The sequence below is a fragment of the Rhipicephalus microplus genome, unplaced genomic scaffold (genome assembly GCF_043290135.1).
Source record: "Rhipicephalus microplus isolate Deutch F79 unplaced genomic scaffold, USDA_Rmic scaffold_12, whole genome shotgun sequence".
Lineage (NCBI taxonomy): Eukaryota > Metazoa > Arthropoda > Arachnida > Ixodida > Ixodidae > Rhipicephalus > Rhipicephalus microplus.
The window spans coordinates 52,682,311-52,754,399 of NW_027464585.1; the positions used below are offsets into that span (position 1 = coordinate 52,682,311).

Consider the following 72,089-nt stretch of genomic DNA (forward strand, 5'->3'; position numbering starts at 1 on the left):
ACCTCCAACCTATCGGTTACAGCCGATTGCGCTAGCCAATTGCGCCACGGAGACAGTCGTGCTCCACTCTCCCCACCATCAGAACATATCTTAAAGCTATCAGCGCAAAAAGAAAAACAACACACCACTCCCGGGAGGGCTCGAACCTCCAACTTTTCGGCAAACAGCCGATCACGCTAGCCAATTGCGCCACGGAGACAGTCCTGCTCCACTCTCACCACCGTCAGAACATAACTTCAAAGCTATCAGCGCAAAGAAAAATGCAACACACCCCACCCGGGAGGAATCGAAGCTCCAACCTTTCAGTTAACAGCCGATCGCGCTAGCCAATGGCGCCACGGAGACAGTCGTGCTCCACTCTCACCACCGTCAGAACATTTCTTCAGACTATCAGCCCAAAGAAAAACAGCACCGCACCACCACCGGGTTGGCTCGAACCTCCAACCATTCGGTTAACAGCCGATCACGCTAGCCAATGGCGCCACGGTGACAGTCGTGCTCCAATCTCATCACCATCAGAACATTTCTCCAAAGCTATCAGCGCAAAGAAAAAAGAGCGCTGCACCACAACCGGGTGTGCTCGAACCTCCAACCAATCGGATAACAGCCGATCCCGCTAGCCAATTGCGCAACGGAGATAGTCCTGCTCCACTCTCACCACCATCAGAACATATCTTCAAAGCTATCAGCCCCAAAAAAGCCGCCGCAGCACCACCGGGTGGGCTCGAACCTTCAACCTTTCGGTTAACAGCCGATCGCGCTAGCCAATTGCGCCACGGAGACAGTCCTGCTCTACTCTCACCACCATGAGAACATATCTTCAAAGCTATCAGCCCAAAGAAAAAAAAGCAACACACCACTCTCGGGACGGCTCGAACCTCCAACCTTTCAGTTAACAGCCGATCGCGCAAGCCAATTGCGCCACGGAGACAGTCGCGCTACACTCTCACCACCGTCAGAACATTTCCTCAGAGCTATCAGCCCAAAGAAAAAAAAGCGCCGCACCACCACCGGGTGGGCTTGAACCTCCAACCTTTTGGTTAACAGCCCATCGCACTAGCCAATTGCGCCATGGAGACAGTCGTGCTACACTCTCGCCACCATCAGAACATATCTTCAAAGCTATCAGCCCAAAGAAATAAAGCAACACACCACTCTCGGGAGGGCTGGAACCTCCAACCTTTCGGTCAACAGCCGATCGCGCTAGCCAATTGCGCCACGGAGACAGTCGTGCTTCACTCTCACCACCGTTAGAACATTTCTTCAGATTATCAGCGCAAAGAAAAAAAAGCGCCGCACCACCACCGGATGGGCTCGAACCTCCAACCTTTCGGTTAACAGCCGATCGCGCTAGCCAATTGCGCCACGGAGACAGCCGTGAACCACTCTCACCACCGTCAGAACATTTCTTCAGATTATCAGCCCAAAGAAAAAAAAGCGCCGCACCACCACCGGGTGGGCTCGAACCTCCAACCTTTCGGTCAACAGCCGATCGCGCTAGCCAATTGCGTCACGTAGACAGTCGCGCAACACTCTCACCACCGTCAGAAGATTTCCTCAGAGCTATCAGCCCAAAGGAAAAAAAGCGCCGCGCCACCACCGGGTGGGCTCGAACCTCCAACCATTCGGTTAACAGCCCATCGCGCTAGCCAATTGCCCCACGGAGACAGTCGTGCTCCACTCTCACCACCATCAGAACAAATCTTCAAAGCTATCAGCGCAGAAAAAAGCAACACACCACTCCCGGGAGGGCTCGAAATTCCAACCTTTCTGTTAACAGCCGATCGCGCTAGCCAATTGCGCCACGGAGACAGTAGTGCAGCACTCCCACCTCCGTCAGAACATTTCTTAAGAGCTATCAGCCCAAAGAAAAAAAAGCGCCGCACCACCACCGGGTGGGCTCGAACCTCCAGCCTTTCGGTTAACAGGCGATCGTGCTAGCCAACTGCGCCACGGAGACAGTCGTGCTCCACTCTAACCATCATCAGAACATATCTCCAAAGCTATCAGCGCAAAGAAAAGAGCAACACACCACTCCCGGGAAGGCTCAAAACTACAACCTTTCGGTTAACAGCCGATTGCGCTAGCCAATTACGCCACGGAGACAGTCCTCCTCCACTCTCACCACCGTCAGAACATATCTTCAAAGCTATCGGCGCAAAGAAAAAAGCAACACGCCGCTTTCGGGAGGGGTCGAACCTTCAACCTTTCAGTTAACAGCTGATCGCGCTAGCCAATTGCGCCATGGAGACAGTCGTGCTCCACTCTCACCACCGTCAGAACTTTTCCTCAGAGCTATCAGCCCAAAGGAAAAAAAGCGCCGCACCACCACCGGCTGGGCTCGAACCTCCAAACTTTCGGTCAACAGCCCAACGCGCTAGCTGATTGCGCCACGAAAACAGTCGTGCTCCACTCTCACCACCATCAGAACATATCTTCAAAGCTATCAGCGCAAAGAAAAAAGCAACACACCACTCCCGGGAGGGCTCGAACCTCCAACCTTTTGGTTAACAGCCGAAGCGCTAGCCAATTGCGCCACGGAGACAGTCCTGCTCCACTCTCACCACCATCAGAACATATCTTCAAAGCTATCAGCCCAAAGAAAAAAAACCACAGCAGCACCACCGGGTGGGCTCGAACCTCCAACCTTTCGGTTAACAGCCGATCGCGCTAGCCAATTGCGCCAGCCCCGGAGGCAGCCGTGCTTCACTCTTACCACCATCAGAACATATCTTCAAAGCTATCAGCCCAAAGAAAAAAAACCGCCGCAGCACCACCGGGTGGGCTCGAACCTCCAAACTTTCGGTTAACAGCTGATCGCGCTAGCCAAATTGCGCCACGGAGACAGTCGTGCTCCACACTCACGACCGTCAGAACATTTCCTCAGAGCTATCAGCCCAAAGGAAAAAAAGCGCCGCACGACCACCGGGTGGGCTCGAACCTCCAAACTTTCGGTTAACAGCCAATCGCGCTAGCCACTTACTCCACGGAGACAGTCCTGCTATACTCTCACCACCAGCATTACGTATCTTTAAAGCAATCGGCCCAAAGAAAAAAAAGCGCCGCACGACCACCGGGTGGGCTCGAACCTCCAAACTTTCGGTTAACAGCCAATCGCGCTAGCCAATTACGCCACGGAGACAGTCCTGCTATACTCTCACCACCAGCATAACATATCTTTAAAGCTATCGGCCCAAAGAAAAAAAAAGCGCCGCACCACCCCTGGTGGGCTCGAACCTCCAACCTTTCGGTTAACAGCTGATCGCGCTAGCCAATTGCGCCACGGAGACAGTCGTGCTCCACTCTCACCACCGTCAGAACATTTCTTCAGATTATCAGCCCAAAGAAAAATAGCGCCGCACCACCACCGGGTGGGCTCGAACCTCCAACCATTCGGTTAACAGCCGATCGCACTAGCCAATTGCGCCACGGAGACAGTCGTGCTCCATTCTCACCACCGTCAGAACATTTCTCCAAATCTATCAACGCAAAGGAAAAAGAGCGCCACACCACCACTGGGTGGGGTCGAACCTCCAACCTTTCGCTTAACAGCAGATCCCGCTAGCCAATTGCGCCACGGAGACAGTCGTGCTCCACTCTCACCACCATCAGAACATATCTTCAAAGCTATCAGCGCAAAGAAAAAAGCACCACACCACTCCCGGGAGAGCTCGAACCTCCAACCTTTCGGTTAACAGCCGATCGCGCTAGCCAATTGCGCCACGGAGACATTCCTGCTCCACTCTCACCACCATCAGAACATATCTTCAAAGCTATCAGCCCAAGGAAAAAAAAGCAACACACCACTTTCGGGAGGGCTCGAACCTCCAACCTTTCTGTTTACAGCCGATCGCGCTAGCCAATTGTTCCACGGAGACAGTCGCGCTACACTGTAAGCAAAAACTATCCGAGTTTGGGGTTTTTCCGGCTCATGACCTCTGAAAACTCTCTGGGAATTGAAATTACTACCTCGCGTAGGAGCAAAAGATGGTACATGACATAGTTTTACCACCACCTCTCAGGCAAGTAGTAAAAAGATGTCAAAATCCAGTTTTACCACTTAGGGAGTTTTCTATCACGTGATTTTGAACCTGCGTTTCAGAGTTTATTACCTCGTGACTGCAAGGTGCAGCTGCTTCAGCGGCTTTTGCCCCATACTCCCCTTGTGACGCTCTCAGTGAATACTGAAGGTACGCGAAGCCCACAGATGTTTTTTTTTTTTGCATCGCCGTGCCTCTGGACTGACCTCGAGTCAGCGCACTTTTACTGGAACTGGGGGCAGCATAAGCACAACAAGCGAGAACAGCATTCTTTGAACGAAAAAAAAGACGGGGGGGGGGGGCTCTCAAAAGAGAAAAAAAAGAGAAAGAAAACCTGCTGTGGAAAGCTGTCCTGCATATTTTCGCAAAATGTTCCTTTTGCTCGGCGGTGGCCTTGGAGACAGACAGTGCAAGAAGCTCGGTATCTGTGTGTCTGGTCGGGCTGATGGATCTCCCGTGTTTTCCACATCACCGAGCGACCGTGCTCTTCCGAGCGCCTCCGAACCTTCACGTCGCAGATATCTCACTTCCGAGCCGAATCGTGAAGATCTGCCAGTGATAACAAAATCAATCTGGTGTCATCGTCCGTGCTTGCCTGCTGGAGAAGCAATAAGCAAAATGCTTCACTCTGTCGTCGTCACCGAGCCGTGGCCACCAGTGTCCAGTGGGAGTGTGTCGCCGGGGCAGGTGAAAGAAGCATCGCATATATTTTGTTCCACAGTAGGCGATGTCTGCATGAGTTAAGTGCTGCCGGAATTGCCCACCTCATGCACCAACTGTTCTCAAACATGTAGCGCGAAGCCGATACGAGGCAGACGGAAACAACAAGAGGCTGCCCGTGAGCGCGAAGAAAACCCGGATGGTGGTCTTTCGTTGGAAGTGTGCATACACCGTTCGTCCCCGTAAGATAGCGGTGACATGTTCATTTGTGTCTGAAATGACGACGAAATTCGCACAGGATATGTGTTCTGTGATCGCCAGCTGTGTTTTATCGGATAGCCGTGCTCCTCAAAAAGGCCTAGAACGCCGTCGGTAAGCAGCTTGTATGCAGGCGTGGACCGCTATTCTACGCCCGTTGTGATGAATACGTGCTGCTACTGTGTTTGTGCACCGTCGCTGATTGAAAATTATTGAGCTACCATGCTTTGTGCGTACTTAGGTATATTTTGTGGACTTATGCATCAGCAGTGCTAATACGCGTGGGGCAAAGAGCCCGGTGTGCCAAGCAATTATTGGATAATCAAAAAGGTGAGATCGCGTAGATTTATAATAAAAGTTTGGTGTGACATTTAGTGCCCTGCAGCCCACCTGAAGCTTACGCTTGCACCTTCAAGCGTTGTTGTTAATCGATGCAAAAAAGAGCTCTCCTACCGGTACTACATTGCCGGTCAAAAAGTCGTGCCTATATATATACCGGATTGTCGAAGTGTAGTCGAGCAACGCGTGCAGTCTGTGCTAGTGGTGTATTATTCTGCATTTGTTGTGTGTGCGTGTTTGTCTGTATGTGAATGTATGTGTCACCAATTCTGCCGTTCAATAAATTCAATCAATTCTGCTATTCAATAAATTTGTCGACTCTGGGCGAACGCACCCGTCATTTTTATTTTTTACCACCAGAAATAACTCCCAATAATCACCTCAAAAACCTTGTGAAGGTAGTAAAACTTTACTCTCTCTATACTCGCTGAAAACCTCACTGGGGTAAATAATTACCACTCTCGCTACGTTCAAAAACTCAGTTAGCACGAGAGTAAATTTTTACCTCGGTAGCAGGTGGTAAAAAACCCAGGAAAGGTAGTGCGCTAGAGGACAAAGGGTTTAACCAGTTTTTGAGGTTATTTCAGGTCATTTTTGTTTAGTGTGAACACTCTCACCTCCGTCAGAACATTTCTTCAGAGCTATCAGCCCAAAGAAAAAAAAGCGCCGCACAACCACCGGGTGGGCTCGAACCTCCAAACTTTCGGTTAACAGCCGGATGCGCTAACCAATTGCGCCACGGAGACAGTCGTGCTCCACCCTCACCATCATCAGAACATATCTCCAAAGCTATCAGCGCGAAGAAAAGAGCAACACACCACTCCCGAGAAGGCTCGAAACTACAACCTTTCGGTTAACAGCCGATCGCGCTAGCCAATTGCGCCACGGAGAAAGTAGTGCAGCCTTCCCACTTCCGTCAGGACATTTCTTTAGAGCTATCAGCCCAAAGAAAAAAAAGCGCCGCACCACCACCGGGTGGGCTCCAACCTCCAAACTTTCAATTAACAGCCGGATGCGCTAACCAATTGCGCCACGGAGACAGTCGTGCTCCACTCTCACCACCGTCAGAACATTTCTTCGGAGCTGTCAGCCCAAAGGAAAAAGCGCCGCACCACCACCAGACGAGCTCGAACCTTCATTCTATCGGTTAACAGCCGATCGCGCTAGCCAATTGCGCCACGGAGACAGTCCTGCTCCACTCTCACCACCGTCAGAACATATCTTCAAAGCTATCAGCGCACAGAAAAAAGCAACACACCACTCCCGGGAGGGATCGAACCTCCAACCTTTCAGTTAACAGCCGATCGCGCTAGCCAAATGCGCCACGGAGACAGTCGTGCTCCACTCTCACCACCGTCAGAACATTTCTTCAGACTATCAGCCCCAAAAAAAAGCGCCGCACCACCACCGGGTGGGCTCGAACCTCCAACCATTCGGTTAACAGCCGCTCGCGCTAGACAATTGTGCCACGGAGACAGTCGTGCTCCATTCGCACCACCGTCGGAACATTTCTCCAAAGCTTTCAGCGCAAAGAAAAAAAAGCGCCGCACCACCACCCTGTGGGGTCGAACCTCCAACCTTTCGGTTAACAGCCGATCCCGCTAGCCAATTGCGCCACGGAGACAGTCGTGCTCCACTCTCACCACCATCAGAACATATCTTCAAAGCTATCAGCGCAAAGAGAAAAAGCAACACACCACTCTCGGGAGGGTTCGAACCTCCAACTTTTCGGTTAACAGTCGATCGCGCTAGCCAATTGCGCCACGGAGACAGTCCTGTTATACTCTCACCACCAGCATAACATATCTTCAAAGCTATCGGCCCAAAGAAACAAAGCGCCGCACCAGTCCGGGTGGGCTCGAACCTCCAACCTTTCGGTTAACAGCCGATCGCTCTAGCCAATTGCGCCACGGAGACAGTCGCGCTCCACTCTCACCACCGTCAAAACATATCTTAAAAGCTATCAGCGCAAAGGAAAAAGCAACACACCACTCCCAGGAGGGCTCGAACCTCCAACCTTTCGGTTAACAGCCGATCGCGCTAGCCAATTACGTCACGCAGACAGTCCTGCTATACTCTCACCACCAGCATAACATATCTTCAAACTATCGGCCCAAAGAAAAAAAAGCGCCACACAACCCCAGGTGGGCTCGAACCTCCAACCTTTCGGTTAACAGCTGATCGCCCGAGCCAGTTGCGCCACGGAGACAGTCGCGCTACACTTTCACCACCGTCAGAACATTTCCTCAGAGCTATCAGCCCAAAAGAAAAAAAGCGCCGCACCACCACCGGGTGGGCTCGAACCTCCAACTATTTGGTTAACAGCCCATCGCGCTAGCAAATTGCGCCACGGAGACAGTCGTGCTCAGCTCTCACCACCATCAGAACATATCTTCAAAGCTATCAGCCAAAAGAAAAAAAGCAACACACCACTTTCGGGAGGGCTCGAACCTCCAACCTTTCGGTTAACAGCCGATCGCGCTAGCCAATTGCGCCACGGAGACAGTCGTGCTTCACTCTCACCACCGTCAGAACATTTCTTCAGATTATCAGCCGAAAGAAAAAAAAGCGCCGCACCACCACCGGGTGGGTTCGAACCTCCAACCTTTCGGTCTAGAGCCGATCGCGCTAGCCAATTGCGCCAGCCACGGAGACAGTCCTGCTCCACTCTCACCATCATCAGAACATATCTTCAAAGCTATCAGCCCAAAGAAAAAAGCGCCGCAGCACCACTGGGTGGGCTCGAACCTCCAACCTTTCGGTTAACAGCCGATCGCGCTAGCCGATTGCGCCACGGAGACAGTCATGCTCCATTCGCACCACCGTCAGAACATTTCTGCAAAGCTATCAGCGCAAAGAAAAAAGCAACACACCACTCTCGGGAGAGCTCGAACCTCCAACCTTTCGGTTAACAGCCGATCGAGCTAGCCAATTGCGCCACGGAGACAGTCGTGCTCCACTCTCCCCACCGTCAGAACATTTCCTCAGAGCTATCAGCCCAAAGGGAAAAAAGCGCCGCACCACCACCGGGTGGGCTCGAACCTCGAAACTTTTGGTTAACAGCCCATCGAGCTAGCCAATTGCGCCATGGAGAAGGTCGTGCTCCACTCTCACCACCATCAGAACATATATTCAAAGCTATCAGCGCAAAGAAAAAAGCAAAACAGCACTCCCGGGAGGGCTCCAACCTCCAACCTTTCGGTTAACACCCGATCGCGCTAGCCAATTACGCCACGGAGACAGTCCTGTTATACTCTCACCACCAGCATAACATATCTTCAAAGCTATCGGCCCAAACAAAAAAAGCGCCGCACCAGTCCGGATGGGCTCGAACCTCCAACCTTTCGGTTAACAGCCGATCGCTCTAGCCAATTGCGCCACGGAGACAGTCGCGCTCCACTCTCACCACCGTCAAAACATATCTTAAAAGCTATCAGCGCAAAGGAAAAAGCAACACACCACTCCCAGGAGGGCTCGAACCTCCAACCTTTCGGTTAACAGCCGATCGCGCTAGCCATATACGTCACGAACAGTCCTGCTATACTCTCACCACCAGCATAACATATCTTCAAACTATCGGCCCAAAGAAAAAAAAGCGCCACACCACCCCAGGTGGCCTCGAACCTCCAACCTTTCGGTTAACAGATGATCGCCCGAGCCAGTTGTGCCACGGAGACAGTCGCGCTACACTTTCACCACCGTCAGAACATTTCCTGAGAGCTATCAGCCCAAAAGAAAAAAAGCGCCGCACCACCACCGGGTGGGCTCGAACCTCCAACTTTTTGGTTAACAGCCCATCGCGCTAGCCAATTGCGCCACGGAGACAGCCGTGCTCCACTCTCACCACCATCAGAACATATCTTCAAAGCTATCAGCCAAAAGAAAAAAAACAACACACCACTTTCGGGAGGGCTCGAACCTCCAACCTTTCGGTTAACAGCCGATCGCGCTAGCCAATTGCGCCACGGAGACAGTCGTGCTTCACTCTCACCACCGTCAGAACATTTCTTCAAAGCTATCAGCCCAAAGAAAAATGCGCCGCAGCACCACTGGGTGGGCTCGAACCTCCAACCTTTCGGTTAACAGCCGATCGCGCTGGCCAATTGCGCCACGGAGACAGTCATGCTCCATTCGCACCACCGTCAGAACATTTCTCCAAAGCTATCAGCGCAAAGAAAAAAGCAACACACCACTCTCGGGAGAGCTCGAACCTCCAACCTTTCGGTTAACAGCCGATCGCGCTAGCCAATTGCGCCACGAAGACAGTCCTGCTCCACTCTCACCACCATCAGAACATATCTTCAAAGCTATCAGCCCAAAGAAAAAAAACCGCCGCAGCACCACCGGGTGAGCTCGAACCTCAACCTTTCGGTTAACAGCCGATCGCGCTAGCCAATTGCGCCACGGAGACAATCCTGCTCCACTCTCACCACCATCAGAACATATCTTCAATGCTATCAGCCCAAAGAAAAAAAGCAACACACCACTCTCGGGAGGTGTCGAACCTCCAACTTTTCAGTTAACAGCCGATCGCGCGAGCCAATTGCGCCACGGAGACAGTCGCGCTAGACTTTCGCCACCGTCAGAACATTTCCTCAGAGCTATCAGCCCAAAGAAAAAAAAACGCCGCACCACCACCGGGTGGGCTCTAACCTCCAACCTTTTGGTCTACAGCCGATCGCGCTAGCCAATTGTGCCACGGAGACAGTCGTGCTCCATTCGCACCACCGTCGGAACATTTCTCCAAAGCTTTCAGCGCAAAGAAAAAAAAGCGCCGCACCACCACCCTGTGGGGTCGAACCTCCAACCTTTCGGTTAACAGCCGATCCCGCTAGCCAATTGCGCCACGGAGACAGTCGTGCTCCACTCTCACCACCATCAGAACATATCTTCAAAGCTATCAGCGCAAAGAGAAAAAGCAACACACCACTCTCGGGAGGGTTCGAACCTCCAACTTTTCGGTTAACAGTCGATCGCGCTAGCCAATTGCGCCACGGAGACAGTCCTGTTATACTCTCACCACCAGCATAACATATCTTCAAAGCTATCGGCCCAAAGAAACAAAGCGCCGCACCAGTCCGGGTGGGCTCGAACCTCCAACCTTTCGGTTAACAGCCGATCGCTCTAGCCAATTGCGCCACGGAGACAGTCGCGCTCCACTCTCACCACCGTCAAAACATATCTTAAAAGCTATCAGCGCAAAGGAAAAAGCAACACACCACTCCCAGGAGGGCTCGAACCTCCAACCTTTCGGTTAACAGCCGATCGCGCTAGCCAATTACGTCACGCAGACAGTCCTGCTATACTCTCACCACCAGCATAACATATCTTCAAACTATCGGCCCAAAGAAAAAAAAGCGCCACACAACCCCAGGTGGGCTCGAACCTCCAACCTTTCGGTTAACAGCTGATCGCCCGAGCCAGTTGCGCCACGGAGACAGTCGCGCTACACTTTCACCACCGTCAGAACATTTCCTCAGAGCTATCAGCCCAAAAGAAAAAAAGCGCCGCACCACCACCGGGTGGGCTCGAACCTCCAACTATTTGGTTAACAGCCCATCGCGCTAGCAAATTGCGCCACGGAGACAGTCGTGCTCAGCTCTCACCACCATCAGAACATATCTTCAAAGCTATCAGCCAAAAGAAAAAAAGCAACACACCACTTTCGGGAGGGCTCGAACCTCCAACCTTTCGGTTAACAGCCGATCGCGCTAGCCAATTGCGCCACGGAGACAGTCGTGCTTCACTCTCACCACCGTCAGAACATTTCTTCAGATTATCAGCCGAAAGAAAAAAAAAGCGCCGCACCACCACCGGGTGGGTTCGAACCTCCAACCTTTCGGTCTAGAGCCGATCGCGCTAGCCAATTGCGCCAGCCACGGAGACAGTCCTGCTCCACTCTCACCATCATCAGAACATATCTTCAAAGCTATCAGCCCAAAGAAAAAAGCGCCGCAGCACCACTGGGTGGGCTCGAACCTCCAACCTTTCGGTTAACAGCCGATCGCGCTAGCCGATTGCGCCACGGAGACAGTCATGCTCCATTCGCACCACCGTCAGAACATTTCTGCAAAGCTATCAGCGCAAAGAAAAAAGCAACACACCACTCTCGGGAGAGCTCGAACCTCCAACCTTTCGGTTAACAGCCGATCGAGCTAGCCAATTGCGCCACGGAGACAGTCGTGCTCCACTCTCCCCACCGTCAGAACATTTCCTCAGAGCTATCAGCCCAAAGGGAAAAAAGCGCCGCACCACCACCGGGTGGGCTCGAACCTCGAAACTTTTGGTTAACAGCCCATCGAGCTAGCCAATTGCGCCATGGAGAAGGTCGTGCTCCACTCTCACCACCATCAGAACATATATTCAAAGCTATCAGCGCAAAGAAAAAAGCAAAACAGCACTCCCGGGAGGGCTCCAACCTCCAACCTTTCGGTTAACACCCGATCGCGCTAGCCAATTACGCCACGGAGACAGTCCTGTTATACTCTCACCACCAGCATAACATATCTTCAAAGCTATCGGCCCAAACAAAAAAAGCGCCGCACCAGTCCGGATGGGCTCGAACCTCCAACCTTTCGGTTAACAGCCGATCGCTCTAGCCAATTGCGCCACGGAGACAGTCGCGCTCCACTCTCACCACCGTCAAAACATATCTTAAAAGCTATCAGCGCAAAGGAAAAAGCAACACACCACTCCCAGGAGGGCTCGAACCTCCAACCTTTCGGTTAACAGCCGATCGCGCTAGCCATATACGTCACGAACAGTCCTGCTATACTCTCACCACCAGCATAACATATCTTCAAACTATCGGCCCAAAGAAAAAAAAGCGCCACACCACCCCAGGTGGCCTCGAACCTCCAACCTTTCGGTTAACAGATGATCGCCCGAGCCAGTTGTGCCACGGAGACAGTCGCGCTACACTTTCACCACCGTCAGAACATTTCCTGAGAGCTATCAGCCCAAAAGAAAAAAAGCGCCGCACCACCACCGGGTGGGCTCGAACCTCCAACTTTTTGGTTAACAGCCCATCGCGCTAGCCAATTGCGCCACGGAGACAGTCGTGCTCCACTCTCACCACCATCAGAACATATCTTCAAAGCTATCAGCCAAAAGAAAAAAAACAACACACCACTTTCGGGAGGGCTCGAACCTCCAACCTTTCGGTTAACAGCCGATCGCGCTAGCCAATTGCGCCACGGAGACAGTCGTGCTTCACTCTCACCACCGTCAGAACATTTCTTCAAAGCTATCAGCCCAAAGAAAAATGCGCCGCAGCACCACTGGGTGGGCTCGAACCTCCAACCTTTCGGTTAACAGCCGATCGCGCTAGCCAATTGCGCCACGGAGACAGTCATGCTCCATTCGCACCACCGTCAGAACATTTCTCCAAAGCTATCAGCGCAAAGAAAAAAGCAACACACCACTCTCGGGAGAGCTCGAACCTCCAACCTTTCGGTTAACAGCCGATCGCGCTAGCCAATTGCGCCACGAAGACAGTCCTGCTCCACTCTCACCACCATCAGAACATATCTTCAAAGCTATCAGCCCAAAGAAAAAAAACCGCCGCAGCACCACCGGGTGAGCTCGAACCTCAACCTTTCGGTTAACAGCCGATCGCGCTAGCCAATTGCGCCACGGAGACAATCCTGCTCCACTCTCACCACCATCAGAACATATCTTCAATGCTATCAGCCCAAAGAAAAAAAGCAACACACCACTCTCGGGAGGTGTCGAACCTCCAACTTTTCAGTTAACAGCCGATCGCGCGAGCCAATTGCGCCACGGAGACAGTAGCGCTAGACTTTCGCCACCGTCAGAACATTTCCTCAGAGCTATCAGCCCAAAGAAAAAAAAACGCCGCACCACCACCGGGTGGGCTCTAACCTCCAACCTTTTGGTCTACAGCCGATCGCGCTAGCCAATTGCGCCAGCCACGGAGACAGTCCTGCTCCACTCTCACCACCATCAGAACATATCTTCAAAGCTATCAGCGCACAGAAAAAAGCAACACACCACTCCCGGGAGGGATCGAACCTCCAACCTTTCAGTTAACAGCCGATGGCGCTAGCCAAATGCGCCACGGAGACAGTCGTGCTCCACTCTCACCACCGTCAGAACATTTCTTCAGACTATCAGCCCAAAGAAAAAAAGCAACACACCACTCTCGGGAGGGCTCGAACCTCCAACCTTTCGGTTAACAGCCGATTGCCCTAGCCGATTGCGCCACGGAGACAGTCGTGCTTCACTCTCACCACCGTCAGAACATTTCTTCAGATTATCAGCCCAAAAAAAAAGCGCCGCACCACCACCGGGTGGGCTCTAACCTCCAACCTTTTGGTCTACAGCCGATCGCGCTAGCCAAATGCGCCAGCAACGGAGACAGTCCTGCTCCACTCTTACCACCGTCAGAACATATCTTCAAAGCTATCAGCGCACAGAAAAAAGCAACACACCACTCCAGGGAGGGATCGAACCTCCAACCTTTCAGTTAACAGCCGATCGCGCTAGCCAAATGCGCCACGGAGACAGTCGTGCTCCACTCTCACCACCGTCAGAACATTTCTTCAGACTATCAGCCCCCAAAAAAAGCGCCGCACCACCACCGAGTGGGCTCGAACCTCCAACCATTCGGTTAACAGCCGCTCGCGCTAGCCAATTGTGCCACGGAGACAGTCGTGCTCCATTCGCACCACCGTCGGAACATTTCTCCAAAGCTTTCAGCGCAAAGAAAAAAAAGCGCCGAACCACCACCCGGTGGGGTCGAACCTCCAACCTTTCGGTTAACAGCCGATCCCGCTAGCCAATTGCGCCACGGAGACAGTCGTGCTCCACTCTCACCACCATCAGAACAAATCTTCAAAGCTATCAGCGCAAAGAAAAAAGCAACACACCACTCTCGGGAAGGCTCGAACCTCCAACCTATCAGTTAACAGCCGATCGCGCTAGCCAATTGCGCTACGGAGACAGTCGTGCTTCACTCTCACCACCGTCAGAACATTTCTTCAGATTATCAGCCCAAAGAAAAAAAAGCGCCGCACCACCACCGGGTGGGCTCGAACCTCCAACCTTTCGGTCTACAGCCGATCGCGCTAGCCAATTGCGCCAGCCACGGAGACAGTCCTGCTCCACTCTCACCATCATCAGAACATATCTTCAAAGCTATCAGCCCAAAGAAAAATGCGCCGCAGCACCACTGGGTGGGCTCGAACCTCCAACCTTTCGGTTAACAGCCGATCGCGCTAGCCAATGGCGCCACGGAGACAGTCCTGCTCCACTCTCACCACCGTCAGAACATATCTTCAAAGCTATCAGCGCACAGAAAAAAGCAACACACCACTCCCGGGAGGGATCGAACTTCCAACCTTTCAGTTAACAGCCGATGGCGCTAGCCAAATGCGCCACGGAGACAGTCGTGCTCCACTCTCACCACCGTCAGAACATTTCTTCAGACTATCAGCCCAAAGAAAAAAAGCAACACACCACTCTCGGGAGGGCTCGAACCTCCAACCTTTCGGTTAACAGCCGATCGCGCTAGCCGATTGCGCCACGGAGACAGTCGTGCTTCACTCTCACCACCGTCAGAACATTTCTTCAGATTATCAGCCCAAAGAAAAAAAGCGCCGCACCACCACCGGGTGGGCTCTAACCTCCAACCTTTTGGTCTAGAGCCGATCGCGCTAGCCAATTGCGCCACGGAGACAGTTGTGCTCCACTCTCACCACCATCAGAACAAATCTTCAAAGCTATCAGCGCAAAGAAAAAAGCAACACACCACTCTCGGGAGGGCTCGAACCTCCAACCTATCAGTTAACAGCCGATCGCGCGAGCCAATTGCGCCACGGAGACAGTCGCGCCAGACTTTCACCACCGTCAGAACATGTCCTAAGAGCTATCAGCCCAAAAGAAAAAAAGCGCCGCACCACCACCGGTTGGGCTCGAACCTCCAACCTTTTGGTTACCAGCCCCTCGCGCTAGCCAATTGCGCCACGGAGACAGTCGCGCTCCACTCTCACCACCATCAGAACATATCTTCAAAGCTATCAGCCCAAAGAGAAAAAGCAACAAACCACTCTCGGGAGGGCTCGAACCTCCAACCTTTCGGTTAACAGCCGATCGCGCTAGCCGATTGCGCCACGGAGACAGTCGTGCTTCACTCTCACCACCGTCAGAACATTTCTTCAGATTATCAGCCCAAAGAAAAAAAAGCGCCGCACCACCACCGGGTGGGCTCGAACCTCCAACCTTTCGGTCTACAGCCGATCGCGCTAGCGAATTGCGCCAGCCACGGAGACAGTCCTGCTCCACTCTCACCACCATCAGAACATATCTTCAAAGCTATCAGCCAAAGAAAAAAACCGCCGCAGTACCACCGGGTGGGCTCGAACCTCCAACCTTTCGGTTAACAGCCGATTGCGCTAGCCAATTGCGCGGAGACAGTCCTGCTCCACTCTCACCACCATCAGAACATATCTTCAAAGCTATCAGCTCAAAGAAAAAATCAACACACCAATCCTGGGAGGGCTCGAACCTCCAACTTTTCGGTTAACAGTCGATCGCGCTAGCCAGTTGCGCCAGGCGACAGTCCTGCTCCACTCTCACCACCGACAGAACATATCTTCAAAGCTATCACTGCAAAGAAAAAAGCAACACAACACTCCCGGGAGAGATCGAACCTCCAACCTTTCAGTTAACAGCCGATCGCGCTAGCCAATTGCGCCACGGAGACAGTCGTGCTCCACTCTCACCACCGTCAGAACATTTTCTCAGAGCTATCAGCCCAAAGGGAAAAAACGCCGCACCACCACCGGGTGGGCTCGAACCTCCAAACTTTTGGTTAACAGCCCATCGCGCTAGCCAATTGCGCCATGGAGACAGTCGTGCTCCACTCTCACCACCATCAGAACATATCTTCAAAGCTATCAGCGCAAAGAAAAAAGCAACACACCACTCCCGGGAGGGCTCCAACCTCCAACCTTTCGGTTAACTCCCGATCGCGCTAGCCAATTACGCCACGGAGACAGTCCTGTTATACTCTCACCACCAGCATAACATATCTTCAAAGCTATCGGCCCAAAAAAAAAGCGCCGCACCACCCCGGTGGGCTCGAACCTCCAACCTTTCGGTTAACAGCCGATCGCTCTAGCCAATTGCGCCACGGAGACAGTCGCGCTCCACTCTCACCACCGTCAAAACATATCTTCAAAGCTATCAGCGCAAAGGAAAAAGCAACACACCACTCCCAGGAGGGCTCGAACCTCCAACCTTTCGGTTAACAGCCGAACGCGCTAGCCAATTACGCCACGGAGACAGTCCTGCTATACTCTCACCACCAGCATAACATATCTTCAAACTATCGGCCCAAAGGAAAAAAAGCGCCCTACCACCCCAGGTGGGCTCGAACCTCCAACCTTTCGGTTAACAGCTGATCGCCCGAGCCAGTTGCGCCACGGAGACAGTCGCGCTACACTTTCACCACCGTCCGAACATTTCCTCAGACTATCAGCCCAAAGAAAAAAAGCAACACACCACTCTCGGGAGGGCTCGAACCTCCAACCTTTCGGTTAACAGCCGATCGCGCTGGCCGATTGCGCCACGGAGACAGTCGTGCTTCACTCTCACCACCGTCAGAACATTTCTTCAGATTATCAGCCCAAAGAAAAAAAGCGCCGCACCACCACCGGGTGGGCTCTAACCTCCAACCTTTTGGTCTACAGCCGATCGCGCTAGCCAATTGCGCCAGCCACGGAGACAGTCCTGCTCCACTCTCACCACCGTCAGAACATATCTTCAAAGCTATCAGCGCACAGAAAAAAGCAACACACCACTCCCGGGAGGGATCGAACCTCCAACCTTTCAGTTAACAGCCGATCGCGCTAGCCAAATGCGCCACGGAGACAGTCGTGCTCCACTCTCACCACCGTCAGAACATTTCTTCAGACTATCAGCCCCCAAAAAAAGCGCCGCACCACCACCGGGTGGGCTCGAACCTCCAACCATTCGGTTAACAGCCGCTCGCGCTAGCCAATTGTGCCACGGAGACAGTCGTGCTCCATTCGCACCACCGTCGGAACATATCTCCAAAGCTTTCAGCGCAAAGAAAAAAAAGCGCCGAACCACCACCCGGTGGGGTCGAACCTCCAACCTTTTGGTTAACAGCCGATCCCGCTAGCCAATTGCGCCACGGAGACAGTCATGCTCCACTCTCCCCACCATAAGAACAAATCTTCAAAGCTATCAGCGCAAAGAAAAAAGCAACACACCACTCTCGGGAGGGCTCGAACCTCCAACCTTTCAGTTAACAGCCGATCGCGCGAGCCAATTGCGCCACAGAGACAGTCGCGCCACACTTTCACCACCGTCAGAACATTTCCTAAGAGCTATCAGCCCAAAAGAAAAAAAGCGCCGCACCACCACCGGTTGGGCTCGAACCTCCAACCTTTTGGTTAACAGCCCCTCGCGCTAGCCAATTGCGCCACGGAGACAGTCGTGCTCCACTCTCACCACCATCAGAACATATCTTCAAAGCTATCAGCCCAAAGAGAAAAAGCAACACACCACTCTCGGGAGGGCTTGAACCTCCAACCTTTCGGTTAACAGCCGATCGCGCTAGCCGATTGCGCCACGGAGACAGTCGTGCTTCACTCTCACCACCGTCAGAACATTTCTTCAGATTATCAGCCCAAAGAAAAAAAAGCGCCGCACCACCACCGGGTGGGCTCGAACCTCCAACCTTTTGGTCTACAGCCGATCGCGCTAGCGAATTGCGCCAGCCACGGAGACAGTCCTGCTCCACTCTCACCACCATCAGAACATATCTTCAAAGCTATCAGCCAAAGAAAAAAACCGCCGCAGCACCCCCGGGTGGGCTCGAACCTCCAACCTTTTGGTTAACAGCCGATCGCGCTAGCCAATTGCGCGGAGACAGTCCTGCTCCACTCTCACCACCATCAGAACATATCTTCAAAGCTATCAGCTCAAAGAAAGAATCAACACACCAATCCTGGGAGGGCTCGAACCTCCAACTTTTCGGTTAACAGTCGATCGCGCTAGCCAATTGCGCCAGGCGACAGTCCTGCTCCACTCTCACCACCGACAGAACATATCTTCAAAGCTATCAGTGCAAAGAAAAAAGCAACACAACACTCCCGGGAGAGATCGAACCTCCAACATTTCAGTTAACAGCCGATCGCGCTAGCCAATTGCGCCACGGAGACAGTCGTGCTCCACTCTCACCACCGTCAGAACATTTTCTCAGAGCTATCAGCCCAAAGGGAAAAAAGCGCCGAACCACCACCGGGTGGGCTCGAACCTCCAAACTTTTGGTTAACAGCCCATCGCGCTAGCCAATTGTGCCATGGAAACAGTCGTGCTCCACTCTCACCACCATCAGAACATATCTTCAAAGCTATCAGCGCAAAAAAAAAGCAACACACCACTCCCGGGAGGGCTCCAACCTCCAACCTTTCGGTTAACTCCCGATCGCGCTAGCCAATTACGCCACGGAGACAGTCCTGTTATACTCTCACCACCAGCATAACATATCTTCAAAGCTATCGGCCCAAAGAAAAAAAGCGCCGCACCACCCCGGTGGGCTCGAACCACCAACCTTTCGGTTAACAGCCGATCGCTCTAGCCAATTGCGCCACAGAGACAGTCGCGCTCCACTCTCACCACCGTCAAAACATATCTTCAAAGCTATCAGCGCAAAGGAAAAAGCAACACACCACTCCCAGGAGGGCTCGAACCTCCGACCTTTCGGTTAACAGCCGAACGCGCTAGCCAATTACGCCACGGAGACAGTCCTGCTATATTCTCACCACCAGCATAACATATCTTCAAACTATCGGCCCAAAGGAAAAACGCGCCCCACCACCCCAGGTGGGCTCGAACCTCCAACCTTTCGGTTAACAGCTGATCGCCCAAGCCAGTTGCGCCACGGAGACAGTCGCGCTACACTTTCACCACCGTCAGAACATTTCCTCAGAGCTATCAGCCCAAAAGAAAAAAAGCGCCGCACCACCACCGGGTGGGCTCAAACCTCCAACTTTTTGGTTAACAGCCCTTCGCGCTAGCCAATTGCGCCACGGAGACAGTCGTGCTCTACTCTCACCACCATCAGAACATACCTTCAAAGCTATCAGCCAAAAGAAAAAAAGCAACACACCACTTTCGGGAGGGCTCGAACCTCCAACCTTTTGGTTAACAGCCGATCGCGCTAGCCAATTGCGCCATGGAGACAGTCGTGCTTCACTCTCACCACCGTCAGAACATTTATTCAGACTATCAGCCCAAAGAAAAAAAAGCGCCGCACCACCACCGGGTGGGCTCGAACCTCCAACCTTTCGGTCTACAGCCGATCGCGCTACCCAATTGCGCCAGCCACGGAGACAGTCGTGCTCCACTCTCACCACCATCAGAACATATCTTCAAAGCTATCAGCGCAAAGAAAAAAGCAACACACCACTCCCGGGAGAGCTCGAACCTCCAACCTTTCGGTTAACAGCCGATCGCGCTAGCCAATTGCGCCACGGAGACAGTCCTGCTCCACTCTCACTACCATCAGAACATATCTTCAAAGCTATCAGCCCAAAGAAAAAAACCGCCGCAGCACCACCGGGTGGGCTCGAACCTCAACCTTTCGGTTAACAGCCGATTGCGCTAGCCAATTGCGCCACGGAGACAATCCTGCTCCACTCTCACCACCATCAGAACATATATTCAATGCTATCAGCCCAAAAAAAAAGCAACACACCACTCTCGGGAGGGCTCAAACCTCCAACTTTTCAGTTAACAGCCGATCGCGCGAGCCAATTGCGCCACGGAGACAGTCCTGCTCCACTCTCACCACCGTCAGAACATTTCCTCAGAGCTATCAGCCCAAAGAAAAAAAAACGCCGCACCACCACCGGGTGGGCTTGAACCTCCAACCTTTTGGTTAACAGCCCATCGCGCTAGCCAATTGCGCCACGGAGACAGTCGTGCTCCCCTCTCACCACCGTCAGAACATTTCTTCAGATTATCAGCCCAAAGAAAAAAAAGCGCCGCACCACCACCGGGTGGGCTCTAACCTCCAAGCTTTTGGTCTACAGCCGATCGCGCTAGCCAATTGCGCCAGCCACGGAGACAGTCCTGCTCCACTCTCACCACCGTCAGAACATATCTTCAAAGCTATCAGCACACAGAAAAAAGCAACACACCACTCCCGGGAGGGATCGAACCTCCAACCTTTCAGTTAACAGCCGATCGCGCTAGCCAAATGCGCCACGGAGACAGTCGTGCTCCACTCTCACCACCGTCAGAACATTTCTTCAGACTATCAGCCCCAAAAAAAAGCGCCGCACCACCACCGGGTGGGCTCCAACCTCCAACCATTCGGTTAACAGCCGCTCGCGCTAGCCAATTGTGCCACGGAGACAGTCGTGCTCCACTATCACCACCATCAGAACATATCTTCAAAGCTATCAGCCCAAAGAAAAAAAGCAACACACCACTCTCGGGAGGGCTCGAACCTCCAACCTTTCGGTTAACAGCCGATCGCGCTAGCCTATTGCGCCACGGAGACAGTCGTGCTTCACTCTCACCACCGTCAGAACATTTCTTCAGATTATCAGCCCAAAGAAAAAAAGCGCCGCACCACCACCGGGTGGGCTCTAACCTCCAACCTTTTGGTCTACCGCCGATCGCGCTAGCCAATTGCGCCAGCCACGGAGACAGTCCTGCTCCACTCTCACCACCGTCGGAACATTTCTTCAGACTATCAGCCCCAAAAAAAAGCGCCGAACCACCACCCGGTGGGGTCGAACCTCCAACCTTTCGGTTAACAGCCGATCCCGCTAGCCAATTGCGCCACGGAGACAGTCGTGCTCCACTCTCACCACCATCAGAACAAATCTTCAAAGCTATCAGCGCAAAGAAAAAAGCAACACACAACTCTCGGAAGGGCTCGAACCTCCAACCTTTCAGTTAACAGCCGATCGCGCGAGCCAATTGCGCCACGTAGACAGTCGCGCCAGACTTTCACCACCGTCAGAACATTTCCTCGGAGCTATCAGCCCAAAGGAAAAAAAGCGCCGCACCACCACCGGTTGGGTGCGAACCTCCAACCTTTTGGTTAACAGCCCATCGCGCTAGCCAATTGCGCCACGGAGATAGTCGTGCTCCACTCTCACCACCGTCAGAACATTTCTTCAGATTATCAGCCCAAAGAAAAAAAAGCGCCGCACCACTACCGGGTGGGCTTGAACCTCCAACCTTTCGGTCTACAGCCGATCGCGCTAGCCAATTGCGCCAGCCACGGAGACAGTCCTGCTCCACTCTCACCACCATCAGAACATATCTTCAAAGCTATCAGCCAAAGAAAAAAACCGCCGCAGCACCACCGGGTGGGCTCGAACCTCCAACCTTTCGGTTAACAGCTGATCGCGATAGCCAATTGCGCCACGGAGACAGTCCTGCTCCACTCTCACCACCATCAGAACATATCTTCAAAGCTATCAGCTCAAAGAAAAAATCAACACACCAATCCTGGGAGGGCTCGAACCTCCAACTTTTCGGTTAACAGTCGATCGCGCTAGCCAATTGCGCCACGGCGACAGTCCTGCTCCACTCTCACCACCGACAGAACATATCTTTAAAGCTATCAGTGCAAAGAAAAAAGCAACACAACACTCCCGGGAGAGATCGAACCTCCATCCTTTCAGTTAACAGCCGATCGCGCTAGCCAATTGCGCCACGGAGACAGTCGTGCTCCACTCTCACCACCGTCAGAACATTTCCTCAGAGCTATCAGCCCATGGGAAAAAAAGCGCCGCACCACCACCGGGTGGGCTCGAACCTCCAAACTTTTGGTTAACAGTCCATCGCGCTAGCCAATTGCGCCATGGAGACAGTCGTGCTCCACTCTCACCACCATCAGAACATATCTTCAAAGCTATCAGCGCAAAGAAAAAAGCAACACACCACTCCCGGGAGGGCTCGAACCTCCAACCTTTCGGTTAACACCCGATCGCGCGAGCCAATTACGCCATGGAGACAGTCCTGTTATACTCTCACCACCAGCATAACATATCTTCAAAGCTATCGGCCCAAAGAAAAAAAGCGCCGCACCACCCCGGGTGGGCTCGAACCTCCAACCTTTCGGTTAACAGCCGATCGCTCTAGCCAATTGCGCCACGGAGACAGTCGCGGTCCACTCTCACCACCGTCAAAACATATCTTCAAAGCTATCAGCCCAAAGAAAAAAAACCGCCGCAGCACCACCGGGTGGGCTCGAACCTCAACCTTTCGGTTAACAGCCGATCGCGCTAGCCAATTGCGCCACGGAGACAATCCTGCTCCACTCTCACCACCATTAGAACATAGCTTCAATGCTATCAGCCCAAAGAAAAAAAGCAACACACCATTCTCGGGAGGGCTCGAACCTCCAACTTTTCAGTTAACAGCCGATCGCGCGAGCCAATTGCGCCACGGAGCCAGTCGCGCTAGACTTTCACCACCGTCAGAACATTTCCTCAGAGCTATCAGCCCAAAAGAAAAAAAGCGCCGCACCACCACCGGGTGGGCTCAAACCTCCAACTTTTTGGTTAACAGCCCATCGCGCTAGCCAATTGCGCCACGGAGACAGTCGTGCTCCACTCTCACCACCATCAGAACATACCTTCAAAGCTATCAGCCAAAAGAAAAAAAGCAACACACCACTTTCGGGAGGGCTCGAACCTCCAACCTTTTGGTTAACAGCCGATCGCGCTAGCCAATTGCGCCATGGAGACAGTCGTGCTTCACTCTCACCACCGTCAGAACATTTCTTCAGACTATCAGCCCACAGAAAAAAAAGCGCCGCACCACCACCGGGTGGGCTCGAACCTCCAACCTTTCGGTCTACAGCCGATCGCGCTACCCAATTGCGCCAGCCACGGAGACAGTCGTGCTCCCCTCTCACCACCGTCAGAACATTTCTTCAGATTATCAGCCCAAAGAAAAAAAAGCGCCGCACCACCACCGGGTGGGCTCTAACATCCAAGCTTTTGGTCTACAGCCGATCGCGCTAGCCAATTGCGCCAGCCACGGAGACAGTCCTGCTCCACTCTCACCACCGTCAGAACATATCTTCAAAGCTATCAGCACACAGAAAAAAGCAACACACCACTCCCGGGAGGGATCGAACCTCCAACCTTTCAGTTAACAGCCGATCGCGCTAGCCAAATGCGCCACGGAGACAGTCGTGCTCCACTCTCACCACCGTCAGAACATTTCTTCAGACTATCAGCCCCAAAAAAAAGCGCCGCACCACCACCGGGTGGGCTCCAACCTCCAACCATTCGGTTAACAGCCGCTCGCGCTAGCCAATTGTGCCACGGAGACAGTCGTGCTCCACTATCACCACCATCAGAACATATCTTCAAAGCTATCAGCCCAAAGAAAAAAAGCAACACACCACTCTCGGGAGGGCTCGAACCTCCAACCTTTCGGTTAACAGCCGATCGCGCTAGCCTATTGCGCCACGGAGACAGTCGTGCTTCACTCTCACCACCGTCAGAACATTTCTTCAGATTATCAGCCCAAAGAAAAAAAGCGCCGCACCACCACCGGGTGGGCTCTAACCTCCAACCTTTTGGTCTACCGCCGATCGCGCTAGCCAATTGCGCCAGCCACGGAGACAGTCCTGCTCCACTCTCACCACCGTCGGAACATTTCTTCAGACTATCAGCCCCAAAAAAAAGCGCCGAACCACCACCCGGTGGGGTCGAACCTCCAACCTTTCGGTTAACAGCCGATCCCGCTAGCCAATTGCGCCACGGAGACAGTCGTGCTCCACTCTCACCACCATCAGAACAAATCTTCAAAGCTATCAGCGCAAAGAAAAAAGCAACACACAACTCTCGGAAGGGCTCGAACCTCCAACCTTTCAGTTAACAGCCGATCGCGCGAGCCAATTGCGCCACGGAGACAGTCGCGCCAGACTTTCACCACCGTCAGAACATTTCCTCGGAGCTATCAGCCCAAAGGAAAAAAAGCGCCGCACCACCACCGGTTGGGTGCGAACCTCCAACCTTTTGGTTAACAGCCCATCGCGCTAGCCAATTGCGCCACGGAGATAGTCGTGCTCCACTCTCACCACCGTCAGAACATTTCTTCAGATTATCAGCCCAAAGAAAAAAAAGCGCCGCACCACTACCGGGTGGGCTCGAACCTCCAACCTTTCGGTCTACAGCCGATCGCGCTAGCCAATTGCGCCAGCCACGGAGACAGTCCTGCTCCACTCTCACCACCATCAGAACATATCTTCAAAGCTATCAGCCAAAGAAAAAAACCGCCGCAGCACCACCGGGTGGGCTCGAACCTCCAACCTTTCGGTTAACAGCTGATCGCGATAGCCAATTGCGCCACGGAGACAGTCCTGCTCCACTCTCACCACCATCAGAACATATCTTCAAAGCTATCAGCTCAAAGAAAAAATCAACACACCAATCCTGGGAGGGCTCGAACCTCCAACTTTTCGGTTAACAGTCGATCGCGCTAGCCAATTGCGCCACGGCGACAGTCCTGCTCCACTCTCACCACCGACAGAACATATCTTTAAAGCTATCAGTGCAAAGAAAAAAGCAACACAACACTCCCGGGAGAGATCGAACCTCCATCCTTTCAGTTAACAGCCGATCGCGCTAGCCAATTGCGCCACGGAGACAGTCGTGCTCCACTCTCACCACCGTCAGAACATTTCCTCAGAGCTATCAGCCCATGGGAAAAAAAGCGCCGCACCACCACCGGGTGGGCTCGAACCTCCAAACTTTTGGTTAACAGTCCATCGCGCTAGCCAATTGCGCCATGGAGACAGTCGTGCTCCACTCTCACCACCATCAGAACATATCTTCAAAGCTATCAGCGCAAAGAAAAAAGCAACACACCACTCCCGGGAGGGCTCGAACCTCCAACCTTTCGGTTAACACCCGATCGCGCGAGCCAATTACGCCATGGAGACAGTCCTGTTATACTCTCACCACCAGCATAACATATCTTCAAAGCTATCGGCCCAAAGAAAAAAAGCGCCGCACCACCCCGGGTGGGCTCGAACCTCCAACCTTTCGGTTAACAGCCGATCGCTCTAGCCAATTGCGCCACGGAGACAGTCGCGGTCCACTCTCACCACCGTCAAAACATATCTTCAAAGCTATCAGCCCAAAGAAAAAAAACCGCCGCAGCACCACCGGGTGGGCTCGAACCTCAACCTTTCGGTTAACAGCCGATCGCGCTAGCCAATTGCGCCACGGAGACAATCCTGCTCCACTCTCACCACCATTAGAACATAGCTTCAATGCTATCAGCCCAAAGAAAAAAAGCAACACACCATTCTCGGGAGGGCTCGAACCTCCAACTTTTCAGTTAACAGCCGATCGCGCGAGCCAATTGCGCCACGGAGACAGTCGCGCTAGACTTTCACCACCGTCAGAACATTTCCTCAGAGCTATCAGCCCAAAAGAAAAAAAGCGCCGCACCACCACCGGGTGGGCTCAAACCTCCAACTTTTTGGTTAACAGCCCATCGCGCTAGCCAATTGCGCCACGGAGACAGTCGTGCTCCACTCTCACCACCATCAGAACATACCTTCAAAGCTATCAGCCAAAAGAAAAAAAGCAACACACCACTTTCGGGAGGGCTCGAACCTCCAACCTTTTGGTTAACAGCCGATCGCGCTAGCCAATTGCGCCATGGAGACAGTCGTGCTTCACTCTCACCACCGTCAGAACATTTCTTCAGACTATCAGCCCAAAGAAAAAAAAGCGCCGCACCACCACCGGGTGGGCTCGAACCTCCAACCTTTCGGTCTACAGCCGATCGCGCTACCCAATTGCGCCAGCCACGGAGACAGTCGTGCTCCACTCTCACCACCATCAGAACATATCTTCAAACTATCAGCGCAAAGAAAAAAGCAACACACCACTCCCGGGAGAGCTCGAACCTCCAACCTTTCGGTTAACAGCCGATCGCGCTAGCCAATTGCGCCACGGAGACAGTCCTGCTCCACTCTCACTACCATCAGAACATATCTTCAAAGCTATCAGCCCAAAGAAAAAAACCGCCGCAGCACCACCGGGTGGGCTCGAACCTCAACCTTTCGGTTAACAGCCGATTGCGCTAGCCAATTGCGCCACGGAGACAATCCTGCTCCACTCTCACCACCATCAGAACATATATTCAATGCTATCAGCCCAAAAAAAAAGCAACACACCACTCTCGGGAGGGCTCAAACCTCCAACTTTTCAGTTAACAGCCGATCGCGCGAGCCAATTGCGCCACGGAGACAGTCCTGCTCCACTCTCACCACCGTCAGAACATTTCCTCAGAGCTATCAGCCCAAAGAAAAAAAAAACGCCGCACCACCACCGGGTGGGCTTGAACCTCCAACCTTTTGGTTAACAGCCCATCGCGCTAGCCAATTGCGCCACGGAGACAGTCGTGCTCCCCTCTCACCACCGTCAGAACATTTCTTCAGATTATCAGCCCAAAGAAAAAAAAGCGCCGCACCACCACCGGGTGGGCTCTAACCTCCAAGCTTTTGGTCTACAGCCGATCGCGCTAGCCAATTGCGCCAGCCACGGAGACAGTCCTGCTCCACTCTCACCACCGTCAGAACATATCTTCAAAGCTATCAGCACACAGAAAAAAGCAACACACCACTCCCGGGAGGGATCGAACCTCCAACCTTTCAGTTAACAGCCGATCGCGCTAGCCAAATGCGCCACGGAGACAGTCGTGCTCCACTCTCACCACCGTCAGAACATTTCTTCAGACTATCAGCCCCAAAAAAAAGCGCCGCACCACCACCGGGTGGGCTCCAACCTCCAACCATTCGGTTAACAGCCGCTCGCGCTAGCCAATTGTGCCACGGAGACAGTCGTGCTCCACTATCACCACCATCAGAACATATCTTCAAAGCTATCAGCCCAAAGAAAAAAAGCAACACACCACTCTCGGGAGGGCTCGAACCTCCAACCTTTCGGTTAACAGCCGATCGCGCTAGCCTATTGCGCCACGGAGACAGTCGTGCTTCACTCTCACCACCGTCAGAACATTTCTTCAGATTATCAGCCCAAAGAAAAAAAGCGCCGCACCACCACCGGGTGGGCTCTAACCTCCAACCTTTTGGTCTACCGCCGATCGCGCTAGCCAATTGCGCCAGCCACGGAGACAGTCCTGCTCCACTCTCACCACCGTCGGAACATTTCTCCAAAGCTTTCAGCGCAAAGAAAAAAAAGCGCCGAACCACCACCCGGTGGGGTCGAACCTCCAACCTTTCGGTTAACAGCCGATCCCGCTAGCCAATTGCGCCACGGAGACAGTCGTGCTCCACTCTCACCACCATCAGAACAAATCTTCAAAGCTATCAGCGCAAAGAAAAAAGCAACACACAACTCTCGGAAGGGCTCGAACCTCCAACCTTTCAGTTAACAGCCGATCGCGCGAGCCAATTGCGCCACGGAGACAGTCGCGCCAGACTTTCACCACCGTCAGAACATTTCCTCGGAGCTATCAGCCCAAAGGAAAAAAAGCGCCGCACCACCACCGGTTGGGCGCGAACCTCCAACCTTTTGGTTAACAGCCCATCGCGCTAGCCAATTGCGCCACGGAGATAGTCGTGCTCCACTCTCACCACCGTCAGAACATTTCTTCAGATTATCAGCCCAAAGAAAAAAAAGCGCCGCACCACTACCGGGTGGGCTCGAACCTCCAACCTTTCGGTCTACAGCCGATCGTGCTAGCCAATTGCGCCAGCCACGGAGACAGTCCTGCTCCACTCTCACCACCATCAGAACATATCTTCAAAGCTATCAGCCAAAGAAAAAAACCGCCGCAGCACCACCGGGTGGGCTCGAACCTCCAACCTTTCGGTTAACAGCTGATCGCGATAGCCAATTGCGCCACGGAGACAGTCCTGCTCCACTCTCACCACCATCAGAACATATCTTCAAAGCTATCAGCTCAAAGAAAAAATCAACACACCAATCCTGGGAGGGCTCGAACCTCCAACTTTTCGGTTAACAGTCGATCGCGCTAGCCAATTGCGCCACGGCGACAGTCCTGCTCCACTCTCACCACCGACAGAACATATCTTTAAAGCTATCAGTGCAAAGAAAAAAGCAACACAACACTCCCGGGAGAGATCGAACCTCCATCCTTTCAGTTAACAGCCGATCGCGCTAGCCAATTGCGCCACGGAGACAGTCGTGCTCCACTCTCACCACCGTCAGAACATTTCCTCAGAGCTATCAGCCCATGGGAAAAAAAGCGCCGCACCACCACCGGGTGGGCTCGAACCTCCAAACTTTTGGTTAACAGTCCATCGCGCTAGCCAATTGCGCCATGGAGACAGTCATGCTCCACTCTCACCACCATCAGAACATATCTTCAAAGCTATCAGCGCAAAGAAAAAAGCAACACACCACTCCCGGGAGGGCTCGAACCTCCAACCTTTCGGTTAACACCCGATCGCGCGAGCCAATTACGCCATGGAGACAGTCCTGTTATACTCTCACCACCAGCATAACATATCTTCAAAGCTATCGGCCCAAAGAAAAAAAGCGCCGCACCACGCCGGGTGGGCTCGAACCTCCAACCTTTCGGTTAACAGCCGATCGCTCTAGCCAATTGCGCCACGGAGACAGTCGCGGTCCACTCTCACTACCGTCAAAACATATCTTCAAAGCTATCAGCCCAAAGAAAAAAAACCGCCGCAGCACCACCGGGTGGGCTCGAACCTCAACCTTTCGGTTAACAGCCGATCGCGCTAGCCAATCGCGCCACGGAGACAATCCTGCTCCACTCTCACCACCATTAGAACATAGCTTCAATGCTATCAGCCCAAAGAAAAAAAGCAACACACCATTCTCGGGAGGGCTCGAACCTCCAACTTTTCAGTTAACAGCCGATCGCGCGAGCCAATTGCGCCACGGAGACAGTCGCGCTAGACTTTCACCACCATCAGAACATTTCCTCAGAGCTATCAGCCCAAAGAAAAAAAAACGCCGCACCACCACCGGGTGGGCTCGAACCTCAACCTTTCGGTTAACAGCCGATTGCGCTAGCCAATTGCGCCACGGAGACAATCCTGCTCCACTCACACCACCATCAGAACATATATTCAATGCTATCAGCCCCCCCAAAAAAAGCAACACACCACTCTCGGGAGGGCTCAAACCTCCAACTTTTCAGTCAACAGCCGATCGCGCGAGCCAATTGCGCCACGGAGACAGTCCTGCTCCACTCTCACCACCGTCAGAACATTTCCTCAGAGCTATCAGCCCAAAGAAAAAAAAAACGCCGCACCACCACCGGGTGGGCTTGAACCTCCATTCTTTTGGTTAACAGCCCATCGCGCTAGCCAATTGCGCCACGGAAACAGTCGTGCTCCACTCTCACCACCGTCAGAACATTTCTTCAGATTATCAGCCCAAAGAAAAAAAAAGCGCCGCACCACCACCGGGTGGGCTCTAACCTCCAACCTTTTGGTCTACAGCCGATCGCGCTAGCCAATTGCGCCAGCCACGGAGACAGTCCTGCTCCACTCTCACCACCGTCAGAACATATCTTCAAAGCTATCAGCACACAGAAAAAAGCAACACACCACTCCCGGGAGGGATCGAACCTCCAACCTTTCAGTTAACAGCCGATCGCGCTAGCCAAATGCGCCACGGAGACACTCGTGCTCCACTCTCACCACCGTCAGAACATTTCTTCAGACTATCAGCCCCAAAAAAAGCGCCGCACCACCACCGGGTGGGCTCGAACCTCCAACCATTCGGTTAACAGCCGCTCGCGCTAGCCAATTGTGCCACGGAGACAGTCGTGCTCCACTCTCACCACGATCAGAACATATCTTCAAAGCTATCAGCTCAAAGAAAAAAAGCAACACACCACTCTCGGGAGGGCTCGAACCTCCAACCTTTCGGTTAACAGCCGATCGCGCCAGCCTATTGCGCCACGGAGACAGTCGTGCTTCACTCTCACCACCGTCAGAACATTTCTTCAGATTATCAGCCCAAAGAAAAAAAGCGCCGCACCACCACCGGGTGGGCTCTAACCTACAACCTTTTGGTCTACAGCCGATCGCGCTAGCCAATTGCGCCAGCCACGGAGACAGTCCTGCTCCACTCTCACCACCGTCGGAACATTTCTCCAAAGCTTTCAGCGCAAAGAAAAAAAAGCGCCGAACCACCACCCGGTGGGTTCGAACCTCCAACCTTTCGGTTAACAGCCGATCCCGCTAGCCAATTGCGCCACGGCGACAGTCCTGCTCCACTCTCACCACCGACAGAACATATCTTTAAAGCTATCAGTGCAAAGAAAAAAGCAACACAACACTCCCGGGAGAGATCGAACCTCCATCCTTTCAGTTAACAGCCGATCGCGCTAGCCAATTGCGCCACGGAGACAGTCGTGCTCCACTCTCACCACCGTCAGAACATTTCCTCAGAGCTATCAGCCCATGGGAAAAAAAGCGCCGCACCACCACCGGGTGGGCTCGAACCTCCAAACTTTTGGTTAACAGTCCATCGCGCTAGCCAATTGCGCCATAGAGACAGTCGTGCTCCACTCTCACCACCATCAGAACATATCTTCAAAGCTATCAGCGCAAAGAAAAAAGCAACACACCACTCCCGGGAGGGCTCGAACCTCCAACCTTTCGGTTAACACCCGATCGCGCGAGCCAATTACGCCATGGAGACAGTCCTGTTATACTCTCACCACCAGCATAACATATCTTCAAAGCTATCGGCCCAAAGAAAAAAAGCGCCGCACCACCCCGGGTGGGCTCGAACCTCCAACCTTTCGGTTAACAGCCGATCGCTCTAGCCAATTGCGCCACGGAGACAGTCGCGGTCCACTCTCACCACCGTCAAAACATATCTTCAAAGCTATCAGCCCAAAGAAAAAAAACCGCTGCAGCACCACCGGGTGGGCTCGAACCTCAACCTTTCGGTTAACAGCCGATCGCGCTAGCCAATTGCGCCACGGAGACAATCCTGCTCCACTCTCACCACCATTAGAACATAGCTTCAATGCTATCAGCCCAAAGAAAAAAAGCAACACACCATTCTCGGGAGGGCTCGAACCTCCAACTTTTCAGTTAACAGCCGATCGCGCGAGCCAATTGCGCCACGGAGACAGTCGCGCTAGACTTTCACCACCGTCAGAACATTTCCTCAGAGCTATCAGCCCAAAAGAAAAAAAGCGCCGCACCACCACCGGGTGGGCTCAAACCTCCAACTTTTTGGTTAACAGCCCATCGCGCTAGCCAATTGCGCCACGGAGACAGTCGTGCTCCACTCTCACCACCATCAGAACATACCTTCAAAGCTATCAGCCAAAAGAAAAAAAGCAACACACCACCACCGGGTGGGCTCGAACCTCCAAACTTTTGGTTAACAGTCCATCGCGCTAGCCAATTGCGCCATGGAGACAGTCATGCTCCACTCTCACCACCATCAGAACATATCTTCAAAGCTATCAGCGCAAAGAAAAAAGCAACACACCACTCCCGGGAGGGCTCGAACCTCCAACCTTTCGGTTAACACCCGATCGCGCGAGCCAATTACGCCATGGAGACAGTCCTGTTATACTCTCACCACCAGCATAACATATCTTCAAAGCTATCGGCCCAAAGAAAAAAAGCGCCGCACCACGCCGGGTGGGCTCGAACCTCCAACCTTTCGGTTAACAGCCGATTGCTCTAGCCAATTGCGCCACGGAGACAGTCGCGGTCCACTCTCACCACCGTCAAAACATATCTTCAAAGCTATCAGCCCAAAGAAAAAAAACCGCCGCAGCACCACCGGGTGGGCTCGAACCTCAACCTTTCGGTTAACAGCCGATCGCGCTAGCCAATTGCGCCACGGAGACAATCCTGCTCCACTCTCACCACCATTAGAACATAGCTTCAATGCTATCAGCCCAAAGAAAAAAAGCAACACACCATTCTCGGGAGGGCTCGAACCTCCAACTTTTCAGTTAACAGCCGATCGCGCGAGCCAATTGCGCCACGGAGACAGTCGCGCTAGACTTTCACCACCATCAGAACATTTCCTCAGAGCTATCAGCCCAAAGAAAAAAAAACGCCGCACCACCACCGGGTGGGCTCGAACCTCAACCTTTCGGTTAACAGCCGATTGCGCTAGCCAATTGCGCCACGGAGACAATCCTGCTCCACTCACACCACCATCAGAACATATATTCAATGCTATCAGCCCCCCAAAAAAAGCAACACACCACTCTCGGGAGGGCTCAAACCTCCAACTTTTCAGTTAACAGCCGATCGCGCGAGCCAATTGCGCCACGGAGACAGTCCTGCTCCACTCTCACCACCGTCAGAACATTTCCTCAGAGCTATCAGCCCAAAGAAAAAAAAAACGCCGCACCACCACCGGGTGGGCTTGAACCTCCAACCTTTTGGTTAACAGCCCATCGCGCTAGCCAATTGCGCCACGGAAACAGTCGTGCTCCACTCTCACCACCGTCAGAACATTTCTTCAGATTATCAGCCCAAAGAAAAAAAAAGCGCCGCACCACCACCGGGTGGGCTCTAACCTCCAACCTTTTGGTCTACAGCCGATCGCGCTAGCCAATTGCGCCAGCCACGGAGACAGTCCTGCTCCACTCTCACCACCGTCAGAACATATCTTCAAAGCTATCAGCACGCAGAAAAAAGCAACACACCACTCCCGGGAGGGATCGAACCTCCAACCTTTCAGTTAACAGCCGATCGCGCTAGCCAAATGCGCCACGGAGACACTCGTGCTCCACTCTCACCACCGTCAGAACATTTCTTCAGACTATCAGCCCCAAAAAAAAGCGCCGCACCACCACCGGGTGGGCTCGAACCTCCAACCATTCGGTTAACAGCCGCTCGCGCTAGCCAATTGTGCCACGGAGACAGTCGTGCTCCACTCTCACCACGATCAGAACATATCTTCAAAGCTATCAGCTCAAAGAAAAAAAGCAACACACCACTCTCGGGAGGGCTCGAACCTCCAACCTTTCGGTTAACAGCCGATCGCGCCAGCCTATTGCGCCGCGGAGACAGTCGTGCTTCACTCTCACCACCGTCAGAACATTTCTTCAGATTATCAGCCCAAAGAAAAAAAGCGCCGCACCACCACCGGGTGGGCTCTAACCTACAACCTTTTGGTCAACAGCCGATCGCGCTAGCCAATTGCGCCAGCCACGGAGACAGTCCTGCTCCACTCTCACCACCGTCGGAACATTTCTCCAAAGCTTTCAGCGCAAAGAAAAAAAAGCGCCGAACCACCACCCGGTGGGTTCGAACCTCCAACCTTTCGGTTAACAGCCGATCCCGCTAGCCAATTTCGCCACGGAGACAGTCGTGCTCCACTCTCACCACCATCAGAACAAATCTTCAAAGCTATCAGCGCCAAGAAAAAAGCAACACACAACTCTCGGAAGGTCTCGAACCTCCAACCTTTCAGTTAACAGCCGATCGCGCGAGCCAATTGCGCCACGGAGACAGTCGCGCCAGACTTTCACCACCGTCAGAACATTTCCTCGGAGCTATCAGCCCAAAGGAAAAAAAGCGCCGCACCACCACCGGTTGGGCGCGAACCTCCAACCTTTTGGTTAACAGCCCATCGCGCTAGCCAATTGCGCCACGGAGATAGTCGTGCTCCACTCTCACCACCGTCAGAACATTTCTTCAGATTATCAGCCCAAAGAAAAAAAAGCGCCGCACCACCACCGGGTGGGCTCGAACCTCCAACCTTTCGGTCTACAGCCGATCGTGCTAGCCAATTGCGCCAGCCACGGAGACAGTCCTGCTCCACTCTCACCACCATCAGAACATATCTTCAAAGCTATCAGCCAAAGAAAAAAACCGCCGCAGCACCACCGGGTGGGCTCGAACCTCCAACCTTTCGGTTAACAGCCGATCGCGCTAGCCAATTGCGCCACGGAGACAGTCCTGCTCCACTCTCACCACCATCAGAACATATCTTCAAAGCTATCAGCTCAAAGAAAAAACCAACACACCAATCCTGGGAGGGCTCGAACCTCCAACTTTTCGGTCAACAGTCGATCGCGCTAGCCAATTGCGCCACGGCGACAGTCCTGCTCCACTCTAACCACCGACAGAACATATCTTCAAAGCTCTCAGTGCAAAGAAAAAAGCAACACAACACTCTCGGGAGAGATCGAACCTCCAACCTTTCAGTTAACAGCCGATCGCGCCAGCCAATTGCGCCACGGAGACAGTCGTGCTCCACTCTCACCACCGTCAGAACATTTCCTCAGAGCTATCAGCCCATAGGAAAAAAAGCGCCGCACCACCACCGGGTGGGCTCGAACCTCCAAACTTTTGGTTAACAGTCCATCGCGCTAGCCAATTGCGCCATGGAGACAGTCGTGCTCCACTCTCACCACCATCAGAACATATCTTCAAAGCTATCAGCGCAAAGAAAAAAGCAACACACCACTCCCGGGAGGGCTCGAACCTCCAACCTTTCGGTTAACACCCGATCGCGCTAGCCAATTACGCCATGGAGACAGTCCTGTTATACTCTCACCACCAGCATAACATATCTTCAAAGCTATCGGCCCAAAGAAAAAAAGCGCCGCACCACCCCGGGTGGGCTCGAACCTCCAACCTTTCGGTTAACAGCCGATCGCTCTAGCCAATTGCGCCACGGAGACAGTCGCGGTCCACTCTCACCACCGTCAAAACATATCTTCAAAGCTATCAGCCCAAAAAAAAACCGCCGCAGCACCACCGGGTGGCCTCGAACCTCAACCTTTCGGTTATTAGCCGATCGCGCTAGCCAATTGCGCCACGGAGACAATCCTGCTCCACTCTCACCACCATTAGAACATATCTTCAATGCTATCAGCCCAAAGAAAAAAAAAGCAACACACCATTCTCGGGAGGGCTCGAACCTCCAACTTTTCAGTTAACAGCCGATCGCGCGAGCCAATTGCGCCACGGAGACAGTCGCGCTAGACTTTCACCACCATCAGAACATTTCCTCAGAGCTATCAGCCCAAAGAAAAAAAAACGCCGCACCACCACCGGGTGGGCTCGAACCTCCAACCTTTTGGTTAACATCCCATCGCGCTAGCCAATTGCGCCACGGAGACAGTCGTGCTCCACTCTCACCACCATCAGAACAAATCTTCAAAGCTATCAGCCCAAAGAAAAAAAGCAACACACCACTCTCGGGAGGGCTCGAACCTCCAACCTTTCGGTTAACAGCCGATCGCGCTTGCCGATTGCGCCACGGAGACAGTCGTGCTTCACTCTCACCACCATCAGAACATTTCTTCAGATTATCAACCCAAAGAAAAAAAAGCGCCGCACCACCACCGGGTGGGCTCGAAACACCAACCTTTCGGTCTACAGCCGATCGCGCTAGCGAATTGCGCCAGCCACGGAGACAGTCCCGCTCCACTCTCACCACCATCAGAACATATCTTCAAAGCTATCAGCCAAAGAAAAAAACCGCCGCAGCACCACCGGGTGGGCTCGAACCTCCAACCTTTCGGTTAACAGCCGATCGCGCTAGCCAATTGCGCCATGGAGACAGTCGTGCTCCACTCTCACCACCTTCAGAACATATCTTCAAAGCTATCAGCGCAAAGAAAAAAGCAACACACCACTCCCGGGAGGGCTCCAATCTCCAACCTTTCGGTTAACACCCGATCGCGCTAGCCAATTACGCCACGGAGACAGTCCTGTTATACTCTCACCACCAGCATAACATATTTTCAAAGCTATCGGCCCAAAAAAAGCGCCGCACCAGCCCGGGGGGGCTCGAACCTCCAACCTTTTGGTTAACAGCCGATTGCTCTAGCCAATTGCGCCACGGAGACAGTCGCGCTCCACTCTCACCACCGTCAAAACATATCTTCAAAGCTATCAGCGCAAAGGAAAAAGCAACACACCACTCCCAGGAGGGCTCGAACCTCCAACCTTCCGGTTAACAGCCGATCGCGCTAGCCAATTACGCTACGGAGACTGTCCTGTTATACTCTCACCACCAGCATAACATATCTTCAAACTATCGGCCCAAAGAAAAAAAAGCGCCCCACCACCCCAGGTGGGCTCGAACCTCCAACCTTTCGGTTAACAGCTGATCGCCCGAGCCAGTTGCGCAACGGAGACAGTCGCGCTACACTTTCACCACCGTCAGAACATTTCCTCAGAGCTATCAGCCAAAAGCAAAAAAGCTACACACCACTTTCGGGAGGGCTCGAACCTCCAACCTTTCGGTTAACAGCCGATCGCGCTAGCCAATTGCGCCACGGAGACAGTCGTGCTTCACTCTCACCACCGTCAGAACATTTCTTCAGATTATCAGCCCAAAGAAAAAAAAGCGCCGCACCACCACCGGGTGGGCTCGAACCTCCAAACTTTTGGTTAACAGCGCATCGCGCTAGCCAATTGCGCCATGGAGACAGTCGTGCTCCACTCTCACCACCATCAGAACATATCTTCAAAGCTATCAGCGCAAAGAAAGAAGCAACACACCACTCCCGGGAGGGCTCGAACCTCCAACTTTTCAGTTAACAGCCGATCGCGCGAGCCAATTGCGCCACGGAGACAGTCGCGCTAGACTTTCACCACCGTCAGAACATTTCCTCAGAGCTATCAGCCCAAAGAAAAAAAACGCCGCACCACCACCGGGTGGGCTCGAACCTCCAACCATTCGGTTAACAGCCGCTCGCGCTAGCCAATTGTGCCACGGAGACAGTCGTGCGCCATTCGCACCACCGTTGGAACATTTCTCCAAAGCTTTCAGCGCAAAAAAAAGCGCCGAACCACCACCCGGTGGGGTCGAACCTTCAACCTTTCGGTTAACAGCCGATCCCGCTAGCCAATTGCGCCACGGAGACAGTCATGCTCCACTCTCACCACCATCAGAACAAATCTTCAAAGCTATCAGCGCAAAAAAAGCAACACACCACTCTCGGGAGGGCTCGAACCTCCAACCTTTCAGTTAACAGCCGATCGCGCGAGCCAATTGCGCCACGGAGACAGTCGCGCCAGACTTTCACCACCGTCAGAACATTTCCTAAGAGCTATCAGCCCAAAAGAAAAAAAGCGCCGCACCACCACCGGTTGGGCTCGAACCTCCAACCTTTTGGTTAACAGCCCCTCGCGCTAGCCAATTGCGCCACGGAGACAGTCGTGCTACACTCTCACCACCATCAGAACATATCTTCAAAGCTATCAGCCCAAAGAGAAAAAGCAACACACCACTCTCGGGAGGGCTCGAACCTCCAACCTTTCGGTTAACAGCCGATCGCGCTAGCCGATTGCGCCACGAAGACAGTCGTGCTTCACTCTCACCACCGTCAGAACATTTCTTCAGATTATCAGCCCAAAGATAAAAAAGCGCCGCACCACCACCGGGTGGGCTCGAACCTCCAACCTTTCGGTCTACAGCGGATCGCGCTAGCGAATTGCGCCAGCCACGGAGACAGTCCTGCTCCACTCTCACCACCATCAGAACATATCTTCAAAGCTATCAGCCAAAGAAAAAACCGCCGCAGCACCACCGGGTGGGCTCGAACCTCCAACCTTTCGGTTAACAGCCGATCGCGCTAGCCAAGTGCGCGGAGACAGTCCTGCTCCACTCTCACCACCATCAGAACATATCTTCAAAGCTATCAGCTCAAAGAAAAAATCAACACACCAATCCTGGGAGGGCTCGAACCTCCAACTTTTCGGTTAACAGTCGATCGCGCTAGCCAATTGCGCCAGGCGACAGTCCTGCTCCACTCTCACCACCGACAGAACATATCTTCAAAGCTATCAGTGCAAAATAAAAAAGCAACACAACACTCCCGGCAGAGATCGAACCTCCAACCTTTCGGTTAACAGCTGATCGCTCTAGCCAATTGCGCCACGGAGACAGTCGCGCTCCACTCTTACCACCGTCAAAACATATCTTCAAAGCTATCAGCGCAAAGGAAAAAGCAACACACCACTCCCAGGAGGGCTCGAACCTCCAACCTTTCGGTTAACAGCCGAACGCGCTAGCCAATTACGCCACGGAGACAGTCCTGCTATACTCTCACCACCAGCATAACATATCTTCAAACTATCGGCCCAAAGGAAAAAAGCGCCCCACCACCTTGGTGGGCTCGAACCTCCAACCTTTCGGTTAACAGCTGATCGCCCGAGCCAGTTGCGCCACGGAGACAGTCGCGCTACACTTTCACCACCGTCAGAACATTTCCTCAGAGCTATCAGCCCAAAAGAAAAAAAGCGCCGCACCACCACCGGGTGGGCTCAAACCTCCAACATTTTGGTTAACAGCCCATCGCGCTAGCCAATTGCGCCACGGAGACAGTCGTGCTCCACTCTCACCACCATCAGAACATATCTTCAAAGCTATCAGCCAAAAGAAAAAAAGCAACATACCACTTTCGGGAGGGCTCGAACCTCCAACCTTTTGGTTAACAGCCGATCGCACTAGCCAATTGCGCCACGGAGACAGTCGTGCTTCACTCTCACCACCGTCAGAACATTTCTTCAGATTATCAGCCCAAAGAAAAAAAAGCGCCGCACCACCACCGGGTGGGCTCGAACCTGCTACCTTTCGGTCTAAAGCCGATCGCGCTAGCCAATTGCGCCAGCCACGGAGACAGTCGTGCTCCACTCTCACCACCATCAGAACATATCTTCAAAGCTATCAGCGCAAAGAAAAAAGCAACACACCACTCCCGGGAGAGCTCGAACCTCCAACCTTTCGGTTAACAGCCGATCGCGCTAGCCAATTGCGCCACGGAGACAGTCCTGCTCCACTCTCATTACCATCAGAACATATCTTCAAAGCTATCAGCCCAAAGAAAAAAACCGCCGCAGCACCACCGGGTGGGCTCGAACCTCAACCTTTCGGTTAACAGCCGATCGCGCTAGCCAATTGCGCCACGGAGACAATCCTGCTCCACTCTCACCACCATCAGAACATATATTCAAAGCTATCAGCCCAAAAAAAAGCAACACACCACTCTCGGGAGGGCTCAAACCTCCAACTTTTCAGTTAACAGCCGATCGCGCGAGCCAATTGCGCCACGGAGACAGTCGCGCTAGACTTTCACCACCGTCAGAACATTTCCTCAGAGCTATCAGCCCAAAGAAAAAAAAACGCCGCACCACCACCGGGTGGGCTTGAACCTCCAAACTTTTGGTTAACAGCCCATCGCGCTAGCCAATTGCGCCACGGAGACAGTCGTGCTCCACTCTCACCACCGTCAGAACATTTCTTCAGATTATCAGCCCAAAGAAAAAAAAGCGCCGCACCACCACCGGGTGGGCTCTAACCTCCAACCTTTTGGTCTACAGCCGATCGCGCTAGCCAATTGCGCCAGCCACGGAGACAGTCCTGCTCCACTCTCACCACCGTCAGGACATATCTTCAAAGCTATCAGCGCACAGAAAAAAGCAACACACCACTCCCGGGAGGGATCGAACCTCCAACCTTTCAGTTAACAGCCAATCGCGCTAGCCAAATGCGCCACGGAGACAGTCGTGCTCCACTCTCACCACCGTCAGAACATTTCTTCAGACTATCAGCCGCCAAAAAAAGCGCCGCACCACCACCGGGTGGGCTCGAACCTCCAACCATTCGGTTAACAGCCGCTCGCGCTAGCCAATTGTGCCACGGAGACAGTCGTGCTCCACTCTCACCACCATCAGAACATATCTTCAAAGCTATCAGCCCAAAGAAAAAAAGCAACACACCACTCTCGGGAGGGCTCGAACCTCCAACCTTTCGGTTAACAGCCGATCGCGCTAGCCTATTGCGCCACGGAGACAGTCGTGCTTCACTCTCACCACCGTCAGAACATTTCTTCAGATTATCAGCCCAAAGAAAAAAAAGCGCCGCACCACCACCGGGTGGGCTCTAACCTCCAACCTTTTGGTCTACAGCCAATCGCGCTAGCCAATTGCGCCAGCCACGGAGACAGTCCTGCTCCACTCTCACCACCGTCGGAACATTTCTCCAAAGCTTTCAGCGCAAAGAAAAAAAAGCGCCGAACCACCACCCGGTGGGGTCGAACCTCCAACCTTTCGGTTAACAGCCGATCCCGCTAGCCAATTGCGCCACGGAGACAGTCGTGCTCCACTCTCACCACCTTCAGAACAAATCTTCAAAGCTATCAGCGCAAAGAAAAAAGCAACACACAACTCTCAGAAGGGCTCGAACCTCCAACCTTTCAGTTAACAGCCGATCGCGCGAGCCAATTGCGCCACGGAGACAGTCGCGCCCGACTTTCACCACCGTCAGAACATTTCCTCGGAGCTATCAGCCCAAAGGAAAAAAAGCGCCGCACCACCACCGGTTGGGCGCGAACCTCCAACCTTTTGGTTAACAGCCCATCGCGCTAGCCAATTGCGCCACGGAGACAGTCGTGCTCCACTCTCACCACCGTCAGAACATTTCTTCAGATTATCAGCCCAAAAAAAAAAAAGCGCCGCACCACCACCGGGTGGGCTCGAACCTCCAACCTTTCGGTCTACAGCCGATCGCGCTAGCCAATTGCGCCAGCCACGGAGACAGTCCTGCTGCACTCTCACCACCATCAGAACATATCTTCAAAGCTATCAGCCAAAGAAAAAAACCGCCGCAGCACCACCGGGTGGGCTCGAACCTCCAACCTTTCGGTTAACAGCCGATCGCGCTAGCCAATTGCGCCACGGAGACAGTCGTGCTCCCCTCTCACCACCATCAGAACATATCTTCAAAGCTATCAGCTCAAAGAAAAAATCAACACACCAATCCTGGGAGGGCTCGAACCTCCAACTTTTCGGTTAACAGTCGATCGCGCTAGCCAATTGCGCCACGGCGACAGTCCTGCTCCACTCTCACCACCGACAGAACATATCTTCAAAGCTATCAGTGCAAAGAAAAAAGCAACACAACACTCCCGGGAGAGATCGAACCTCCAACCTTTCAGTTAACAGCCGATCGCGCTAGCCAATTGCGCCACGGAGACAGTCGTGCTCCACTCTCACCACCGTCAGAACATTTCCTCAGAGCTATCAGCCCACTCCAGGGCGCGAGGGTTAGCTGTCCGCGGCCATGGAGGACCTTTGGGTCGAACTGGAGATTTCGTAAACAGGGATCCGCCAACTACATATAATGAAATAACCCAACATTTCGCTATGGATAGGAGAATCTTTCCACCTCCACATGCGAAGCTAAATAGAGCGCAGGCGCTTACATTGCGATTACTTCAAACAGAAACGTACCCTAACCCTGCCTTTCTTCACAAGCTTTATCCTGATGTTTATTTAACCAACTCGTGTACAAAATGTGGCGGTTTAGCCACCTTACACCACATGCTCTGGGAGTGCCCTTCGGTACGTGGCACCGATACAGCATCGTCCAGAAAGTGGGACTCCGCTCTCCGGAGTCCAGACATAACATCGCAACTTTGGGCTGTCCAGAGGGCCCACGATGCGGCGCTAGGGCTCGGCCTTACTGTCCCATCGTGGGAGCGGCCCGCCGTGTGCTAGGGCGCACGCCTTCGGACTTGTCAATAAAGTTTTTCCAAACCAAACCAATCAGCCCATAGGAAAAAAAGCGCCGCACCACCACCGGGTGGGCTCAAACCTCCAAACTTTTGGTTAACAGTCCATCGCGCTAGCCAATTGCGCCATGGAGACAGTCGTGCTCCACTCTCACCACCATCAGAACATATCTTCAAAGCTATCAGCGCAAAGAAAAAAGCAACACACCACTCCCGGGAGGGCTCGAACCTCCAACCTTTCGGTTAACACCCGATCGCGCTAGCCAATTACGCCATGGAGACAGTCCTGTTATACTCTCACCACCAGCATAACATATCTTCAAAGCTATCGGCCCAAAGAAAAAAAGCGCCGCACCACCCCGGGTGGGCTCGAACCTCCAACCTTTCGGTTAACAGCCGATCGCTCTAGCCAATTGCGCCACGGAGACAGTCGCGGTCCACTCTCACCACCGTCAAAACATATCTTCAAAGCTATCAGCCCAAAGAAAAAAAACCGCCGCAGCACCACCGGGTGGGCTCGGAGCTCAACCTTTCGGTTAACAGCCGATCGCGCTAGCCAATTGCGCCACGGAGACAATCCTGCTCCACTCTCACCACCATTAGAACATATCTTCAATGCTATCAGCCCAAAGAAAAAAAAGCAACACACCATTCTCGGGAGGGCTCGAACCTCCAACTTTTCAGTTAACAGCCGATCGCGCGAGCCAATTGCGCCACGGAGACAGTCGCGCTAGACTTTCACCACCATCAGAACATTTCCTCAGAGCTATCAGCCCAAAGAAAAAAAAACGCCGCACCACCACCGGGTGGGCTCGAACCTCCAACCTTTTGGTTAACATCCCATCGCGCTAGCCAATTGCGCCACGGAGACAGTCGTGCTCCACTCTCACCACCATCAGAACAAATCTTCAAAGCTATCAGCCCAAAGAAAAAAAGCAACACACCACTCTCGGGAGGGCTCGAACCTCCAACCTTTCGGTTAACAGCCGATCGCGCTTGCCGATTGCGCCACGGAGACAGTCGTGCTTCACTCTCACCACCGTCAGAACATTTCTTCAGATTATCAGCCCAAAGAAAAAAAGCGCCGCACCACCACCGGGTGGGCTCTAACCTACAACCTTTTGGTCAACAGCCGATCGCGCTAGCCAATTGCGCCAGCCACGGAGACAGTCCTGCTCCACTCTCACCACCGTCGGAACATTTCTCCAAAGCTTTCAGCGCAAAGAAAAAAAAGCGCCGAACCACCACCCGGTGGGTTCGAACCTCCAACCTTTCGGTTAACAGCCGATCCCGCTAGCCAATTGCGCCACGGAGACAGTCGTGCTCCACTCTCACCACCATCAGAACAAATCTTCAAAGCTATCAGCGCCAAGAAAAAAGCAACACACAACTCTCGGAAGGTCTCGAACCTCCAACCTTTCAGTTAACAGCCGATCGCGCGAGCCAATTGCGCCACGGAGACAGTCGCGCCAGACTTTCACCACCGTCAGAACATTTCCTCGGAGCTATCAGCCCAAAGGAAAAAAAGCGCCGCACCACCACCGGTTGGGCGCGAACCTCCAACCTTTTGGTTAACAGCCCATCGCGCTAGCCAATTGCGCCACGGAGATAGTCGTGCTCCACTCTCACCACCGTCAGAACATTTCTTCAGATTATCAGCCCAAAGAAAAAAAAGCGCCGCACCACCACCGGGTGGGCTCGAACCTCCAACCTTTCGGTCTACAGCCGATCGTGCTAGCCAATTGCGCCAGCCACGGAGACAGTCCTGCTCCACTCTCACCACCATCAGAACATATCTTCAAAGCTATCAGCCAAAGAAAAAAACCGCCGCAGCACCACCGGGTGGGCTCGAACCTCCAACCTTTCGGTTAACAGCCGATCGCGCTAGCCAATTGCGCCACGGAGACAGTCCTGCTCCACTCTCACCACCATCAGAACATATCTTCAAAGCTATCAGCTCAAAGAAAAAACCAACACACCAATCCTGGGAGGGCTCGAACCTCCAACTTTTCGGTTAACAGTCGATCGCGCTAGCCAATTGCGCCACGGCGACAGTCCTGCTCCACTCTAACCACCGACAGAACATATCTTCAAAGCTATCAGTGCAAAGAAAAAAGCAACACAACACTCTCGGGAGAGATCGAACCTCCAACCTTTCAGTTAACAGCCGATCGCGCCAGCCAATTGCGCCACGGAGACAGTCGTGCTCCACTCTCACCACCGTCAGAACATTTCCTCAGAGCTATCAGCCCATAGGAAAAAAAGCGCCGCACCACCACCGGGTGGGCTCGAACCTCCAAACTTTTGGTTAACAGTCCATCGCGCTAGCCAATTGCGCCATGGAGACAGTCGTGCTCCACTCTCACCACCATCAGAACATATCTTCAAAGCTATCAGCGCAAAGAAAAAAGCAACAAACCACTCCCGGGAGGGCTCGAACCTCCAACCTTTCGGTTAACACCCGATCGCGCTAGCCAATTACGCCATGGAGACAGTCCTGTTATACTCTCACCACCAGCAAAACATATCTTCAAAGCTATCGGCCCAAAGAAAAAAAGCGCCGCACCACCCCGGGTGGGCTCGAACCTCCAACCTTTCGGTTAACAGCCGATCGCTCTAGCCAATTGCGCCACGGAGACAGTCGCGGTCCACTCTCACCACCGTCAAAACATATCTTCAAAGCTATCAGCCCAAAAAAAAACCGCCGCAGCACCACCGGGTGGCCTCGAACCTCAACCTTTCGGTTATTAGCCGATCGCGCTAGCCAATTGCGCCACGGAGACAATCCTGCTCCACTCTCACCACCATTAGAACATATCTTCAATGCTATCAGCCCAAAAAAAAAAAAGCAACACACCATTCTCGGGAGGGCTCGAACCTCCAACTTTTCAGTTAACAGCCGATCGCGCGAGCCAATTGCGCCACGGAGACAGTCGCGCTAGACTTTCACCACCATCAGAACATTTCCTCAGAGCTATCAGCCCAAAGAAAAAAAACGCCGCACCACCACCGGGTGGGCTCGAACCTCCAACCTTTTGGTTAACATCCCATCGCGCTAGCCAATTGCGCCACGGAGACAGTCGTGCTCCACTCTCACCACCATCAGAACAAATCTTCAAAGCTATCAGCCCAAAGAAAAAAAGCAACACACCACTCTCGGGAGGGCTCGAACCTCCAACCTTTCGGTTAACAGCCGATCGCGCTTGCCGATTGCGCCACGGAGACAGTCGTGCTTCACTCTCACCACCGTCAGAACATTTCTTCAGATTATCAACCCAAAGAAAAAAAAGCGCCGCACCACCACCGGGTGGGCTCGAAACACCAACCTTTCGGTCTACAGCCGATCGCGCTAGCGAATTGCGCCAGCCACGGAGACAGTCCTGCTCCACTCTCACCACCATCAGAACATATCTTCAAAGCTATCAGCCAAAGAAAAAAACCGCCGCAGCACCACCGGGTGGGCTCGAACCTCCAACCTTTCGGTTAACAGCCGATCGCGCTAGCCAATTGCGCCATGGAGACAGTCGTGCTCCACTCTCACCACCTTCAGAACATATCTTCAAAGCTATCAGCGCAAAGAAAAAAGCAACACACCACTCCCGGGAGGGCTCCAATCTCCAACCTTTCGGTTAACACCCGATCGCGCTAGCCAATTACGCCACGGAGACAGTCCTGTTATACTCTCACCACCAGCATAACATATTTTCAAAGCTATCGGCCCAAAAAAAGCGCCGCACCAGCCCGGGGGGGCTCGAACCTCCAACCTTTTGGTTAACAGCCGATTGCTCTAGCCAATTGCGCCACGGAGACAGTCGCGCTCCACTCTCACCACCGTCAAAACATATCTTCAAAGCTATCAGCGCAAAGGAAAAAGCAACACACCACTCCCAGGAGGGCTCGAACCTCCAACCTTCCGGTTAACAGCCGATCGCGCTAGCCAATTACGCTACGGAGACTGTCCTGCTATACTCTCACCACCAGCATAACATATCTTCAAACTATCGGCCCAAAGAAAAAAAAGCGCCCCACCACCCCAGGTGGGCTCGAACCTCCAACCTTTCGGTTAACAGCTGATCGCCCGAGCCAGTTGCGCAACGGAGACAGTCGCGCTACACTTTCACCACCGTCAGAACATTTCCTCAGAGCTATCAGCCAAAAGCAAAAAAGCTACACACCACTTTCGGGAGGGCTCGAACCTCCAACCTTTCGGTTAACAGCCGATCGCGCTAGCCAATTGCGCCACGGAGACAGTCGTGCTTCACTCTCACCACCGTCAGAACATTTCTTCAGATTATCAGCCCAAAGAAAACAAAGCGCCGCACCACCACCGGGTGGGCTCGAACCTCCAAACTTTTGGTTAACAGCGCATCGCGCTAGCCAATTGCGCCATGGAGACAGTCGTGCTCCACTCTCACCACCATCAGAACATATCTTCAAAGCTATCAGCGCAAAGAAAGAAGCAACACACCACTCCCGGGAGGGCTCGAACCTCCAACTTTTCAGTTAACAGCCGATCGCGCGAGCCAATTGCGCCACGGAGACAGTCGCGCTAGACTTTCACCACCGTCAGAACATTTCCTCAGAGCTATCAGCCCAAAGAAAAAAAACGCCGCACCACCACCGGGTGGGCTCGAACCTCCAACCATTCGGTTAACAGCCGCTCGCGCTAGCCAATTGTGCCACGGAGACAGTCGTGCGCCATTCGCACCACCGTTGGAACATTTCTCCAAAGCTTTCAGCGCAAAAAAAAAAGCGCCGAACCACCACCCGGTGGGGTCGAACCTTCAACCTTTCGGTTAACAGCCGATCCCGCTAGCCAATTGCGCCACGGAGACAGTCATGCTCCACTCTCACCACCATCAGAACAAATCTTCAAAGCTATCAGCGCAAAAAAAGCAACACACCACTCTCGGGAGGGCTCGAACCTCCAACCTTTCAGTTAACAGCCGATCGCGCGAGCCAATTGCGCCACGGAGACAGTCGCGCCAGACTTTCACCACCGTCAGAACATTTCCTAAGAGCTATCAGCCCAAAAGAAAAAAAGCGCCGCACCACCACCGGTTGGGCTCGAACCTCCAACCTTTTGGTTAACAGCCCCTCGCGCTAGCCAATTGCGCCACGGAGACAGTCGTGCTACACTCTCACCACCATCAGAACATATCTTCAAAGCTATCAGCCCAAAGAGAAAAAGCAACACACCACTCTCGGGAGGGCTCGAACCTCCAACCTTTCGGTTAACAGCCGATCGCGCTAGCCGATTGCGCCACGAAGACAGTCGTGCTTCACTCTCACCACCGTCAGAACATTTCTTCAGATTATCAGCCCAAAGATAAAAAAGCGCCGCACCACCACCGGGTGGGCTCGAACCTCCAACCTTTCGGTCTACAGCGGATCGCGCTAGCGAATTGCGCCAGCCACGGAGACAGTCCTGCTCCACTCTCACCACCATCAGAACATATCTTCAAAGCTATCAGCCAAAGAAAAAACCGCCGCAGCACCACCGGGTGGGCTCGAACCTCCAACCTTTCGGTTAACAGCCGATCGCGCTAGCCAATTGCGCGGAGACAGTCCTGCTCCACTCTCACCACCATCAGAACATATCTTCAAAGCTATCAGCTCAAAGAAAAAATCAACACACCAATCCTGGGAGGGCTCGAACCTCCAACTTTTCGGTTAACAGTCGATCGCGCTAGCCAATTGCGCCAGGCGACAGTCCTGCTCCACTCTCACCACCGACAGAACATATCTTCAAAGCTATCAGTGCAAAATAAAAAAGCAACACAACACTCCCGGCAGAGATCGAACCTCCAACCTTTCGGTTAACAGCTGATCGCTCTAGCCAATTGCGCCACGGAGACAGTCGCGCTCCACTCTTACCACCGTCAAAACATATCTTCAAAGCTATCAGCGCAAAGGAAAAAGCAACACACCACTCCCAGGAGGGCTCGAACCTCCAACCTTTCGGTTAACAGCCGAACGCGCTAGCCAATTACGCCACGGAGACAGTCCTGCTATACTCTCACCACCAGCATAACATATCTTCAAACTATCGGCCCAAAGGAAAAAAGCGCCCCACCACCTTGGTGGGCTCGAACCTCCAACCTTTCGGTTAACAGCTGATCGCCCGAGCCAGTTGCGCCACGGAGACAGTCGCGCTACACTTTCACCACCGTCAGAACATTTCCTCAGAGCTATCAGCCCAAAAGAAAAAAAGCGCCGCACCACCACCGGGTGGGCTCAAACCTCCAACTTTTTGGTTAACAGCCCATCGCGCTAGCCAATTGCGCCACGGAGACAGTCGTGCTCCACTCTCACCACCATCAGAACATATCTTCAAAGCTATCAGCCAAAAGAAAAAAAGCAACATACCACTTTCGGGAGGGCTCGAACCTCCAACCTTTTGGTTAACAGCCGATCGCGCTAGCCAATTGCGCCACGGAGACAGTCGTGCTTCACTCTCACCACCGTCAGAACATTTCTTCAGATTATCAGCCCAAAGAAAAAAAAGCGCCGCACCACCACCGGGTGGGCTCGAACCTGCTACCTTTCGGTCTAAAGCCGATCGCGCTAGCCAATTGCGCCAGCCACGGAGACAGTCGTGCTCCACTCTCACCACCATCAGAACATATCTTCAAAGCTATCAGCGCAAAGAAAAAAGCAACACACCACTCCCGGGAGAGCTCGAACCTCCAACCTTTCGGTTAACAGCCGATCGCGCTAGCCAATTGCGCCACGGAGACAGTCCTGCTCCACTCTCATTACCATCAGAACATATCTTCAAAGCTATCAGCCCAAAGAAAAAAACCGCCGCAGCACCACCGGGTGGGCTCGAACCTCAACCTTTCGGTTAACAGCCGATCGCGCTAGCCAATTGCGCCACGGAGACAATCCTGCTCCACTCTCACCACCATCAGAACATATATTCAAAGCTATCAGCCCAAAAAAAAGCAACACACCACTCTCGGGAGGGCTCAAACCTCCAACTTTTCAGTTAACAGCCGATCGCGCGAGCCAATTGCGCCACGGAGACAGTCGCGCTAGACTTTCACCACCGTCAGAACATTTCCTCAGAGCTATCAGCCCAAAGAAAAAAAAACGCCGCACCACCACCGGGTGGGCTTGAACCTCCAAACTTTTGGTTAACAGCCCATCGCGCTAGCCAATTGCGCCACGGAGACAGTCGTGCTCCACTCTCACCACCGTCAGAACATTTCTTCAGATTATCAGCCCAAAGAAAAAAAAGCGCCGCACCACCACCGGGTGGGCTCTAACCTCCAACCTTTTGGTCTACAGCCGATCGCGCTAGCCAATTGCGCCAGCCACGGAGACAGTCCTGCTCCACTCTCACCACCGTCAGGACATATCTTCAAAGCTATCAGCGCACAGAAAAAAGCAACACACCACTCCCGGGAGGGATCGAACCTCCAACCTTTCAGTTAACAGCCAATCGCGCTAGCCAAATGCGCCACGGAGACAGTCGTGCTCCACTCTCACCACCGTCAGAACATTTCTTCAGACTATCAGCCCCCAAAAAAAGCGCCGCACCACCACCGGGTGGGCTCGAACCTCCAACCATTCGGTTAACAGCCGCTCGCGCTAGCCAATTGTGCCACGGAGACAGTCGTGCTCCACTCTCACCACCATCAGAACATATCTTCAAAGCTATCAGCCCAAAGAAAAAAAGCAACACACCACTCTCGGGAGGGCTCGAACCTCCAACCTTTCGGTTAACAGCCGATCGCGCTAGCCTATTGCGCCACGGAGACAGTCGTGCTTCACTCTCACCACCGTCAGAACATTTCTTCAGATTATCAGCCCAAAGAAAAAAAAGCGCCGCACCACCACCGGGTGGGCTCTAACCTCCAACCTTTTGGTCTACAGCCAATCGCGCTAGCCAATTGCGCCAGCCACGGAGACAGTCCTGCTCCACTCTCACCACCGTCGGAACATTTCTCCAAAGCTTTCAGCGCAAAGAAAAAAAAGCGCCGAACCACCACCCGGTGGGGTCGAACCTCCAACCTTTCGGTTAACAGCCGATCCCGCTAGCCAATTGCGCCACGGAGACAGTCGTGCTCCACTCTCACCACCTTCAGAACAAATCTTCAAAGCTATCAGCGCAAAGAAAAAAGCAACACACAACTCTCAGAAGGGCTCGAACCTCCAACCTTTCAGTTAACAGCCGATCGCGCGAGCCAATTGCGCCACGGAGACAGTCGCGCCCGACTTTCACCACCGTCAGAACATTTCCTCGGAGCTATCAGCCCAAAGGAAAAAAAGCGCCGCACCACCACCGGTTGGGCGCGAACCTCCAACCTTTTGGTTAACAGCCCATCGCGCTAGCCAATTGCGCCACGGAGACAGTCGTGCTCCACTCTCACCACCGTCAGAACATTTCTTCAGATTATCAGCCCAAAGAAAAAAAAGCGCCGCACCACCACCGGGTGGGCTCGAACCTCCAACCTTTCGGTCTACAGCCGATCGCGCTAGCCAATTGCGCCAGCCACGGAGACAGTCCTGCTGCACTCTCACCACCATCAGAACATATCTTCAAAGCTATCAGCCAAAGAAAAAAACCGCCGCAGCACCACCGGGTGGGCTCGAACCTCCAACCTTTCGGTTAACAGCCGATCGCGCTAGCCAATTGCGCCACGGAGACAGTCGTGCTCCCCTCTCACCACCATCAGAACATATCTTCAAAGCTATCAGCTCAAAGAAAAAATCAACACACCAATCCTGGGAGGGCTCGAACCTCCAACTTTTCGGTTAACAGTCGATCGCGCTAGCCAATTGCGCCACGGCGACAGTCCTGCTCCACTCTCACCACCGACAGAACATATCTTCAAAGCTATCAGTGCAAAGAAAAAAGCAACACAACACTCCCGGGAGAGATCGAACCTCCAACCTTTCAGTTAACAGCCGATCGCGCTAGCCAATTGCGCCACGGAGACAGTCGTGCTCCACTCTCACCACCGTCAGAACATTTCCTCAGAGCTATCAGCCCATAGGAAAAAAAGCGCCGCACCACCACCGGGTGGGCTCAAACCTCCAAACTTTTGGTTAACAGTCCATCGCGCTAGCCAATTGCGCCATGGAGACAGTCGTGCTCCACTCTCACCACCATCAGAACATATCTTCAAAGCTATCAGCGCAAAGAAAAAAGCAACACACCACTCCCGGGAGGGCTCGAACCTCCAACCTTTCGGTTAACACCCGATCGCGCTAGCCAATTACGCCACGGAGACAGTCCTGTTATACTCTCACCACCAGCATAACATATCTTCAAAGCTATCGGCCCAAAGAAAAAAAGCGCCGCACCACCCCGGGTGGGCTCGAACCTCCAACCTTTCGGTTAACAGCCGATCGCTCTAGCCAATTGCGCCACGGAGACAGTCGCGGTCCACTCTCACCACCGTCAAAACATATCTTCAAAGCTATCAGCCCAAAGAAAAAAAACCGCCGCAGCACCACCGGGTGGGCTCGGAGCTCAACCTTTCGGTTAACAGCCGATCGCGCTAGCCAATTGCGCCACGGAGACAATCCTGCTCCACTCTCACCACCATTAGAACATATCTTCAATGCTATCAGCCCAAAGAAAAAAAAGCAACACACCATTCTCGGGAGGGCTCGAACCTCCAACTTTTCAGTTAACAGCCGATCGCGCGAGCCAATTGCGCCACGGAGACAGTCGCGCTAGACTTTCACCACCATCAGAACATTTCCTCAGAGCTATCAGCCCAAAGAAAAAAAAACGCCGCACCACCACCGGGTGGGCTCGAACCTCCAACCTTTTGGTTAACATCCCATCGCGCTAGCCAATTGCGCCACGGAGACAGTCGTGCTCCACTCTCACCACCATCAGAACAAATCTTCAAAGCTATCAGCCCAAAGAAAAAAAGCAACACACCACTCTCGGGAGGGCTCGAACCTCCAACCTTTCGGTTAACAGCCGATCGCGCTTGCCGATTGCGCCACGGAGACAGTCGTGCTTCACTCTCACCACCGTCAGAACATTTCTTCAGATTATCAACCCAAAGAAAAAAAAGCGCCGCACCACCACCGGGTGGGCTCGAACCTCCAACCTTTCGGTCTACAGCCGATCGCGCTAGCGAATTGCGCCAGCCACGGAGACAGTCCTGCTCCACTCTCACCACCATCTAAACATATCTTCAAAGCTATCAGCCAAAGAAAAAAACCGCCGCAGCACCACCGGGTGGGCTCGAACCTCCAACCTTTCGGTTAACAGCCGATCACGCTAGCGAATTGCGCCACGGAGACAGTCCTGCTCCACTCTCACCACCATCAGAACATATCTTCAAAGCTATCAGCTCAAAGAAAAAATCAACACACCAATCCTGGGAGGGCTCGAACCTCCAACTTTTCGGTTAACAGTCGATCGCGCTAGCCAATTGCACCACGGTGACAGTCCTGCTCCACTCTCACCACCGACAGAACATATCTTCAAAGCTATCAGTGCAAAGAAAAAAGCAACACAACACTCCCGGGAGAGATCGAACCTCCAACCTTTCAGTTAACAGCCGATCGCGCTAGCCAATTGCGCCACGGAGACAGTCGTGCTCCACTCTCACCACCGTCAGAACATTTCCTCAGAGCTATCAGCCCAAAGGGAAAAAAGCGCCGCACCACCACCGGGTGGGCTCGAACCTCCAAACTTTTGGTTAACAGCCCATCGCGCTAGCCAATTGCGCCATGGAGACAGTCGTGCTCCACTCTCACCACCATCAGAACATATCTTCAAAGCTATCAGCGCAAAGAAAAAAGCAACACACCACTCCCGGGAGGGCTCCAACCTCCAACCTTTCGGATTACCCCCGATCGCGCTAGCCAATTACGCCACGGAGACAGTCCTGTTATACTCTCACCACCAGCATAACATATCTTCAAAGCTATCGGCCCAAAAAAAAGCGCCGCACCACCCCGGGTGGGCTCGAACCTCCAACCTTTTGGTTAACAGCCGATTGCTCTAGCCAATTGCGCCACGGAGACAGTCGCGCTCCACTCTCACTACCGTCAAAACATATCTTCAAAGCTATCAGCGCAAAGGAAAAAGCAACACACCACTCCCAGGAGGGCTCGAACCTCCAACCTTTCGGTTAACAGCCGATCGCGCTAGCCAATTACGCCACGGAGACAGTCCTGCTCTACTCTCACCACCAGCATAACATATCTTCAATCTATCGGCCCAAAGAAAAAAAAGCGCCCCACCACCCCAGGTGGGCTCGAACCTCCAACCCTTCGGTTAACAGCTGATCGCCCGAGCCAGTTGCGCAACGGAGACAGTCGCGCTACACTTTCACCACCGTCAGAACATTTCCTCAGAGCTATCAGCCAAAAGCAAAAAAGCAACACACCACTTTCGGGAGGGCTCGAACCTCCAACCTTTCGGTTAACAGCCGATCGCGCTAGCCAATTGCGCCACGGAGACAGTCGTGCTTCACTCTCACCACCGTCAGAACATTTCTTCAGATTATCAGCCCAAAGAAAAAAAAGCGCCGCACCACCACCGGACGAGCTCGAACCTCCAACCTATCTGTTAACAGCCGATTGCGCTAGCCAATTGCGCCACGGAGACAGTCGTGCTCCACTCATCCCACCATCAGAACATATCTTAAAGCTATCAGCGCAAAGAAAAAAGCAACACACCACTCCCGGGAGGGCTCGAACCTCCAACCTTTCGGTCAACAGCCTATAGCGCTAGCCCATTGCGCCACGGAGACAGTCGTGCTCTCCTCTCACCACCATCAGAACATTTCTTCAGAGCTATCAGCCCAAAGAAAAAAAAGTGCCGCACCACTACCGGGTGGGCTCGAATCTCCGAAAATTCGGTTATTAGCCGATCGCGCTAGCCAATTGCGCCACAGAGACAGTCGCGCTGCACTATCACCACCATCAGAACATTTCCTCAGAGCTATCAGCCCAAAGAAAAAAAAGCGCCGCACCACCACCGGGTGGGCTCGAACCTCAAACCTTTCGGTTACAGCCCATCGCGCTAGCCAATTGTGCCACGGAGACAGTCGCGCTTCACTCTCACCACCAACAGAACATATCTTCAAAGCTATCAGCGCAAAGAAAAAAGCAACACACCCCTCCCGGGAGAGCTCGAACCTCCAACTTTTTGGTTAACAGCCGATCGCGCTAGCCAATTACGCCACGGAGACAGTCCTGATATACTTTCACCACAAGCATAACATATCTTCAAAGCTATCGGCCCAAAGAAAAAAAGCGCCGCACCACCCCGGGTGGGCTCGAACCTCCAACCTTTCGGTTAACAGCCGATCGCACTAGCCAATTGCGCCACGAAGACAGTCGTGCTCCGCTCTCACCACCGTCAGACGATTTCTTCAGACTATCAGCCCAAAGAAAAAAAATCGCCGCACCACCACCGGGTGGGCTCGATCCTCCAATCTTTCGGTTAAAAGCCGATGGCGCTAGCCAATTGCGCCACGGAGACAGTCGTGCTCCACTCTCACCACCATCAGAACATATCTTCAAAGCTATCAGCGCAAAGAAAAAAGCAACACACCACTCCCGGGAGGGCTCGAACCTCCAACTTTTCGGTTAACAGTCAATCACGCTAGCCAATTGAGCCACGGAGACAGTCCTGCTCAACTCTCACCACCATCAGAACATATCTTCAAAGGTATCAGCCCAAAGAAAAAAAGCGCCGCAGCACCACCGGGTGCGCTCGAACCTCCATCCTTTCCATTAACAGCCGATCGCGCTAGCCAATTGCGCCACGGAGACAGTCCTGCTCCACTCTCACCACCATCAGAACATATCTTCAGAGCTATCAACCCAAAGAAAAAAAGCAACACACCACTCTCGGGAGGGCTCGAACCTCCAACCTTTCAGTTAACAGCCGATCGCGCTAGCCAATTGCGCCACGGAGAAGGTCGCGCTACACCGTCACCACCGTCAGAACATTTCCTCAGAGCTATAAGTTCAAGGGAAAAAAAGCGCCGCACCACCACCGGGTGTGCTCGAACCTCCAACCTTTCGGTTAACAGCCCATCGCGATAGCCAATTGCGCAACGGAGAAAGCCGTGCTTCAATCTCACCACCATCAAAACATATCTTCAAAGCTATCAGCGCCAAGAAAAAACCAACACATCACTCCCGTGAGGGCTCGAACCTCCAACCTTTCGGTCAACAGCCTATAGCGCTAGCCCATTGTGCCACGGAGACAGTAGTGCTTTCCTCTCACCACCATCGGAACATTTTTTTAGAGCTATCAGCCCAAAGAAAAAAAGCGCCGCCCCACCACCGGGTGGGCTCGATTCTCCAAAATTTCGGTTAATAGCCGATCGCGCTGGCCAATTGCGCCACGGAGACAGTCGTGCTCCACTCTCACCGCCATCAGAACATATCTTCAAAGCTAGCAGCCCGAAGAAAAAAAAGCAACACACAGCTCCCGGGAGGGCTCGAACCTCCAACCTTTCGGTTAACAGCCGATCGCGCTAGCCAATTGCGCCACGGAGACAGTCCTGCTCCACTCTCACCACCATTAGAACATATCTTCAAAGCTATCAGCCCAAAGAAAAAAAACCGCCGCAGCACCACCAGGTGGGCTCGAACCTCCAACCGTTCGGTTAACAGCCGATCGCGCTAGCCAATTGCGCTACGGAGACAGTCCTGCTCCACTCTCACCACCATCAGAACATATCTTCAAAGCTATCAGCCCAAAGAAAAAAGCAACACACCCCTCCCGGGAGGGTTCGAACCTCCAACCTTTCGGTCAACAGCCGATTGCGCTAGCTATTTGCGCCACGGAGACAGTCGTGCTCCACTCTCTCCACCATCAGAACATATCTTAAAGCTATCAGCGCAAAGAAAAGAGCAACACACAACTCCCTGGAAGGCTCGAAACTACAACCTTTCGGTTAACAGCCGATCGCGCTAGCCAATTGCGCCACGAAGACAGTAGTGCAGCACTCCCACCTCCGTCAGGACATTTCTTCAGAGCTATCAGCCCAAAGAATAAGAAGCGCCGCACCACCACCGGGTGGGCTCGAACCTCCAAACTTTAGGTTAACAGCCGGATGCGCTAGCCAATTGCGCCACGGAGACAGTCGTGCTCCACTCTCACCACCGTCAGAACATTTTCTCGGAGCTGTCAGCCCAAAGGAAAAAAAGCGCCGCACCACCACCGGACGAGCTCGAACCTCCAACCTATCTGTTAACAGCCGATTGCGCTAGCCAATTGCGCCACGGAGACCGTCTTGCTATACTCTCACCACCAGCATAACATATCTTCAAAGCTATCGGCCCAAAGAAAAAAAAGCGCCGCACCACCCCGGGTGGGCTCGAACCTCGAACCTTTCGGTTAATAGCTGATCGCGCTAGCCAATTGCGCCACGGAGACAGTCGTGCTCCCCTCTAACCACCGTCAGAACCTTTCTTCAGACTATCAGCCCAAAGAAAAAAAAGCGCCGCACCACCACCGGGTGGGCTCGAACCTCCAACCATTCGGTTAACAGCCGATTGCGCTAGCCTCTTGCGCCACGGAGACAGTCGTGCTCCATTCTCACCACCGTCAGTACATTTCTCCAAAGCTATCAGCGCAAAGAAAAAAGAGCGCCGCACCACCACCTGGTGGGCTCGAACCTCCTACCTTTCGCTTAACAGCCGATCCCGCTAGCCCATTGCGCCACGGAGACAGTCGTGCTCCACTCTCACCACCATCAGAACATATCTTCAAAGCTATCAGCCCAAAGAAAAAAACCACCGCAGCACCACTGGATGGGCTCGAACCTCCAACCTTTTGGTTAACAGCCCATCGCGCTAGCCAATTGCGCCACGGAGACAGGCGTGCTTCACTCTGACCACCATCAGAACACATCTTCAAAGCTATCAGCGCAAAGAAAAAAGCAACACACCATTCCCGGGAGGGCTCGAACCTCCAACCTTTCGGTCAACAGCCTATAGCGCTAGCCCATTGCGCCACGGAGACAGTCGTGCTCTCCTCTCACCACCATCAGAACATTTCTTCAGAGCTATCAGCCCAAAGAAAAAAAAGTGCCGCACCACCACCGGGTGGGCTCGAACCTCCGAAAATTCGCTTATTAGCCGATCGCGCTGGCCAATTCCGCCACAGAGACAGTTGCGCTACACCCTCACCACCGTCAGAACATTTCCTCAGAGCTATCAGCCCAAGGGAAAAAAAGCGCCGCACCACCACCGGGTGGGCTCTAACCTCCAACCTTTCGGTTAACAACCCATCGCGCTAGCCAATTGCGCCACGGATACAGGCGTGCTTCACTCTCACCACCATCAAAACATATCTTCAAAGCTATCAGCGCAAAGAAAAAAGCAACACACCACTCCCTGGAGGGCTCGAACCTCCAACCCTTCGGTTAACAGCCAATCACGCTAGCCAATTGCGCCACGGAGACAGTCCTGCTGTACTGTCACCACCAGCATAACATATACAGCCTTTCGGTTAACAGCCGATCGCGCTAGCCTATTGTGCCACGGAGACAGTCGTGCTCCACTCTCACCACCGTCAGAACATTTCTTCAGACTATCAGCCCAAAGAAAAAAAAGCGCCGCACCGCCACCGGGTGGGCTCGAACCTCCAACCTTTCGGTTAACAGCCGATCGCGCTAGCCCATTGCGCCAAGGAGACAGTCGTGCTCCATTCTCACCACCGTCAGAACATTTCTCCAAAGCTATCAGCGCAAAGAAAAAAGAGCGACGAACCACCACCGGGTGGGCTCGAACCTCCAACCTTTCGGTTAACAGCCGATCACGCTAGCCGATTGCGCCACGGTGACAGTCGTGCTCCACTCTCACCGCTATCAGAACATACCTTCAAAGCTATCAGCGCAAAGAAAAAATAAGCAACACACCACTCCCGGGAGGGCTCGAAATTCCAACCTTTCGGTTAACAGCCCATCGCGCTAGCCAATGGCGCGACGGAGACAGTCGTGCTCCGCTCTCACCACCATCAAAACATATCTTCAAAGCTATCAGGGCAAAGAAAAAAGCAACACACCACTCCCGGGAGGGCTCGAAATTCCAACCTTTCGGTTAACAGCCAATCACGCTAGCCAATTGCGCCACGGAGACAGTAGCGCAGAACTCCCACCTCCGTCAGGACATTTCTTCAGAGCTATCAGCCCAAAGAAAAAGAAGCGCCGCACCACCACCGGGTGGGCTCGAACCTCCAAACTTTCGGTTAACAGCCGGATGCGCTAGCCAATTGCGCCACGGAGACAGTCGTGCTCCACTCTCACCACCGTCAGAACATTTCTTTGGAGCTATCAGCCCAAAGCAAAAAAAGCGCCGCACCACCACCGGGTGGACTCGAACCTCCAACCTTTCGGTTAACAGCCCATCGCGCAAGCCAATTGCACCACGCAGACAGTCGTGCTCCACTCTCACCACCATCAGAACATATCTTCAAAGCTATCAGCGCAAAGAAAAAAGCAACACACCACACCCGGGAGGGCTCGAACCTCCAACCTTTCGGTTAACAGCCCATCGCGCTAGCCAATGGCGCCACGGAGACAGTCGTGCTCCACTCTCACCACCATCAAAACATATCTTCAAAGCTATCAGCGCAAAGAAAAAAGCAACACACCACTCCCGGGAGGGCTCGAAATTCCAACCTTTCGGTTAACAGCCAATCACGCTAGCCAATTGCGCCACGGAGACAGTAGCGCAGAACTCCCACCTCCGTCAGGACATTTCTTCAGAGCTATCAGCCCAAAGAAAAAGAAGCGCCGCACCACCACCGGTGGGCTCGAACCTCCAAACTTTCGGTTAACAGCCGGATGCGCTAGCCAATTGCGCCACGGAGACAGTCGTGCTCCACTCTCACCACAGTCAGAACATTTCTTTGGAGCTATCAGCCCAAAGCAAAAAAAGCGCCGCACCACCACCGGGTGAACTCGAACCTCCAACCTTTCGGTTAACAGCCCATCGCGCAAGCCAATTGCGCCACGCAGACAGTCGTGCTCCACTCTCACCACCATCAGAACATATCGTCAAAGCTATCAGCGCAAAGAAAAAAGCAACACACCACACCCGGGAGGGCTCGAACCTCCAACCTTTCGGTTAACAGCTGATCGCGCTAGCCAAATACGCCACCGAGACAGTCCTGCTGTACTGTCACCACCAGCATAACATATACAGCTTTTCGGTTAACAGCCGATCGCGCTAGCCAAATGTGCCACGGAGACAGTCGTGCTCCACTCTCACCACCGTCAGAACATTTCTTCAGACTATCAGCCCAAAGAAAAAAATGCGCCGCACCGCCACCGGGTGGGCTCGAACCTCCAACCTTTCGGTTAACAGCCGATCGCGCTAGCCAATTGCGCCAAGGAGACAGTCGTGCTCAATTCTCACCACCGTCAGAACATTTCTCCAAAGCTATCAGCGCAAAGAAAAACGAGCGACGAACCACCACCGGGTGGGCTCGAACCTCCAACCTTTCGGTTAACAGCCGATCGTGCTAGCCAATTGCGCCACGGTGACAGTCGTGCTCCACTCTCACCGCTATCAGAACATACCTTCAAAGCTATCAACGCAAAAAAAAGCAACACACCACTCCCGGGAGGGCTCGAAATTCCAACCTTTCGGTTAACAGCCCATCGCGCTAGCCAATGGCGCCACGGAGACAGTCGTGCTCCACTCTCACCACCATCAAAACATATCTTCAAAGCTATCAGCGCAAAGAAAAAAGCAACACACCACTCCCGGGAGGGCTCGAAATTCCAACCTTTCGGTTAACAGCCAATCGCGCTAGCCAATTGCGCCACGGAGACAGTAGCGCAGAACTCCCACCTCCGTCAGGACATTTCTTCAGAGCTATCAGCCCAAAGAAAAAGAAGCGCCGCACCACGACCGGGTGGGCTCGAACCTCCAAACTTTCGGTTAACACTGGATGCGCTAGCCAATTGCGCCACGGAGACAGTCGTGCTCCACTCTCACCACCGTCAGAACATTTCTTTGGAGCTATCAGCCAAAAGCAAAAAAAGCGCCGCACCACCGCCGGGTGGACTCGAACCTCCAACCTTTCGGTTAACAGCCCATCGCGCAAGCCAATTGCGCCACGCAGACAGTCGTGCTCCACTCTCACCACCATCAGAACATATCTTCAAAGCTATCAGCGCAAAGAAAAAAGCAACACACCACACCCGGGAGGGCTAGAACCTCCAACCTTTCGGTTAACAGCCGATCGCGCTAGCCAAATACGCCACCGAGACAGTCCTGCTGTACTGTCACCACCAGCATAACATATACAGCCTTTCGGTTAACAGCCGATCGCGCTAGCCAATTGTGCCACGGAGACAGTCGTGCTCCACTCTCACCACCGTCAGAACATTTCTTCAGACTATCAGCCCAAAGAAAAAAAAAGCGCCGCACCACCACCGGGTGGGCTTGAACCTCCAGCCTTTCGGTTAACAGGCGATCGCGCTAGCCAATTGCGCCACGTAGACAGTCGTGCTCCACTCTCAACACCATCAGAACATATCTCCAAAGCTACCAGCGCAAAGAAAAGAGCAACACAAAACTCCCGGGAAGGCTCGAAACTACCACCTTTCGGTTAACAGCTGATCGCGCTGGCCAATTGCGCCACGGAGACAGTCGTGCTCCACTCTCACCACCGTCAGAACATTTCTTCGGAGCTGTCAGCCCAAAGGAAAAAAAGCGCTGCACCCCCACCGGACGAGCTCGAACCTCCAACCTATCTGTTAACAGCCGATTGCGCTAGCCAATTGCGCACGGAGAAAGTCGTGCTCCACTCTCCCCACCATCAGAACATATCTTAAAGCTATCAGCGCAAAGAAAAAAGCAACACACCACTCCCGGGAGGGCTCGAACCTCCAACTTTTCGGTCAACAGCTGATCGCGCTAGCCAATCGCGCCACGGAGACAGTCGTGCTCCACTCTCACCACCATCAGAACATTTCCTCAGAGCTATCAGCCCAAAGGAAAAAAAGCGCCGCACCTTCACCGGACGAGCTCGAACCTCCAACCTTTCGGTTAACAGCCCATCGCGCTAGCCACTTGCGCACGGAGACAGTCGTGCTCCACTCTCCCCACCATCAGAACATATCTTAAAGCTATCAGCGCAAAGAAAAAAGCAACACACCACTCCCGGGAGGGCTCGAACCTCCAACTTTTCGGTCAACAGCCGATCGCGCTAGCCAATCGCGCCACGGAGACAGTCGTGCTCCACTCTCACCACCATCAAAACATATCTTCAAAGCTATCAGCGCAAAGAAAAAAGCAACACACCACTCCCGGGAGGGCTCGAAATTCCAACCTTTCGGTTAACAGCCCATCGCGCTAGCCAATGGCGCCACGGAGACAGTCGTGCTCCACTCTCACCACCATCAAAACATATCTTCAAAGCTATCAGCGCAAAGAAAAAAAGCAACACACCACTCACGGGAGGGCTCGAAATTCCAACCTTTCGGTTAACAGCCAATCACGCTAGCCGATTGCGACACGGAGACAGTAGCGCAGAACTCCCACTACCGTCAGGACATTTCTTCAGAGCTATCAGCCCAAAGAAAAAGAAGCGCCGCACCACCTCCGGGTGGGCTCGAACCTCCAAACTTTCGGTTAACAGCCGGATGCGCTAGCCAATTGCGCCACGGAGACAGTCGTGCTCCACTCTCACCACCGTCAGAACATTTCTTTGGAGCTATCAGCCCAAAGCAAAAAAGCGCCGCACCACCACCGGGTGGACTCGCACCTCCAACCTTTCGGTTAACAGCCCATCGCGCAAGCCAATTGCGTCACGCAGACAGTCGTGCTCCACTCTCACCACCATCAGAACATATCTTCAAAGCTATCAGCGCAAAGAAAAAAGCAACAGACCACACCCGGGAGGGCTCGAACCTCCAACCTTTCGGTTAACAGCCGATTTCGCTAGCCAAATACGCCACCGAGACAGTCCTGCTGTACTGTCACCACCAGCATTACATATACAGCCTTTCGGTTAACAGCCGATCGCGCTAGCCAATTGCGCCACGGAGACAGTCGTGCTCCATTCTCACCACCGTCAGTACATTTCTCCAAAGCTATCAGCGCAAAGAAAAAAGAGCGCCGCACCACCACCGGGTGGGCTCGAACCTCCTACCTTTCGCTTAACAGCTGATCCCGCTAGCCCATTGTGCCACGGAGACAGTCGTGCTCCACTCTCACCATCATCAGAACATATCTTCAAAGCTATCAGCCCAAAGAAAAAAACCGCCGCAGCACCACTGGATGGGCTCGAACCTCCAACCTTTCGGTTAACAGCCCATCGCGCTAGCCAATTGCGCCACGGAGACAGGCGTGCTTCACTCTCACCACCATCAGAACATATCTTCAAAGCTAGCAGCCCGAAGAAAAAATAGCAACACACCACCCCGGGAGGGCTCGAACCTCCAACCTTTCTGTTAACAGCCGATTGCGCTAGCCAATTGCGCCACGAAGACAGTCCTGCTCCACTCTCACCACCATTAGAACATATCTTCAAAGCTATCAGCCCAAAGAAAAAAAAACCGCCGCAGCACCACCGGGTGGGCTCGAACCTCCAACCGTTCGGTTAACACCCAATCGCGCTAGCCAATTGCGCTGCGGAGACAGTCCTGCTCCACTCTCACCACCATCAGAACATAACTTCAAAGCTATCAGCCCAAAGAAAAAAGCAACACACCACTCCCGGGAGGGCTCGAGCCTCCAACCTTTCATTCAACAGCCTATAGCGCTAGCCCATTGCGCCACGGAGACAGTCGTGCTCTCCTCTCACCACCATCAGAACATTTCTTCAGAGCTATCAGCCCAAAGAAAAAAAAGCGCCGCACCACCACCGGATGGGCTCGAACCTCCAAAATTTCGGTTAATAGCCGATCGCGCTGGCCAATTGCGCCACGGAGACAGTCGTGCTCCACTCTCAACACCATCAGAACATATCTTAAAGCTATCAGCGCAAAGAAAAAAGCAACACACCACTCCCGGGAGGGCTCGAACCTCCAACTTTTCGGTCAACAGCCGATCGCGCTAGCCAATCGCGCCACGGAGACAGTCGTGCTCCACTCTCACCACCATCAGAACATTTCCTCAGAGTATCAGCCCAAAGGAAAAAAAGCGCCGCACCACCACCGGGTGGGCTCGAACCTCCAACTTTTCGGTTAACAGCCCATCGCGCTAGCCAATGGCGCCACGGAGACAGTCGTGCTCCACTCTCACCACCATCAAAACATATCTTCAAAGCTATCAGCGCAAATAAAAATGCAACACACCACTCCCGGGAGGGCTCGAAATTCCAACCTTTCGGTTAACAGCCCATCGCGCTAGCCAATGGCGCCACGGAGACAGTCGTGCTCCGCTCTCACCACCATCAAAACATATCTTCAAAGCTATCAGCGCAAAGAAAAAAGCAACACACCACTCCAGGGATTGCTCGAAATTCCAACCTTTCGGTTAACAGCCAATCACGCTAGCCAATTGCGCCACGGAGACAGTAGCGCAGAACTCCCACCTCCGTCAGGACATTTCTTCAGAGCTATCAGCCCAAAGAAAAAGAAGCGCCGCACCACCACCGGGTGGGCTCGAACCTCCAAACTTTCGGTTAACAGCCGGATGCGCTAGCCAATTGCGCCACGGAGACAGTCGTGCTCCACTCTCACCACCGTCAGAACATTTCCTTGGAGCTATCAGCCCAAAGCAAAAAAAGCGCCGCACCACCACCGGGTGGACTCGAACCTCCAACCTTTCGGTTAACAGCCTATCGCGCAAGCCAATTGCGCCACGCAGACAGTCGTGCTCCACTCTCACCACCATCAGAACATATCTTCAAAGCTATCAGCGCAAAGAAAAAAGCAACACACCACATTCGGGAGGGCTCGAACCTCCAACCTTTCGGTTAACAGCCGATCGCGCTAGCCAAATACGCCACCGAGACAGTCCTGCTGTACTGTCACCACCAGCATAACACATACAGCCTTTCGGTTAACAGCCGATCGCGCTAGCCAATTGTGCCACGGAGACAGTCGTGCTCCACTCTCACCACCGTCAGAACATTTCTTCAGACTATCAGCCCAAAGAAAAAAAAGCGCCGCACCGCCACCGGGTGGGCACGAACCTCCAAACTTTCGGTTAACAGCCGATCGCGCTAGCCAATTGCGCCAAGGAGACAGTCGTGCTCCATTCTCACCACCGTCAGAACATTTCTCCAAAGCTATCAGCGCAAAGAAAAAAGAGCGACGAACCACCACCGGGTGGGCTCGAACCTCCAACCTTTCGGTTAACAGCCGATCGCGTTAGCCAATGGCGCCACGGTGACAGTCGTGCTCCACTCTCACCGCTATCAGAACATACCTTCAAAGCTATCAGCGCAAAGAAAAAAAAGCAACACACCACTCCCGGGAGGGCTCGAAATTCCAACCTTTCGGTTAACAGCCCATCGCGCTAGCCAATGGCGCCACGGAGACAGTCGTGCTCCACTCTCACCACCTGAAACATATCTTCGAAGCTATCAGCGCAAAGAAAAAAGCAACACACCACTCCCGGGAGGGCTCGAAATTCCAACCTTTCGGTTAACAGCCAATCACGCTAGCCAATTGCGCCACGGAGACAGTAGCGCAGAACTCCCACCTCCGTCAGGACATTTCTTCAGAGCTATCAGCCCAAAGAAAAAGAAGCGCCGCACCACCACCGAGTGGGCTCGAACCTCCAAACTTTCGGTTAACAGCCGGATGCGCTAGCCAATTGCGCCACGGAGACAGTCGTGCTCCACTCTCACCACCGTCAGAACATTTCTTTGGAGCTATCAGCCCAAAGCAAAAAAAGCGCCGCACCACCACCGGGTGGACTCGAACGTCCAACCTTTCGGTTAACAGCCCATCGCGCAAGCGAATTGCGCCACGCAGACAGTCGTGCTCCACTCTCACCACCATCAGAACATATCTTCAAAGCTATCAGCGCAAAGAAAAAAGCAACACACCACACCCGGGAGGGCTCGAACCTCCAACCTTTCGGTTAACAGCCGATGGCGCTAGCCAAATACGCCACCGATACAGTCCTGCTGTACTGTCACCACCAGCATAACATATACAGCCTTTCGGTTAACAGCCGATCACGCTAGCCAATTGTGCCACGGAGACAGTCGTGCTCCACTCTCACAACCGTCAGAACATTTCTTCAGACTATCAGCCCAAAGAAAAAAAAAGCGCCGCACCGCCACCGGGTTGGCTCGAACCTCCAACCTTTCGGTTAACAGCCGATCGCGCTAGCCAATTGCGCCAAGGAGACAGTCGTGCTCCATTCTCACCACCGTCAGAACATTTCTCCAAAGCTATCAGCGCAAAGAAAAAAGAGCGACGAACCACCACTGGGTGGGCTCGAACCTCCAACCTTTCGGTTAACAGCCGATCGCGCTAGCCAATTGCGCCACGGTGACAGTCGTGCTCCACTCTCACCGCTATCAGAACATACCTTCAAAGCTATCAGCGCAAAGAAAAAAAAAGCAACACACCACTCCCGGGAGGGCTCGAACCTCCAACCTTTCGGTTAATAGCTGATCGCGCTAGCCAATTGCGCCACGGAGACAGTCGTGCTCCCCTCTAACCACCGTCAGAACCTTTCTTCAGACTATCAGCCCAAAGAAAAAAAGCGCCGCACCACCACCGGGTGGGCTCGAACCTCCAACCATTCGGTTAACAGCCGATTGCGCTAGCCAATTGAGCCACGGAGACAGTCGTGCTCCATTCTCACCACCGTCAGTACATTTCTCCAAAGCTATCAGCGCAAAGAAAAAAGAGCGCCGCACCACCACCGGGTGGGCTCGAACCTCCTACCTTTCGCTTAACAGCCGATCCCGCTAGCCCATTGCGCCACGGAGACAGTCGTGCTCCACTCTCACCATCATCAGAACATATCTTCAAAGCTATCAGCCCAAAGAAAAAAACCGCCGCAGCACCACTGGATGGGCTCGAACCTCCAACCTTTCGGTTAACAGCCCATCGCGTTAACCAATTGCGCCACGGAGACAGGTGTGCTTTACTCTCACCACCATCAGAACACAGCTTCAAAGCTATCAGCGCAAAAAAAAGCAACACACCACTCCCGGGAGGGCTCGAACCTCCAACCTTTCGGTCAACAGCCTATAGCGCTAGCCCATTGCGCCACGGAGACAGTCGTGCTCTCCTCTCACCACCATCAGAACATTTCTTCAGAGCTATCAGCCCAAAGAAAAAAAGCGCCGCACCACCACCGGGTGGGCTCGAACCTCAAAATTTTGGTTAATAGCCGATCGCTCTGGCCAATTGCGCCACGGAGACAGACGTGCTCCACTCTCACCACCATCAGAACATATCTTCAAAGCTAGCAGCCCGAAGAAAAAAAAGCAACACACCACACTGGGAGGGCTCGAACCTCCAACCTTTCGGTTAACAGCCGATAGCGCTAGCCAATTGCGCCACGAATACAGTCCTGCTCCACTCTCACCACCATTAGAACATATCTTCAAAGCTATCAGCCCAAAGAAAAAAAACCGCCGCAGCACCACCGGGTGGGCTCGAACCTCCAACCGTTCGGTTAACACCCGATCGCGCTAGGCAATTGCGCTACGGAGACAGTCCTGCTCCACTCTCACCACCATCAGAACATATCTTCAAAGCTATCAGCCCAAAGAAAAAAGCAACACACCACTCCCGGGAGGGCTCGAGCCTCCAACCTTTCGGGCAACAGCCTATAGCGCTAGCCCATTGCGCCACGGAGACAGTCGTGCTCTCCTCTCACCACCATCAGAACATTTCTTCAGAGCTATCAGCCCAAAGAAAAAAAAGCGCCGCACCACCACCGGGTGGGCTCGAACCTCCAAAATTTCGGTTAATAGCCGATCGCGCTGGCCAATTGCGCCACGGAGACAGTCGTGCTCCACTCTCACCACCATCAGAACATATCTTCAAAGCTAGCAGCCCGAAGAAAAAAAAGCAACACACCACTCCCGGGAGGGCTCGAACCTCCAACCTTTCGGTTAAACGCCAATCGCGCTAGCGCATTGCGCCACGGAGACAGTTGTGTTCCACTCTCACCACAGTCAGAACATTTCTTCAGAGCTATCAGCCCAAAGAAAACAAAGCGCCGCACTACCACCGCGTGGGCTCGAACCTCCAGCCTTTCAGTTAACGGCCGAACGCGCTAGCTAATTGCGCCGCGGAGACAGTCGTGCTCCACTCTCACCACTATCAGAACATATCTTCAAAGCTATCAGCGCAAAGAAAAAAGCAACACACCACTCCCGGGAGGGCTCGAAATTCCAATCTTTCGGTTAACAGCCGATCGCGCTAGCCAATTGCGCCACGGAGACAGTAGTGCAGCACTTCCACCTCTGTCAGAACATTTCTTCAGAGCTATCAGCCCAAAGAAAAAGAAAGCGCCACACCACCACCGGGTGGGCTTGAACCTCCAGCCTTTCGGTTAACAGGCGATCGCGCTAGCCAATTGCGCCACGTAGACAGTCGTGCTCCACTCTCAACACCATCAGAACATATCTCCAAAGCTACCAGCGCAAAGAAAAGAGCAACACAAAACTCCCGGGAAGGCTCGAAACTAGCACCTTTCGGTTAACAGCCGATCGCGCTAGCCAATTGCGCCACGGAGACAGTCGTGCTCCACTCTCACCACCGTCAGAACATTTCTTCGGAGCTTTCAGCCCAAAGGAAAAAAAGCGCTGCACCCACACCGGACGAGCTCGAACCTCCAACCTATCTGTTAACAGCCGATTGCGCTAGCCAATTGCGCACGGAGACAGTCGTGCTCCACTCTCCCCACCATCAGAACATTTCCTCAGAGCTATCAGCCCAAAGGAAAAAAAGCGCCGCACCACCACCGGGTGGGCTCGAACCTCCAACCTTTCGGTTAACAGCCCATCGCGCTAGCCAATGGCGCCACGGAGACAGTCGTGCTCCACTCTCACCACCATCAAAACATATCTTCAAAGCTATCAGCGCAAAGAAAAAAGCAACACACCACTCCCGGGAGGGCTCGAAATTCCAACCTTTCGGTTAACAGCCAATCACGCTAGCCAATTGCGCCACGGAGACAGTAGCGCAGAACTCCCACCTCCGTCAGGACATTTCTTCAGAGCTATCAGCCCAAAGAAAAAGAAGCGCCGCACCACCACCGGGTGGGCTCGAACCTCCAAACTTTCGGTTAACAGCCGGATGCGCTAGCCAATTGCGCCACGGAGACAGTCGTGCTCCATTCTCACCACCGTCAGTACATTTCTCCAAAGCTATCAGCGCAAAGAAAAAAGAGCGCCGCATCACCACCGGGTGGGCTCGAACCTCCTACCGTTCGCTTAACAGCCGATCCCGCTATCCCATTGCGCCACGGAGACAGTCCTGCTCCACTCTCACCACCATCAGAACATATCTTCAAAGCTATCAGCCCAAAGAAAAAAACCGCCGCAGCACCACTGGATGGGCTCGAACCTCCAACCTTTCGTTTAACAGCTCATCGCTCTAGCCAATTGCGCCACGGAGACAGGCGTGCTTCACTCTCACCACCATCAGAACACATCTTCAAAGCTATCAGTGCAAAGAAAAAAGCAACACACCACTCCCGGGAGGGCTCGAACCTCCAACTTTTCGGTCAACAGCCGATCGCGCTAGCCAATCGCGCCACGGAGACAGTCGTGCTCCACTCTCACCACCATCAAAACATATCTTCAAAGCTATCAGCGCAAAGAAAAAAGCAACACACCACTCCCGGGAGGGCTCGAAATTCCAACCTTTCGGTTAACAGCCCATCGCGCTAGCCAATGGCGCCACGGAGACAGTCGTGCTCCACTCTCACCACCATCAAAACATATCTTCAAAGCTATCAGCGCAAAGAAAAAAAGCAACACACCACTCACGGGAGGGCTCGAAATTCCAACCTTTCGGTTAACAGCCAATCACGCTAGCCAATTGCGACACGGAGACAGTAGCGCAGAACTCCCCCCTCCGTCAGGACATTTCTTCAGAGCTATCAGCCCAAAGAAAAAGAAGCGCCGCACCACCTCCGGGTGGGCTCGAACCTCCAAACTTTCGGTTAACAGCCGGATGCGCTAGCCAATTGCGCCACGGAGACAGTCGTGCTCCACTCTCACCACCGTCAGAACATTTCTTTGGAGCTATCAGCCCAAAGCAAAAAAGCGCCGCACCACCACCGGGTGGACTCGCACCTCCAACCTTTCGGTTAACAGCCCATCGCGCAAGCCAATTGCGTCACGCAGACAGTCGTGCTCCACTCTCACCACCATCAGAACATATCTTCAAAGCTATCAGCGCAAAGAAAAAAGCAACACACCACACCCGGGAGGGCTCGAACCTCCAACCTTTCGGTTAACAGCCGATTTCGCTAGCCAAATACGCCACCGAGACAGTCCTGCTGTACTGTCACCACCAGCATAACATATACAGCCTTTCGGTTAACAGCCGATCGCGCTAGCCAATTGCGCCACGGAGACAGTCGTGCTCCATTCTCACCACCGTCAGTACATTTCTCCAAAGCTATCAGCGCAAAGAAAAAAGAGCGCCGCACCACCACCGGGTGGGCTCGAACCTCCTACCTTTCGCTTAACAGCTGATCCCGCTAGCCCATTGTCCCACGGAGACAGTCGTGCTCCACTCTCACCATCATCAGAACATATCTTCAAAGCTATCAGCCCAAAGAAAAAAACCGCCGCAGCACCACTGGATGGGCTCGAACCTCCAACCTTTCGGTTAACAGCCCATCGCGCTAGCCAATTGCGCCACGGAGACAGGCGTGCTTCACTCTCACCACCATCAGAACATATCTTCAAAGCTAGCAGCCCGAAGAAAAAATAGCAACACACCACCCCGGGAGGGCTCGAACCTCCAACCTTTCTGTTAACAGCCGATAGCGCTAGCCAATTGCGCCACGAAGACAGTCCTGCTCCACTCTCACCACCATTAGAACATATCTTCAAAGCTATCAGCCCAAAGAAAAAAAACCGCCGCAGCACCACCGGGTGGGCTCGAACCTCCAACCGTTCGGTTAACACCCAATCGCGCTAGCCAATTGCGCTGCGGAGACAGTCCTGCTCCACTCTCACCACCATCAGAACATAACTTCAAAGCTATCATCCCAAAGAAAAAAGCAACACACCACTCCCGGGAGGGCTCGAGCCTCCAACCTTTCATTCAACAGCCTATAGCGCTAGCCCATTGCGCCACGGAGACAGTCGTGCTCTCCACTCACCACCATCAGAACATTTCTTCAGAGCTATCAGCCCAAAGAAAAAAAAGCGCCGCACCACCACCGGATGGGCTCGAACCTCCAAAATTTCGGTTAATAGCCGATCGCGCTGGCCAATTGCGCCACGGAGACAGTCGTGCTCCACTCTCAACACCATCAGAACATATCTTAAAGCTATCAGCGCAAAGAAAAAAGCAACACACCACTCCCGGGAGGGCTCGAACCTCCAACTTTTCGGTCAACAGCCGATCGCGCTAGCCAATCGCGCCACGGAGACAGTCGTGCTCCACTCTCACCACCATCAGAACATTTCCTCAGAGTATCAGCCCAAAGGAAAAAAAGCGCCGCACCACCACCGGGTGGGCTCGAACCTCCAACTTTTCGGTTAACAGCCCATCGCGCTAGCCAATGGCGCCACGGAGACAGTCGTGCTCCACTCTCACCACCATCAAAACATATCTTCAAAGCTATCAGCGCAAATAAAAATGCAACACACCACTCCCGGGAGGGCTCGAAATTCCAACCTTTCGGTTAACAGCCCATCGCGCTAGCCAATGGCGCCACGGAGACAGTCGTGCTCCGCTCTCACCACCATCAAAACATATCTTCAAAGCTATCAGCGCAAAGAAAAAAGCAACACACCACTCCAGGGATTGCTCGAAATTCCAACCTTTCGGTTAACAGCCAATCACGCTAGCCAATTGCGCCACGGAGACAGTAGCGCAGAACTCCCACCTCCGTCAGGACATTTCTTCAGAGCTATCAGCCCAAAGAAAAAGAAGCGCCGCACCACCACCGGGTGGGCTCGAACCTCCAAACTTTCGGTTAACAGCCGGATGCGCTAGCCAATTGCGCCACGGAGACAGTCGTGCTCCACTCTCACCACCGTCAGAACATTTCCTTGGAGCTATCAGCCCAAAGCAAAAAAAGCGCCGCACCACCACCGGGTGGACTCGAACCTCCAACCTTTCGATTAACAGCCTATCGCGCAAGCCAATTGCGCCACGCAGACAGTCGTGCTCCACTCTCACCACCATCAGAACATATCTTCAAAGCTATCAGCGCAAAGAAAAAAGCAACACACCACATTCGGGAGGGCTCGAACCTCCAACCTTTCGGTTAACAGCCGATCGCGCTAGCCAAATACGCCACCGAGACAGTCCTGCTGTACTGTCACCACCAGCATAACACATACAGCCTTTCGGTTAACAGCCGATCGCGCTAGCCAATTGTGCCACGGAGACAGTCGTGCTCCACTCTCACCACCGTCAGAACATTTCTTCAGACTATCAGCCCAAAGAAAAAAAAGCGCCGCACCGCCACCGGGTGGGCACGAACCTCCAACCTTTCGGTTAACAGCCGATCGCGCTAGCCAATTGCGCCAAGGAGACAGTCGTGCTCCATTCTCACCACCGTCAGAACATTTCTCCAAAGCTATCAGCGCAAAGAAAAAAGAGCGACGAACCACCACCGGGTGGGCTCGAACCTCCAACCTTTCGGTTAACAGCCGATCGCGTTAGCCAATGGCGCCACGGTGACAGTCGTGCTCCACTCTCACCGCTATCAGAACATACCTTCAAAGCTATCAGCGCAAAGAAAAAAACCGCCGCAGCACCACTGGATGGGCTCGAACCTCCAACCTTTCGGTTAACAGCCCATCGCGTTAACCAATTGCGCCACGGAGACAGGTGTGCTTTACTCTCACCACCATCAGAACACAGCTTCAAAGCTATCAGCGCAAAAAAAAGCAACACACCACTCCCGGGAGGGCTCGAACCTCCAACCTTTCGGTCAACAGCCTATAGCGCTAGCCCATTGCGCCACGGAGACAGTCGTGCTCTCCTCTCACCACCATCAGAACATTTCTTCAGAGCTATCAGCCCAAAGAAAAAAAGCGCCGCACCACCACCGGGTGGGCTCGAACCTCAAAATTTTGGTTAATAGCCGATCGCTCTGGCCAATTGCGCCACGGAGACAGACGTGCTCCACTCTCACCACCATCAGAACATATCTTCAAAGCTAGCA

At 53.2% G+C, this 72,089-nt stretch overlaps 4 non-coding genes across 4 annotated transcripts; all 4 read right to left on the reverse strand.

Moving 5' to 3' along the window:
• Positions 1 to 16,531: 16,531 nt before the first annotated feature.
• On the reverse strand, positions 16,532 to 16,608 carry TRNAN-GUU (transfer RNA asparagine (anticodon GUU)). The gene has a single exon. It is a non-coding gene; the product is annotated as a tRNA-Asn (tRNA).
• Positions 16,609 to 19,021: 2,413 nt separating this feature from the next.
• Positions 19,022 to 19,098, reverse strand: TRNAN-GUU (transfer RNA asparagine (anticodon GUU)). The gene has a single exon. It is a non-coding gene; the product is annotated as a tRNA-Asn (tRNA).
• Positions 19,099 to 38,282: 19,184 nt separating this feature from the next.
• On the reverse strand, positions 38,283 to 38,359 carry TRNAN-GUU (transfer RNA asparagine (anticodon GUU)). Its single transcript has one exon. It is a non-coding gene; the product is annotated as a tRNA-Asn (tRNA).
• A 9,408-nt stretch (positions 38,360 to 47,767) lies between these two features.
• On the reverse strand, positions 47,768 to 47,844 carry TRNAN-GUU (transfer RNA asparagine (anticodon GUU)). Its single transcript has one exon. It is a non-coding gene; the product is annotated as a tRNA-Asn (tRNA).
• Positions 47,845 to 72,089: the final 24,245 nt, after the last annotated feature.